The sequence below is a fragment of the Dipodomys merriami genome, unplaced genomic scaffold (assembly GCF_024711535.1).
Source record: "Dipodomys merriami isolate MVZ:Mamm:240054 unplaced genomic scaffold, mDipMer1.0.p SCAF_2325, whole genome shotgun sequence".
Taxonomy (NCBI): Eukaryota; Metazoa; Chordata; class Mammalia; order Rodentia; family Heteromyidae; genus Dipodomys; species Dipodomys merriami.
Genome location: NW_027203744.1, coordinates 1 through 58026, shown reverse-complemented (window position 1 = coordinate 58026; position 58026 = coordinate 1). Strand labels below are relative to the sequence as shown.

Sequence of the window (58026 nt, the reverse complement as noted above, 5' to 3'; positions counted from 1 at the left end):
GCAAAAGTACCTATGTGAAAATACATAGCATATAAAGCCACTGGTTTTTGGTTTGAATTGTTATCTGTAGGAGATAAGAAGTAGCATTCCCTTCATAGTCTAATCTGTAGAAATTAAAAGTTCCTGGAGATATTTACAAATAAAGAAAGGGGAAAATATAGCAAAGATTTCTGAATAAGGAGACCACCACCAGGCCAGGATGCCAACATGGCTGTATCTTCATCTAGGTATCTGTTGAGAAGCTACTGTGGGCCATGATCTCTACCAAGTCCTTTATATCTTCCCTAAGGTCTTCCCTACAGTCTGGTGAGGTGGACATTGGTATTCCATCTTGCTAAGGAGAAAGTTGTGCCCGTGCCAGCTCACACAGCTTGCCATGAGCTGGCACAGTTGTCAGGCCCAGGAGGCCAGTGTTGCAAAGGCTTTCTCATTCACACTGTGGCCATGCATCCTGGCACATAGCATCCTGAAGCCCTGAGGAGCTCAGCTCCACACCTTATCCTTGTTCTCACTTTATGAGTAAATCATTATAAGATGCATGTACAATGAACCAGATTAACATAACAGAAACTCAAGCATCTAGTTAAACTTTTTGTTTGTTTCAGGGTTTTTGTGTGTGTGTGTGTGTATGCTGGTCCTGGGGCTTGAACTCAGGGCCTATGTGCTATCCCTTAGCTTTTTTGTTCAAGGCTAGTGCTCTACCACTTGAAATGCTGCTTAGCTTTCAGCTTTTTTGGTGGCTAATTGGTGGCAAGTCTTACCTTATCCTGCCTCGACTACTGGCTGGAAACCAAGATCCCCAGAACTCAGCCTCCTGAGATGCTAGGGTTACAGGTGTGCGCCACTGGCACCAGGCCCAAACTGAATTTGAGTAGCACTTCCATGCTATTCTTGCATAGTCTGGCAGAACATATTTAGCCAACCACACCATCTAACTCTCTCTCAGCCATCCTCTAACTCTCTCTAATGAGGAGGCCCTCTCTGGACTCTGGCTGACACTAACCCATGTTCACTGCTCACACATCTCCCCCTTCATACAGTGACCTTCCAGCACTTGTCAAAAGTCTACCCATCTTCCAAAAGGACCCCATACATAGGCATCTTTGAAGAGGCCAGACATGAGAACTGAGATAGCCTGTGCCTGTGACCCCATACATCAGTAGAGGACTTAGAATATTGCTTTCCTTGACCTTTGTGTCTCTGTCTCCTATTTCCTAGGAAGATTCTGAACTGAATGGGACTGATCTGAAGGAAAGTTAGTGAATTGAAATCTCATCCTGTTCAACTATAGTATCTAATGTAATCCTGCTAAATAGTAAGCCATCACTGGAGAATAAATGAACACTTGGAGCCATCCATCTGATATGTAAATTATTTTATTTATTATTTCTTCAAAATTAATCAAATTAGGATATGAAATAGAAATTGAACACATTCATGTAATCCCATGTACCCAGGCAGCAATTTGAAACCAGTGATTGAGGGGTTGGAGAAACTGAAGGATCTTTCACTTTCAGAGGAGCCTGGAAAAAAAATTTAGTGAGACCCTGACTTCATCAAGAAGCTTGGTAGTGTTGAGTAGCGCATTTGATCCCTGCTCTGTGGGGAGAATGTGCTCTCAGCCGCCTGGGTAGCTAGGATTGCAGGATTGCAATCCTAGGATTACAGGCACGGGCCCAGAGATGTCCAAACTCTTTCTATTTGGGATGTGAACAGACACTGTCTCCAAGGTCAGGTATGACTATGTACACGAAGAGAACAAATCAAATGAGAAACGGATGGTGAAGACAGGAAGAGAAAACCAAGAAATACAATGCATGGTCCTGGATTTTCAGATGTGCCCATCAAGAAAAGCATATATACATATATATATATATACATATATGTATACATATATATATACTTATACATATATGTATATGTATATACACACAAATATATACATATATATGTATATATATATGTATATATGCTTTTCTTGATGTGTACACATATATATGTGAATGTGTGTGTGTTTCTACATATGTATCAATGTAGAAGCATGGTCTATGCCTGCCTCTCTGACAATAGGGTAAGTTCACTTCCTAGTTCTGTCAACTTGTCTGCATTGTCATCCAGTACTTCCTTAGTCTGCCCCACTAGTATATCTGTCTTGCAGACTAAACTTCCACATCCCTAGGGCTGTTAGGAACTTGAATAGCTGTAAGTTAAATAGGAATTAACTTTTAAAAGTGAAACACCCCAGAAAGGGAGAGGCCTCTTTTTTCCTCTCCTGTTACTCAAAGAGCTTTTTATCCCCAGAATATACTTGTGTGGAAACAATGTCACTCCATCTGCTCTACTGGGGAATTCTGAGCACTGTCCATAGAGTCTTCCCCCAGAACCCCTGTAGCTCCTGTGCAATTCCTCACCTCATTGTGCAGCAGGTGACCTACACTTCGCTACCTCAACATCATCAAGACAGTGTCTGCCTCTGCCCAGAACTCTGCTAAACACAGTTCCTGAGAGAAGAGAAAACAAGAATATCTGTGTTTTCACATTTTTAATTTATTTAAATATTTTTGTTTGTGTTTATCTTAATTGTTGCCTAGGCCTTGTTCCTATTCATGGGGTGAGATACAGGCATGGTACAGACCAGAGGCACATGAGTGTCTATCCACTGGCCTATCCACTGGCACATTTCTGCTAGCTATTTTGAAGCATATAATTAATCATTTTTTTCTACTTATTATTAGCACACATGTATATAATACAGGGGGATTTCATTATTATATGCCATAGATGGACACAATATACTTTGAACAAGTTCACCCTTTGTTTTATTATCACATTGCCTGAACCTCCTGTTTGCAGTGTTGAGTGGGTTTCATTGTTACCTTCATATATAGTATATGTGTTTATATATATATACTGAATGCATATATATGTAAATTGTGTCTCTATATTTGTCTCTATCTGTTCTTCACCGTATACATTACCCCACAGTCCCCATTTACATCCCTGCCCAACATCAATCACCTTTGACCCATAATGGGTTAACTTTTATAGTTATTCCTTCTAAACTGGGGGTATTGCTCAGTGGTACAATATACACTTGTATGCATGAGGTCCTGTGTTCAAACCCAGCACCAAAACATGTTACCTCTTCTATCCAACTTCACTCCCCCACCCCACCCCCAGCTACTCCCAACCACTCATTTTCATGTTCTGGTAATCATGGTTCTATTCCCTAGTACTTCAAGACTAACCTTTTTAGCTTTTATAGGTAAGTGAAAACATGTATTATTTCCCTTTTTTAGGGGGATGATTTATTTCATTTGAAGCAATGTCCTCCAGAACTAATCACTGTAAGTGGGAAGATTCAGGACTGAGGGTTGGAGGGGGCGTTCTTGACATCCTGAGTTGGTTTCCTCTAGAACAAGAATGGAAGTGGTGACAGAGGCCTATAGTGGTACATTCCATGCACAAGTCCTTGGTCTTAGCAAGGACTGGTCAGCTGGTTATGGCTCTCACTGTGAGCAAAGTGGCAGATGAGTTCTCACAATTAAATGTCAGAGGAGCTTTAGGAACAAAACATCTCCCAGGACACAACAATTTTGTAAAGACAATAATTTTGTGCTTCTAGCTGCCACACACCCCTCCAGAATGTCAGATGTGGTAAGCTTCATCAGGGACTCTCCTATTGCCAAATCTGACTTCTTGCACCCTCAAAAAATAAAGTATAAATAACCAGGCTGAGGTTTGATCTTAAATTACATGGAATCAACAGATCAGAAGAGAAGGAGACTGTTGTTGAGGTAGGACAAGACTTTGAACACAACTCTTCCCCCAATTCAGCTTTTTAGGTGAGGCTTTTCAGAGCATACTGTGAGTTTTAATTAAAGTCTGATTCATAGATACAGAATCAAGTTTAAAAAGACAGATGTCTCTGGGGTTCTATTGTATCTAGAATATTCTGAACTTGGATATATGAAATGAATAAAAACCACCGAAGTACAAAGCTTAGAGACTCAATACAGAATGATTAAAGAAAAAAGTCAAGGCCATAAGGAATGGCAGCTACCCACCATGTAGCTTAGCCAATTAAAATGACTGTTATGTAAGGACCATGCAGCCTAGTCAATTAAAATGAGCGTTACATAAGGACCATGGAAGCTAGCCAATTAAAATGACTGTAGGGACAGGGCTTGGCCTTAGGGTCCATTTTCTGGTACTTCTATCTGCTCCAATCAAATGTGAGCCCCTCAACCACCCTAATTCCAGCAACATTTTCAGATCTGACCTTAGATTTCCATTCTTGTCTTCTTTCATCAATCAGTTTGTGGATCTTATTGACTTAACTATTATTCTAAGTCTGTGGTTTTGTTTCCAAACAGTCTTAAACATCTCACTGTTGGAGCATTTAAACTCTGCTTCATTAACTGATGAAATGTACAAGCATAAGTCATCACACCCAGTTCCCTGGGCCTCCACATGCCCCAGCAGTACACCGGGTTCTCCCACCTCCCCACCCCACCCCAACACCTTCGCTGGCTCTCACTGTGGCTGCACTGCAGCCCAGGAGAAACATTGACTTTTACTTCCATCTTCAATCTCCCCACCCCTTATCATCTGATCTCCTGCCTCTCTCATCTCAAGGTAGGATGATGGTTATAGTACACACACACACACACACACACACACACACACACACACACACACACACCACACACACACACACACACACACACACACACACACACACCACCACACACACACACACACACACATCCTGGAGCTTTTATTCTGCTTTCCCAACCTCAGAGCCTTCCTGAGCACCAGCCCATCTCCAGTAATGGCTTCCATAAGTTGCTGATGACATACTCTGTTGTTAAATCAACACAAGACACCAAATCTCCTTGTCACTCCTTCCACAGCTGCATCTTCCATGTTCATTCCCTCACTCTTCCTACCACTTTTGCTCTCAGGATTCCATCAGCAGATCCCTGAAAACAACCCTGCAACTCGCTGCTCTCATTTTCTCCAATTACCATGCCAACTGATTGGACAAAATAGCTCCCACCCCCCTCCTCAATTTTGCTCACGCCTCTCTGTTGTTGTAAAATCCATCATGGATTCTGAATGATGATTAGAACATTGAAATCTCTAAGTTTCACATACAAGACCTCCCATCATCTGGGCTCAGGAAATCCTATTTTATACAAGCTCAATATACTTCTCATAGTAAAAAGAAAAATGGAAAAGTCCCTTCTCCACACTTATGCCACTGGCTCGGCTGAAATGTCCCTGTCTTTCTTCTGCCCCCCCTTGTAACAGTGAGATATTGCCATGACAGAGCAATCCTCCCAGCCCTCCCCACAGAGATGGAACTGTTCTAACTGTACTTAGTACAATAACTGACTCACCCTGGAGGACTTTGTATCTCTCCCTTTTCTTCTTGTCCCTTGAGAACAAGTCATCTTAATTCATCTCCATGACTCCCTCACCTTCCATCCTTTGGTCTTGGCTACCCCAGTATGTAGGGGCCAATCAAATCTAACCAGAGACTCAGTAGATCTCTGTTAAACAAAACAAAATTCCTAGATTTATGTGTGTGTGTGTGTGTGTGTGGTGTGTATATGGGGGGAGGTTGTCCTGGGCTTGAACTTAGGGCCTAGGCACTGTCCCTGAGCTTTTGTACTCAAGGCTAGTGCTCTACACACTTGGAGCCACAGCTCCATGTCTAATTTTCTGGTGGTTAATTGAGATGAGAGTCTCATGAACTCTGTAGTCTTGGCTGGCTTTGAACCATGATCCTCAGATCTCAGTGTCCTGAGTAGCTATCATTACAAGCATGAGCCACTAGCACCTGACATAAAGAAAAAATATCTTTAAGGAGAGCTTGAATCCATCAGCATATTCCCTATTTCCTACCACATGTACCATGGCTCGGTGGACCTAAGCAGCTCCTACCACAAGCTGGCAGACACAAAAGCTGCCACTCCACTCTGCACAGAATCAGTCTTCTGGGAATCACAGGAGGCTCAACTTGGAAGAACATTGTGTAGCCTGCAGATGATAAACCAGACACCAGTACCACAGCCATCTCATGGCTATTGTACCAAATAGGTGAGCTATTGTGCCTCTGTCCAAGAGCCAACCCTGAGCAAAGCTCCCACACAGACCACACTCATCTAGTCCCACCGCTTTATCTCTGCCTGCATAAGGCCCTCAGGATGACATGCGCTCCTTGTCTGACCAGTAAAATCAGTCAGAAGTCTTTTCCAGGGGTCGTATTTTTGAACATTTGCCTGCTTACACACAAATATTCCTGCCTACCTTGCCAGCTCTTCAAGGCCTGGGGCACCCTGCATAATATGTGGCTAGCTTTCTGTAGACTCACTGAGAAATCTGCCTTTCACCTGAGGGAAAGAAAAGGCCTCAAAGAAATTCTGGTCTAAGAGAAACAAACTGGTTCTATTCCCTGTATTCCACAAACCTAAAAAGTGAATTCCTACAATCAACTGGAAAGTATTTGGATTTAGAATATTGGATCAAAATTACTTAACTCCTTCAGTAAGTTTTCATAACTTACACACGCCATAGCTAATCCTTAAACCTTCTGTTTCCAAAGCTGTGTTTGCAGCTTCAAAAGAGCTGATTTTGCAGGACTAGCACATTAGTGGCCAGGCTTCTATCTAAGCAGTAGTTCCCAAGTCGCACGTCCTTCCTGTTATCCACAGGAAGATCATTTTACAGCAGACAAGTCTTTGTTCTTTATTTTAGATTATTCTGGGAATTGTGTGTGTGTGTGTGCTGGGGCTTAACATCAGGGCCTTGTTCTCACGTGGCTTTTTCACTCAAGCCTGACACTCTACCACTTGAACCACACCTCCACTTCCCGCTTTTTGCTGATTAACTAGAAATAAAGAGTCTCAGGGTCTTTCCTGCCCTGGCTGGCTTCAAACTTCAATCTTCAGATCTCAGCCTCCTCAACAGCTAAGATGATAGGCCCGAGATATCAGTTCCTGGCTGGAAAATTTTATTTTTAAAACATGAATCTGCCGGGCGCTGGTGGCTCACACCTGTAATCCTAGCTACTCAGGAGGCTGAGATCGGTTCAAAGCCAGCCCGGGCAGGAGAGACCGTGAGACTCCTATCTCCAATAAACCACCAGGAAACCGGAAGTGGCACTGTAGCTCAAGTGGTAGAGCGCTCACCTTGAGCTGAAGAGCTGAGGGACAGTGCCCAGGCCCAGAGTTCAAGCCCCACAACGGACCAAAAAAAAAACAAAAAACATGAATCTATCAGCAGTATACCATGTAAGAATCATCATTTTCAAGGAGTTAGCTTTCTTTTAAAGAACTTTCTTTTTTAGCTCTATTTTCCAAGAGTTCTTGATATAACTGACAGAAGACAGTAAGTCCAGACACCACATTTCCTAAGCAAAAATATTTCTGCTTACTTTTCATAAAATAAAGAGATTTATGAAAATGGCCACATTTAGGATTTTCTTTTTTTGGCAGTTTGTTTCTAAACTACATCTTTAGTTTATAAGCCATTTGCTGGCATGACTCCCTCTTCCTCAGAAATAAATGTTAGTCTTCTCCTCCATCACTTTCTCCTTCTCTTTCTCCTCTTCTTCCTCCCCATGGTTCTCTCTCTCTCTCTCTTTTTAATTTTTTGTTGGTCGTGGGGTTTGAACTCTGGGCCTGGGCACTGTCCCTCAGCTCCTCAGCTCAAGGCTAGCACTCTACCACTTGAGCCACAGCACCACTTCCAGTTTTCTTGTGGTTTATTGGAGATAAGAGTCTCATGGACTTTGCTGCCCAAGCTGGCTTTGAACTGCGATCCTCAGATCTCAGCCTCCTGAGTAGCTAGGATTACAGCCGTGAGCCAACAGCGGCGGCCTCTCTCTCACACTTTTAATAAAAATTTTCATAAATTCTAGAACTGACATCACACATTCTGATCCTATGCACATCCAGTTGCTTTCTTTTTGTTTTGTCAGTTGTGGGGCTTGAACTCAGGGCCCGAGAGCTGTCTTTGAGCTCCTTTTTGCTCAAGGCTAACGCTCTACCTCCACTTCCCGTTTTCTGGGGGTTAATAAGAGATAAGAGTCTCATGGACTTTCCTGCCCATGCTGGTTTTGAATCATGATCCTCAGATCTCAGCCTTCTGAGTAGCTAGGATTACAGGTGTGAGCCACCAGAGCCCAGCTAAGCCCCTTCCAACCTCTGTATTTCTTCCTTGCTATAAGCTCTGCTCTCTTTTTGCCTCCCTTATCTCTTAAACATCATGACCACTCCCCACTTAAGGCATAGAGACCCCTGGGGATCCCCTGGCTGTTTATTGAGGAGGTGGCCAGGCCAGCCTGGCAGGAGGCTCCTTGTCAGAAGACTTGCCCAGCTGCTGTCCATCAGAGCCTCCCCCCACACACACCCGACCCAACCCTGCCACTCACACACCTCATCTCACCATGACAGGCCTGGCTGCTCTTGGCAGCTGAACCACCTGCTCCAGCATGTTAGCCTTGATACCGCCTCCAGGACTTCACCCAGCCCCCAGACGCACCTCAGGACTCTCCAGGCTTCTGCTGCCCACATTTCTACCTTGACTCCTGTGTGCTGAAGCTGGCAGTGCCTCGCTGGTAGACCACACACCTGTTAGCAACTGCACATTGCAGGCTCAATTCTCTGCAGTGACATCCACCCATGGATCTCACCACTGCCCAGTGTGCCAGACCCAGGAAGAAAGCCTGGGTTAGGCCTTGCCAGTGGAATGTTCTAGGGATGCTAGATACCACAAAGCCATTTGAGGTGACATGACACTTACTTTTTTTTTGAGTGACTTTAGAAAAATAGCCTCTGGTCCCATCTAGCCTAAGCATGAAGGGCACTGGTGGCTCATACCTATAATCCAAGTTACTCAGGAGGCTGAGATCTAAGGATCATGACTCAGAGCTGGCCCAAGCAGACAAATCTAAAACACTTGCAGCTCCAATTAACTGGCAAAAAGCCAGAAGTGGAGCTGTGGCTCAAATGGTAGTGCACCAACTTTTAGTAAAAAGTCAAGCAAAAGTTCTAGGCTCTGAGTTTAAGACCTAGTATTTTATTATTGTATTATATAATTTATAACATTTATAAATATGTAATATATTATAAATAATATAATATTGTGTTAACAGTATTATAATAATAACAATAATAAATAACGACAAACCAAAAAGGGCTCAAGATGTAGCTTGAGTGGGAAAGCACCTAACTAGCAAGCATCAAGTCCTAGGCTCAAACCCCAAATTGCAAAAATAAAAATTTGTAAAAAGTCTCTTGAGATTGAACCCCAGGCTTTTCATTCCCTGACTTTGTAACATTAGACCTATTATTTCCCTTCTCAATGCTCCTGTTTTCTGTCCCTAAGTAAACACAATGCCATAAACAAATGAGGGTCACAAATGAGGTAAGCATCTTAGAATAGACCTGATATGTAGTAAGGTATTATATAATGGCACCTCCAAAGAGATCCACTTACTTCTTACATTCTCTGTCTAAACACTTCACTGTCCCTTAAAAAATGTCTGAATAAGGAAATGAATGGCCAAGGAAGGTGGCTCATGCCCATAATCCTAACTACTTTGGAGGCTGACATTAGGCAGATAACTTTTCAGGACCAGTTTAGGCAGGAAAGTTTTCCAGTTACCTTCACCACTGAGAGTTGGGTAAAGTGATACTCATGTGTTATCAACAAGTGAAAACTTAAAGAAAACAGGCAGATGACAGTCTAGGCACATGACTGGGCACGAAGTGAGACCCTAGCTCAGAAATAACCAGTACACACAAATTCACTCTCATACTTGGTTGCTAGACCTAGAAGATAAACATATAAGTAAACACATACCAAATCCTGTACCTAAATATGTGATAGATCTGATTAAACTACCATAGGTGCATGTGTGAAGGACCATAATAAAGTTCCTGAGAACAAGTACAACGAACTTTAACGAAAATAAACATTAGGAAGGTGAAACATGTCCTCAGGAGGCTGAGATCTGAGGATTGCGGTTCAAAGCCAATCAGGGCAAGAAAGCCCATGAGACTCTTATCTTCAATTAACACCAGAACCAGAAGTGGTACTGTGGCTCAAAGTGGTAGGTGCTAGTCTTGAGCAAAAGAGCTCAGGGAAAACACCCAGGTTGTGAGTTCAAGGCCCACAACCAAAAAAAAAAAATTAATAAAATTTAAAAGAATTAAAAAAATAAAGTGATGTTGGTATGCCAATGATATCTCCTTGCCAACAACCCCCCTCCCCCAATATACCTTTCCCTACATTCAAGTGTAAGCTCCAGAAATTGCCCTGTATCATTTAGTGATTCCTTTGAATTCTCACCCTGCTATATGATTTCTGCATTGAACCAGATAATATACCCAGGAAGAAAATATCATGTAATTTTGAAGCAGCATTGAGACCATAAAGAATAAAGTTACCATGGTATTCAAATTGGGAAAATAGAGAAAACCACCTAGAATCTTACATTAGAGGCTTTTGAAACCTGTGAATGGATATTAAGTCTCAACCTCTCTTTCCTTCCATCATTCCCACAGCATACCCCAGGGAGGGCAAAGCTAAGCTTCTGAGACCATCTGTCACCCAACAGTGACTGAGAACTAGATCACAAGCCATCACACAGCACTCAAGCCAAAGGATCTCTCACAGCTCAACCGTCTCTCACAAACCTTTAGGATACTTTTCATTCAGTAAACATTTCCTGAATGTCCCATGCACATAGAACAACCCGCTACACAAACACATAGTAAATTTTACACTAGCAATAAACTTACAATTGGCTGGGATCCAAGACTGGAGTCCCTCAATGTTAATCTCATTGTAAAGCTGTTAATATAAACAAGTAGCAATGTGCTTATTTGGCTGCTTCTCCAACAAGTGAAGAATGATTAACCTGGACTACTGCTTCATGCTTCTAAATTCTAGCTCCTCAGGAGGCTGAGATCTGAGGATCATGGTTCAAAGCAAGCCCAGGCATGGAAGTCCTTGTGACTCTATCTCCAATTAACCACCAGAAAACTAGAAGTGGTGCTGTGCCTCAAAGTGGTAGAGTACCTGAGTTCAAGCCCCAAGACCCAATTAAAAAAAATGTAATCTGCCAATCTTTTCCTAAAGGGGACACACACACACACACACACACACACACACACACACACACACACACACACACACACACACACACACACACACACACACACACACACACACACACACACACACACACACACACACACACACACACACACACACACACACACACACCACCTTTCCCCAGAGCAGCTTTGCACCTAGAGGAAGGTGCTTAACTTGACTATTGGGTTTAGAAGTGGGGTTGCCGGAAGAAGGGGATGCTTGAATTAGGTAAGGTTATCAAGGCAGAATATTGGTGATTGTATAAGAGGAAGAGATCAAAAGACATCCAGTCAGGCTTCCTAGGGACCACTGGAAAGTTCCAGAAGACTCAAAGAATTACTTTGGCCCCAGAGAAAGAAGGGCGTGTGGGGATAAAGAAACTGGTGGGATCTGGGTTCAGGTCTGCCTCCAGCTTCAGGATGCATAATTAGAACAGAGGTTGCCCCTGATGTACAGGAAGGATAAATAGCACATGTATACACTCAGCCACAGCAGCACCCCCAACCCTGAGAGAGCAAAAGGCCCTGGGAGAGGCAGGAGACCCAAGGACCCAGATTTGCTCTGCTTCCAGAGTGAACTCATTAGACTCAGCTTTGGGGTTGGCTGTATGTGCTGCTTGGCTTCAAAGAGGTGGGCGCAGCTCAGCCACTCAAGCATCAGGATAAAGCACAGCAGCCTGGAAAGAGCCAAGATACGATCAAGTTTCCACAGCTCAAGTTTCCATAGTTCACTGAAACCCTTGATAGCTACTAGGAAAATAATATGCAATTATATCCTAGAGACATAAATGACTGAGGCCATGGTGCTCTCTGCCGAGATAACCACATGTGTAGGAGCCCCCCCCCCCAACCTGGCCCTCCCTTGGTGTGGTCAGACATGCCTGCTTCACCCACAGAAGCTGGGGCAGGGGAAGGGAGAAAGAAGCAGGATGGTCGAGGATGGGGACACGGGGCACAGATGTGGGGCTTGACCCAGAAATGCCTCTGTCCTCTGGAGCCCTGGTCTTCCGGTGGGCATGTTGTGCATATGTAGGGCCTGTCTGTGAGCAGGAGGCGGGGCTGTCATGAAGACTTCTGCTCTCCTCCTCTGGGGGCTCCTGATGTCCAGGACACTGGGATACAGCAGAGTGACACCAAGACGGTGACAGGACACCAGGACCTCTGACCTGACACAAACTCTGGCCTACAACCTGAAGCTCTCCCCTGACACAATGACCTGGGGCAGGATGGGTCTTAAGCCTTGAGAGATATTCTAAATGCCTGGGAGAAGAATCTCAGAACCCGATTTAGGATGCAGAATGACTTTGCTGGTTTTAGCTTCTCTTCTTAGATAGTCACACTGCCAGCTGTGGCCCTCTAAGTCTCCTCCTATGTAGAAGGTATTTAGTAAATGATCACCTCTGGCTTGTCAATGTCAAACAGGAATCCTACAAAGTGCTAGTTTTAAGAACACAAGAGGAGAAAGCTGTGGTGAATTGGTCACATACAGGAATGGTTGTTGGTGACGGTAGTACATGTTAGTGATTACTAGGGTGTTTTAGTAGTGTCTATTCACTTTTCATTGGATAAGCAGTAGAAGGAAAGAAATCACTGGAAGGAAGAGTTGTGGATGACATACTCTTGTATAATACCCTAGCATATGTGGATAGTGTCTTAGAAAGGAGAAGGATTATGGGTGTTTATGCCTATTTATATATTTCCAACTGAATCGGATTAAAGAGAGTAGACCCGGATATATTAAAGAGAGTAGAACCGTGTCATATTTGTAATACATTATTCAGGAATAAACCAAAAGTTTCAAGACAAAAAAAAAAAGCAGAAGGTGGGCCAGGTGCTGGTGGTTTAAGCCTGCAATCCAAGTTACTCAAGAGGCTGAGAGTTGAGGACTATGGTTCAAAGCCAGCCCAGGCAGGAAAGTCGGTGAGACACTTGTCTCCAATTAAGCACAGAAAAAGCCAGAAGTGGCACTGTGGCTCAAAGTAGGAGAGCACTAGCCTTGAGCAAAAATCAAGAAAAGCACCCAGGGCCTGAGTCCAAGCAGAAAGGTGGGATTAGAAAGTGTATACTAGAGACAGTGTGTAAATGTTAGTTCCAATGGAGATCTGCATACAGGGCTCAGATAAATGGCTTTTCAGGACAACAGCTGTGGGAGGGAGACAGAAATCCACCTATCCCACTCTCCAAATATACACCAGGACAACACCTCCCATTTCCATATGTCTTTCTCTCTATGGCATCTTAGAGTCTACAATGAAGCTTTTTCTTTTCCCCAACCATTCCACCATAAAAGCCATTACTAAGGAACTAGTGCATCGGGGACATGAACTGCTGTACCAGGAGCTGCCGAGCCTGTAAGAAAAGAAGAGTGGAAGGCGGAAAAGTAGCCCAACAAACCACCAATAACCAGAAATAACAACCAGAAAGGGAATGAGGTCAGCCTCTAGCACAGGGCCCTTTGCAAAGTACAAGTTGGTATAATTCATTATTCTGGAACAATTGAGCTAGACAAGATCTATACACTTAGAGCCATACTCATCCTCTTTTTAGTTCTTTATTTTTTATGCTGGGAGTGATTTCTAATCTGGCTGACAATCTGATGAACTAGCTCAAAGAAGAAAGATCTAACAGCTTGTCACTGCCCACAGCCAATTTCAATAATCTCCTACCTACTGGAAAGTTCCAAGTGGTGCAAAGTGCAATGATACACCAGGCAGGTGGCTTATGGCTGTAATCCTAGCTACGCTGGAGGCTGAGATCCTCAGATCTCAGTTTCAAGACAGGACAGGCAGAAAAAACTGCAAGACTCTTATCTCCAATTTACTAGCAAAAAGATGAATGTGGAGGTGTGGCTCTAATGGCAGAACAACAGCCTTAGTAAAAAAGTAAGCAAGAACATGAGGCTTTGAGTTCAAGATCCAGTTTTGGCAAGTACATGCACAAGCACATTTACACACACACACACACACACACACACATACATAAAGGGTGATTATAACACCTGAGATTGCTTGACATATCATGCAATCACAGGAAATCCAGCTTGAATGAAGTAAATCCTTCATAAACATCCCAGAAAACTGGAACAGAGAAAAAGGAGAGAATCTCAGCAACATCCATTCTCTCCCTCCAAAGTAAAAATATAATAAAACAGCAGAATCTCAGGTTGGTTCAAGTGGAAGTAGATGTAAGCCTCAGTTTACCAAGGCTTTTAGGGAAGTGCAAACCAACTGGTAACAGGATTCATTACTCCAGTTCTTTTCATTTAGAACTGACTGTACTTTATCCTGGTCTATATGCCAGCAGGGAACTTCTGCATTCTTGAAGGAATTATGGAACAAAAATAATGAGATTTTAGGAGGAGCAATGAAATAACCAAGTGGATCTCTAGGTGATTCTAGGAGGGTATCTGAATTAAAAACCTGAGTAGAAATTACAAAATGATTAACAATAACATCAACAGCACTGGCCAATCTGATGCATTTGGGGCACTCCATTGGATTACATTTATCTACCTCAACACCATGAAGTGTACAGCTCAGACCACCTGTGGTTGAGAAAAGTAAAAGCTGAGGAGGGGGGGAGATCACTGAATTACCCCAATCGCCCATCTGGTATACTCAGAAAGAGATTTGAACCCTTATTAAGCTTTGACTTCAAAGACTCCTTCTTTCCCTATTTCCCCAAATCCAATCAATCAGCAAATCCTTTAGGGTTCGCTCTTATCGATGCTTGGTTGTGAACATCAGGAGCAAATGTCCACCCCTCCTGACCTAGCATCAACACATGAAATGTGTTGTAGGGGAGGGCTGAACTGTTTTCAAATGGCATTTTCACAGCAAGCACACTGCTTCATTGATTGATCTAGCAGAGACCATGGTGTTTACCTGGGTAGGCCTCAAAGACAGAAATTCACAGTTCACACTGGTCAGGGCCTCTTCCTGCTGGCTATATTAGCTAATCTATCACCCTCTTGGTCACTCTGGGAGTGAAGAATTCTCAGGGAAATCTGACTGCCTCTTTCTCTCCCCTAAGATCCATTAGCTTTGTTTCCCACTCAATTCAAATGCCCAGCTCCCAGCAGAGGTGGCACAGGACCTTTCAGACTTCCTTACACTGCCTGCAGAATTCCATGGGCATGTTATCCTCCTTAATACTCAGATCAGTAGTGAACTCCTTCCTCTAAAAACAAACACTGTAAGCATACATTTAGTATATTTAATTACTGCTGTCTTTTAACAGGTTTTCCTCCAATTCAGCACTCACTCCCATGCTCCTCACAAAGAGTCCTCTGACCAAAGAATATACAATATAATCAGAGTGACTGTCACATGGCTGACTGGATGGGTGGATAGATGATGAATAGATGATGCATGATGGATGGATGGATGGATGGATGGATGGACGGATAGATGATGAATAGATGGTGCATGATGGATTGATGGAGTGTTATATAGCTCAAATGAAATATTTATATGGATTTTAAGTATACAATTCCTTCAGCCAGACCCAGAGGTAGCTCACACTTATGATTTTTGCTACTTAGGAGGCTGAAATCTGGAGAATCCCAGTTCAAAGCAAGCATAGGCAGAGAAGTGTAGGAGATGCCTTCTCCCAAAATAACCAGCAAAAAGCTTGGCTAAAGGCATGACTCAAGTGGTGGAGCACCAAGGTATTTACAGTGAGGTCCAAGCCCTAAGTACTGCTAAAACACAGGATATGCTTCCCAATTCCTTTTTCTTGTTTTTTTTTTTTTCTTCATCCCTACCCCTATCTCGGAGGGCCTGGAATAGTAAGGCCTTATGCATGCTAGGTTTGCGCATTATCATCACCTACAACCCCAACACCTAGAGGAAATAAAGCATTTTCAGAACGGAGGGGAGGTTTCTAGAACAGGTTCAGGTGAGGAATGGAACTGAGAAAGCACTGACCATAAGTGAAGGCCAGATGTAGTAACAACACCCCCACTCCTTGGCTAAAGCTTTGCTTCGATGAGATTTGATTCAACTTACTGTAAAAGCGACACACACCAGAATAAATGGGATTCAGTGGCTGACAGAATTGTTTCTCTGCTGCTGACCACCTTCCATTCTAAGTATAACTGCTTGAATGTGTGTAGATGTGTGCATCTGACACACTCAGCACCAATTTATCACCTAGCATATGGAAAAAAGAGTCTCATTCCCCCTAGTCAGAAATGGTTAATAAGTAAGTGGTGACTTCCATAAGTGGTCATAGAAAGAACTAGGCCGTGAATCTACTGGAAAAGTCTGGGCCACAGTGAGGCAGCACAGATCAGGGTGGTCAAGAGTCATGGAGAAACCATCCTTACCAAGTCTTATTGGAATTCACTTCTTGCTCAGCCAAAATATATGCAATCTGCCCAAAACCCTTCAACTGGCTCTACCTCCCAAGCCATAGGATTCCTGAAGGGCCCAGGGCAAAGCCACCTGTCAGTACACATTTCAGTTAAAGAGCCCAAACACACACATACACACACACACACACACACAATTTGGAAATGTATTACACTTCAAAATTAAGGCTAACACACACACACACACACACATTATTTGGAAATGCATTACATTTCAAAATCAAGGCTAATTGTGTGTAGTAGCCTGGAAAAAAATAGTTCACATAGGACTTGACTTCATAGCCATCAAACCCCAGAACCCTAAACTCTGGCAATTTCAAACTGAAAATGAAAAGGTTCAGAGAAAGGAAGGAAGGAAGGAAGGAAGGAAGGAAGGAAGGAAGGAAGGAAGGAAGGAAGGAAGGAAGGAAGGAAGGAAGGAAGGAAGGAAGGAAGGAAGGAAGGAAGGAAGGAAGGAAGGAAGGAAGGAAGGAAGGGTGAACGGTTGGTATGGGGCTGTGACTTTTGAGAAGGCTGCTTGGGGAGACTCAGCTTATCAACAGCCCAGGGATGCAGCTTAAGCCACCTGATGCAACAGCCAGAGAGAAGGTAAACAAAAGGCATGTCATTATATAAGAGAAGAATGTGGCTGGGTTAGGACACAAATCTCCACAGACAAACTGGGTAAAGATTTTGGGACCCAGGTGCTGGTGGCTTATGCTTGTAATCCTAACTACCTAGGAAGGTGAAGTTTGAGAATCACAGCTCAAAGCCAGCCTAGAACAGAAAAGTCCATGAGACTCTTAGCTCCAATTAACAAATAAAAAGCCACGAGCGGGAAGTAAAGGTATACCTCAAATGGTAGAGTACCAGCCTTGAAAGGAAAAAGTTCAAGCCCCAGTGGCAACCCAAAATAATTAATTAATTTAATCAAGTACACAAGTATCTCCAGCCTTCTGCTGCAATATTTTGGGGACACTAACCAAGTACCAATTATCCCTTATTACCCAGCTAGCCAAGAGGACTTGAGAGACTGAGAAAGAGGTGTGTGGCCCTTAAGTCACTGCCTCTATTCTATACATGTCTTTCTTTTCTGACTCTGGCCACTAAGTAAGCCAGGCTGGCCCAGTTACCCACCCTCCTCCACCCATCTTACTCTTCTTATCCTCTAAAGGCGGCTATCAACTCAGTCACCAGCACTCAGAATCCAAACCTTGTTAGAAAAATAAGACTCAAACTCACCAGTCACCACTTCTCCCTGCCACCATCATGTAGGTAAATAAGAGAAAGAAACAGGAAGGCTGAAATTGCAAAGCATTTAGGGAGTGTTAGGAAGACAATGAATGGCCTTGTAGGAGTGAAGGAAACTGGGGAGGAAATGTGGAGAGCCTAAGGAAAATAAATCAACACAAAGGGCAAAGAACCCCAGGAAAATTAAGTGAACACAAAGAGCAAAGCCTCCTAGTGGGAATCTTCCACGTGGGAATCCTCCTTCTAGGCTCAGAAGAATGAAAACAAAAACAAAGCTTACACCTGCTGCAGAAGTCTAGATGTTCTGATATCATACAACTGCTCTCACTTCTTAGGGAGAACAAAGCAGGGGTTCTCATCTAGGCAGGAGGGGGGAGAGGGTTGGGAGCTCCCCCAGTGGACAATCTGGACAGGGTAGACACATTTTTGGTTATCCCAACACAATGGGCAAAGCCCTCCCCAGGAAGAGGGGAGGGGAACTTTTTGGTTATAAAGCTTGAAATGTCAATAGCATTGAGACCCAGACTTTGTGAAATAAGAGGGCCAATTTCAAGGGCAGTTCTGTAAGTAGAGAAAGAACATTACTAGAAACCTGAACAACCCCCCTCCCCTGTCCCCGGGGTAAGCCACCCTGCCTAACACACTCTGTATTCATCTATAGTCTAAAACAACAGCAACACCATGGGGCCTATGCTGTTGCTTTCACCAGGACTCGGTGGCCTGTAATCTTAGCTATTCAGGAGGCTGAGATCTGAGGATCCCTGTTCAAAGCCAGCCTGGACAGGAAAGTCCATGAGACTCTTTATCTCCAATTAACCACCAAAAAGCCAGAAGTGGAAGTGTGACTCAACTGGTGAGCACCAGTGAAAAAGCTAAGAGAGAACTTAGCCCTGAGTTCAAGCCCCAGTACCGGTACAAAAAGAATAAGAAAAAAATGAGAAAATAAAAAAAATCATTTTTCATGGCAATAGTTCTCCTTTTGATTAACTAAGTTATACTCTGGCTCACATGCCAGAGTACATCTATCCTGGGCTAGGCTGAGGGACACCTGTCCCCATGGGAAGGGGAAGGCCAAGGCCATCTGCAGTATGGCACATCCAAAGACAAGTCAGGTCTGCAGAGCTCTGCCTTGGTGGCAACAAGTAGCCCTTGGTTTCCATGGCAACCACAGGCCCAGCCCTCACAACCAAGAGCATTCATTTCTTCTGTGTGTGTGTGTGTGTGTTTAATGGTGCTGGGGACAGAAGCCAAGGTGGCATGCAACTTGAGCAACTCCCTCAGCTGAACTAGGACAAATGCATCTTCTTTTTTTTTTTTATTTTATTTGTGAACATACTGTACAGAGGGGTTACAATTACATGGGCATAAATGCATCTTCTTGATCCTCCAGCTTCAGCTTCTTGAATAGCTGGGATTACAGGTGCTAACAACCACAAATGCCCACTGAGCATTTCTATCAGCATGCAGGAATGAAGATCCTCCCCAGAAGCTACTACAGTAAAAGTCTGACTCAAGCATCTTAGTCTCTGAGGCTGGCAAGTCCAGGAAAACCAACAAGAGAAGCAATCAACCAGTACATGCAGACATCAGGACGTAGAGGAGGGAAACGGTAGCAGAAAAAAGAATCAACAGAATTGGCTTTAGGCTCAGATCTGTTCTCCAAATACCCCTGAGACGTTCAACCTCCAAACCCTAGATAAAAGGAGATTATGTGCAGACTCTCCTGTGGCTTCCAAATTGAATGAGGGTTAAAGGGTTCCTGCCCAGGGGAAGAATCAACCCCATGCTGGTTCTCCAAACCATGTGCTAGTGCTTACCCACCCACCATCCCTCCAAATACTGCTCTTTTGTGCAGAAATACAGTTCTCCCTGGAGTGGATCAAGTACCAAGTTTCCAGCATTTTCATTTTTTCTTCTTTTTTGTAGGTTGTGGGGCTTGAACTCTGGGCCTGGGTGCTGTCCCTCAGCTCTTCAGCTCAAGGCGAGTGCTCTACCACTTGAGCCATAGTGCCATTTCCAGTTTTCCGGTGGTTTATTGGAGATAAGAGTCTCACGAATTGTCCTGCCTGGGCTGGCTTTGAACCATGATCCTCAGATCTCAGTCTCCTGAGTAGCTGGGATTATAGTCGCCAGCCACCAGCACCCAGCATTTCCAGCATTTTCAACTGAGGAAAATTTTTGTTCCTAGGGAAATAAGGAGGTCAGGTCTGGCCGGTGCCATATTGGCCACATGGTGGATGGTAGAGTCTGGCATCTTGTCTTCATGCTGGGAGAAGGAACCCCCCCCCACCTTCATCTGCCTCCCAGGTAATGCCCGGACCCCTGGAGGCAGGGGCAGGCACTTGGCTGATAGGCTACTGAATCTGTCAGTCTAGTGCCTGGGACTGGGAATTCCCTGAGGATCTGCCTCATGTGCTGACCTATTTAGGCCCTGACCAGCCTAGCCGCTGGATCCATGCAACGAGTGTCTCTGTAATTGTGTCCTCTGTCCTGTCTCCTGGCTTGTCTCCAGTTATCATGGAGTCCCAATTCAGCTCTCCACTGGCGCTGAATTGGCTTGTTGGTATTGTTTTTGTTCTCTTTCCACTTTAGTATGTTTCCTAGCTGTGTTAGGAGTATTTGCATGCTGCAGGCCTTTGTAACAACTGACAGCCTGCAGCCTATTAACTGTATAATAAAGACTCCAAGATGTGGCTTCTGGAATGATTTAACTTACAACACTTCATTAACTTTTACAACTAAAATAGCCCAAACTGTAGCCTCAATTCTTAAAGTTGTGGTTCCAATAATAATTTCACTCCATTTCTGGAAGCCAGTGTTAGGGGAAGTAGGGGAGGAAATGGAGCCTCAGAAACCTTGAGCAGCATCTCCTATTTATACATATGACTAATTCTCCACTCACCACTATGTTAGAATTCCTGTGCCCACACGTACTTCCCCTCCTACTCTACTCTCCCATCACCCCTCTGCCCTACCCCCTCCGCCCTCCTTGACTTGAGGACAGTGACAAAACTCTGCTCAAATTATCCATGCACTAACTTTGCAAAACATCAGAAGAGACACAGGCCATTAATTTAATCATAGATTGTGAGAACTGAAGCCTGGCAGGCTTCATTTGTGGTTATGATAGGTAGGTCATGATAGCTAATACTCACACAGCTTAAATTATGCTCAGAACTGACTCAGCAGAGCAATTTGTGTGCATGCTGCACATGACCTGGCTTTGCTTCGCCTGCAAACACAACGCTGATATACTGGAAGGCTTGGGGGCGGGTAAAGTCCAAGGTCACACTGGAACTCTGGATGGAGGGCTGGCTTTCACATCCTTATGTTTTGGACAATGCTGAAGTTAGAAACCCTTGGCTTGCTTCTTTAGATAAAGGGGTTCAAGTCCTGACTGGCTGAAATGCCTAACTGAATCACATAACACAGCACTGTGGCTACTAGCAAAAGAGATTTTCCAGGGTCTCTGCAAATCTCTTAATTAAAATCACATATATGGTAACTGCTCGGCATAAAATAGGAAAAGGAAGGCATGGCAGAGTAAATTTCTGAAGATCTACAAAGTTCTAAACTAGCACACAGATTTAAAGTACAGTAACTAAGTAATTCTGCACCACCACAGTGAAAAGCATGTCCTTGGTTTCTGATCCCTCCAGGAGGGTGATGTTTGGGCCTAGCACACTGCTGTGTTCCATAAGCAGACAGAAAAATCAGGAGGATCTCGGTTTCAGGTCAGCCTAGGCCAAAAAGATGTTGAGATCCCACCTCAACAGAAAATTCAACAGGGAGCAGCAGTGTGCACCTGCCAGCCCAGGACCAGCAGTCCATTCACGCCAGCAGGGATGAAAAGTGAGACCCTATCTCAAAAAAATAACTATAGAAAATATAGAGAACTAAGGGCCTGGGTCACATGGTAGTGTGTCTGCCTTGCAACACAAAGCCCTGACTTCAAACTTGAACATACAAGAAAAAAATACTTTTTTTTAATGTATTTTAAAAAAATACTTTTTTTAAAGTTAAGCAAATGACTGACACTGCTACTGCTTCAACCTTTAGAAATAGTGACTTTTACAGATTAAACCAACAGTATGTGGTCTACAGGAAACAGCTATGTCTTTCTTATTTCAATATTGTCACAGAGTCACTATAAAGTTGGTAAAAAAAAGTATAGGTTCCTAGAACTTCCTGGATTATTAAAAAGTTAAAAAAAAAAAAAGAGGGGCCTACTATGTGGCTTTATGGTACAGTGCTTGCTTAGCATGTATGAAGTCCTGGGTTCAATTCCTCAGTACCACATAAACAAAAAGAGCCAGAAATGGTGCTGTGGCTTAAGTGGTAGAGTGCTAGCCTTGAGCAAAAACAACTCAGGGACAGTGCCCAGGCCCTGAGTTCAAGCCTAAGAGCTGGCAAAAAGAAAAAAAAAAAGGAAAGAAAGAAAAGATACACTGCTGCTCACATCTATGATTCTAGCTGCTAAGGAGGCTGAGAGCTGAGAATTGAGGTCTGGAGCCAGCAGTAGCAGACAAATCCCAAGCAATATCACAAGGTTCTGAGTTTAAATCCCAGCATGGTATTAAACACACACACACACCACATATCAAGCCATACATTAGTCATTAAGATCAAGTGTGTGCACAGAGTGAGATCAGGAGGATATTTTTAGGAGAGGATCACAGAGGCGCAACATCTATGTACATCTGGTCATATAAAATAATATTTATCAAAATGAACTCCAGGAAAAGTGGGTTTTTTCCCCTTTGTTGCGGTTTTTGTTTTCTCTTCCTCTTGTCTTGTTCATTTATCTGTCTTTGGGAGGGTAAGGTGGAGCACAGAAATGGAGGGTGTTCACAAAGGATGAACAAAGGCAGCAGCAGTATTCACTACACAATGTTGAAAATGGACTATTCAACTTGTGGGTGGGGACTATAGGGAAAAGTGGGAGAATGTGTGAAGCCTGAACAAAATATAATATAGCCATTTTAGGTTTCGATTCCATCCTGTTAAGGCACGATATCTGAAACTCCAGGAACTGTAGCAGCAACTCCCCTTGAGCCCAAATACCAGGAACAATCCCCTTTATGGTTAATTCCACTAACTACAGCTAAGTTCCAAGTGTTCCTGCAAGATAAAGACCACTTGGTCGCAGCTCAGATCATTGCTTTAGCCAATCATTTTGAAGAGCATCAGCCCCATGAACCAGCCAACCCCAATTCTGGTTGATTCCTGCACTGGTTAAACTAATCATCTTTTAGAATTATTTTATTATTTTCCCGCGGTGTGAAATAATTTGCTAAGTGATGCTATGATGTATAGAATGTCCCTGAAACCCTATAAAAACCCTGCTGAAGGAAGGGTCACAGCTCTCAACTCTCACCCGCTGCGTTGGTGATGGTTGCGAGTCCAGGCTGGAGCTTGTAATAAATGACTCTCGTGTGCAAGGAATATCGGCTCCTTGGTGGTCTCTGGGGATCCTTATCTGGGCATAAGATCTGCAAGGGAAGGGATGACATTGTCAAAAAAGGAATGCACTCATTACCTGACTTATATAACTCTGACCCCTCTGTACATCACTTTTACAATAACAATATTTAAAAAAACCAAAACCCAGTGTATAGTTTGTGAAAGTTTCTCCTCTGCTCACTCCACTGCAGGTTTTACCATTTATTTATTTGTTTATTGTGCCAGTAGTGGGGCTTTAATCAGGTCCCAGGCCCTGCCGCCTTGGGTTGGTGCTCTAACCCTTGAGAGCCACACCTCCACTTTAGGTTTTTGATGTTTAATTGTAGATAAGGGTTACTTGGCCTCTCCTGCTTGTGCTGGCCTCAAACCTTGGTCCTCTTGAACAGTTAGAATTATAGGCATGAGCAGCCACGTCAGGCCTAATGATGTTTTAAATAACTAGTCTGAACCTACAAAATTAGCGTCATCATGTCACATCTTCCTTAAGCATGCAAGCCCTAGCCTAGTAGACAGAAGCCAAACTGAATGTGCCCAGCTGTTGCAAGCACCTTCTGCTCTGCAAGGCAGCCAGATTGAACAATTCTCAACCTTTTCCAAATTCAACAGGAAGTCTGCTAAGCCAAGCTATCTGCTTGGATGGCTGGGGGCACTCAAATCTGGTTGCTTGCGCTTTGGTAACAAAGCTGAATGGACCTACTGTCTCAGCAAAGGCAGGGGTGGGAGGCCTGTGCAGGCTGAGGCCTGGGGAGCTGTCCAGGGCCCTGGGCTGGCCCTGCGGGGACCTGCCCTGCTGGAGGAAAGTCCTTTGGCAATAAGCCAGGGCTGCTCCTGAAACCAAAGGCCCCTGACCCTCCTGACCAACTTCCATGGGCGACAGGATCAGTGGGAGGGGAGGCCCTGGAGACAGAGCCCCCCCCCCATGTGGTCAGCCACACTTGCACTCTGTGCATGCTCCCGCCCTTGGCTCTGAGGGACTTTCCTGGCTCCAACCCAGCCCCAGACAGGAGGCATCAATTCCTCAGCCCTGGAAGCCAACCCAGGGCCACAGGGGCGGCGCTCTCAGCTCCAGCTCCACGACCCCGAGCGCTGCTGCCTGGTCCTGCGGGGCGCGCCGGCGGGGCCACGCCTCCCGCCCGGGTCACCGCGAGCCCCCGCCACCTGGGTCCGGGCGAGTGCCCAGGAGGCGGGAGTTTGCGGGGATCGCAGCTGTCCACCGCGCCCCCTGCGCCTCCCCCTCGCCCCCCCGCCCCATCCACCGAGCCGGCCCGGAACGCGCTCCCGGGCGCTGCTCCGCTCCACACGACCCGGAGCCCGGCCCAGGTCCCCGCCGGCCGCGTCCGGAGCAGCTGCCCGGGCTCCGGACTCCGCCGTCCCGACGTCCCGCGAGCCAGTCCCGGTGCACACGTCTCGCTGGGTCCCCGGCCCTGCGCCCCGGCCCGGGACGCCGCACCCCCACTCCCGCCCTCGGCGCCCAGACTTCCCCCCAGTCCGGAGCTCGGCGGGCGCGTCCCGGTCGTCGTCCCCTAGTCCAGGGAGGCGGCGGGGCGTCGGATAGGGGAACTGGGGGAGGGGCGGGAGGTTCCAGGCCCGCTCTGGCCCAGACCTCCTCCCCGCCGGCTCCGCAGCGCGTGCCCGGCTCTGTCCCCAGCCTGTTCTCCCTGGAGCCTCCTGCCTGCCACCCCCACCGGCCCAGCCGGCCCTGCGGCTCCGCTCGCACTCACTCTGCGGGTCGGGCGGCGCCGCCGCTCTCACCTCCGCTTCCTCCCGCCTGCCCGCCGCAGGGTCCGCCTGCACCTGCGCAGAGCACCGCGCGCTCCCCAACGAACTCTCGCCAACCGCCGGCCCCAACCGCCCGCCCGGCGCTCGCGCCCCCGCCCGCCGCCCACCGCGCCGAGGGCGGGGCCCGACTTCCCCACGTCCCCACCTCACACAGAGGGAACGGCCACAGCCCGCGCCCAGACTGCGCGCACGCACCGAGGGCGCAGGGAGAAGGCCGGCCACCGGCCACCTCCGCCCCCGGGGCCGCCTGGGCCGCCAGCAGCGCCGGCAGCTCTGCACAGGCTTCCATTCAGCCTCGCACTCGGAGACGACTGCGGGGCTTCACTCAGCTCCTCCCCTTCGGCAGGGCAGAAACAACACAGAGCCGGTTGCCCTGCGTGTGCTCAGTCACTGGACGACCAGCATGTCTCTCCACCAAGCAGCCACCTGCTGAAGTTTGCACCTTGCATAGAAAGCCATGTGTCCCCCCACCTGCCCGGAACTGGATTTAGGATAAATTATTAAATTCAAAAGTGCTGTAAGTGTTTTGCTTGCTTTTGTGCTTCCACTGAAATGTTCTAAGCAAGGGAATCTGCTGGTCACTTTTGTTGCTAAGGCTGACTATACTATTGGGCAGAGAATGGATTAAGGCAGAGACAAAAATGCTTGTGGGAAGGACAGTGCTTTCTTCAGCCTGGGTCTGCCCTAGCAACAACCCATAGACTGGGTGGCTTAACCAACATAAATCTATAACTCACAGAAAGTTATTGTAGTAAAGCGAGGCTGGAAATAATGAAAAGCTGTCCTGCCTCAACTGAAGGAAGGGCTGGGACAATGAGAGAAATTCAAATGAGGTCCAGGAGATAGCCATGTGGGTTGGGGAGAGGCACAAATGAGCAAGTATTTATCTTTCTGGGTTGGTCAAAGGAACACTGAACTCGGTCTGCTTTCTTGGCGCCTGAAGGCCAACATACTTACACCTACATCTGCCCCCAAGTCAGTGACCTGCACAGGAAATGAAAAGGATGACACCATTCTTGTTAGACTCCTGGTCCTCTTTGTGGCACCATTATCCTGAATTCATCCCCAACACATTCCCATCATCTGCCTCCAAACAGAAAATTATTCTGTGTACTATCTCCACCCCTTCTCTCTAGTCCTTTCACTCTACTTTTGAACAGAATGTGTTTTTACCCAGTCCTGTACCCATTGTCTAATCCGCCTGTTCAAGGGCCAGTGGCCAAGGAAATTGCACTCATAGTTTGACAGGAAGGGTGACATTCATCAACATGCACTGTACTCATAAACTCGTATGCTAAACTGAAACCCCTCACATAACTACTTAAAAGTAGTAATAGAGTCTACAAATTGTAATTACATAACTTTAAAAGCAAATACAAAACATAAGAATCCTTCCAACCTGACAATGAATGCCAACAAGTAGACTGACCATCCAGTCTTATCAGGGAAATGATGCAGAATCTTTCAAGGGCCATGTATTGGAGGGGACAGGATGGAAATCCCACTTGTACTTGTAGCCATGAGACCTTGACATTTTTTGGACTTTGTCTTTTCTTCTGAGATTTAAGATGAGGGATGCTGGGATCAGAATGCTTCTTTCAGACAGTGCTGAGCACATACTAAATGCCCAACAGATGGAGCCAATGGGAAAATGTGTTTATAATGGCTATTAATGTATTGTAGGATAATCCAGGTAAAAATCTCAGTACTCCTTATTCATTATGTCTCTTGTAAAAAGTATAGAAGTAACTTGTGGGCAAGGACAGGAGGAGGAAACTGGAGGAAAGTGAAGGGAATAGTGACATTGTCCAAAAAAGGAAAATGTAGTCATGATCTGACTTATGAAATGGTCACACCTCTGTACAACAAACACCTTAATAATAACAATAATATTGTATGTTTTTCAAGTGTAAAAAATAGCAAAGGAAAAACAAAAACACTCCCCATCCCCATCTCCAGCTATAGTTCCTCACAATCAATACATTTAATCATCCTGGTTTGAATTCATTTAATGATGAAATGCCATGGTTTTGTGTATATGTTCTCATTTTATTTACTTCATCTATGAGCCCCATCTTTCTCAAGTCTGTGTTCTTGATCACATCATCAGATGTTTATTGCTGGATTTTCGGTTACCTGACTTTTCTGATCCCAGCATTTCTGTGATCTAACTTTTCTGTCATTATTCTCACCCTGTAGGTTTTTTAAAAAAATAACCCCCAGGCACAAGGAACATCCGTTCCACCAGACATGACAGGATGGACATATTTGGTCCTTCTAGGCTCTCTTAGACTGTCAGAGACCCATCTGTCTGCCTCAATACATATGATTCTTTAATGATGTTGTAAATGTCCCAATGGCCCTGGGCCAAAAAAAAGGCTCCCCATCCTTGCAAGAGTGCAAATTCTTCTTCCACTTTCTCCATTCTTTCTCTCCACAAACTTTAATGGGGTCTTATTCCGATGATTATCATTTAAAATTTCCAATCATCGAATTATTTTTTCTAATTACCTCTGTGGGGTGCTATATGTATCTCCTTGGTACCACATCCCTGAGTAACTAAGGGCTGGGTGGTCTAGTTACCTTTCACCTCTGGCTGTTCAGAGGTCCCTGATGGGGGTCTTGCAGCTCAACTCCTCCCTCTGCCACTTCTGCTTCCTTCCGGCCTTCTCAAACATAGCTCTCAAGGGCACTCCAAGGTCAACCTCCCATCTGTCAGCCTCTGTCTCAGAATCTGTTTCCTAGGAAAGCTGACCTGAGACATCAGCTCTTGTTTTATCAATGTAACCTCTTCTATTGCTGTGAGGTTAATGGTAGCACTTTCAAATTCATCCTTGACTGGCCCTGCTAACTATTTCATGATGACTTCTCTTCATTTTCTGAATCTCTTCAACCTAAGGCAGCATCCACTGAGTTCACTGCCCGTCCAATTTCAGTGCCAGTTATGGATTCATTCCCTTGTCCTTGTTTATTGGTGACCCTCAAAGAAATCTCTTAGTCCTCGGTTTTGTCAAGTCAGAGGGAGGTAGTGTGACCTAGGTCACTTGCATCCACTTGGGGTTGCTTTCCAAAGGTCTGCTATCCTGTAGTTATTTCTTCTAAGCCTAGAATTTGGGGCATGAGTGAGGAAAGTCAAGAGTAAGGAAAAATCACTAGGTTGGTTTTTTTATTTTTGCCTGAAGGCAGAATGCATAAATAGCATTTTATATCCTTGAGCACACACACACACACACACACACACACACACACACACACACACACACACACACACACAGAAGGAAAGCCTACTTTTAGAAAAATACACTATGGATTTGAATATAAGAAAGAGGTAGGTGGGGGGGGGCTGGGAAGGTGGCTCAGTGGTAGAGCGCTTGCCTTGCATGCATGAGGCCCTGGGTTCGATTCCTCAGCACCACATAAGCAAAAAACTGGAAGTGGAGCTGTGGCTCAAGTAGTAGAGTGTTAGCCTTGAGCTGAAGAGCTGAGGGACAGCGCCCACGCCCAGAGTTCAGGCCCCACAAATGGACCACAAAAAAAAATTAAAAAAAAAAAGAGTTAGGTTACATGAATAGCATAGTTACATTATCTTAAATACTCATAATTGAGATAAGAATCTCTTCCATTGGCATATTCATTTATGGAAATTAGGAAAGTTTTGTAATATTTAGGAATGATAATTCTGTAGTTTATTCCAAAGAGACTAAGTATAAAGGAAAAGGATTTCAGCATACAGGCAGGCAGCATGTTGTGACTTTGTGGCTTTTTAATAAACAATAATGAACCACTGTAGACACTAACATTCCTTGTCCAAAATTTTACATCTGAAGACACAAAAATGAAGTAAAGAAAGGGTTTCTTTTATTGAAGTTCAGTTCCACAGCAACCCAAGGAAAGATGTTTCATTATACCCATTTTATAAATGAAACAGAACCCAACGATGGCGTTATCAAGTGACAGAATGGAAGTGAAGTCAGATTTCTCAGCTCCAAGCCAGTGACCCTCATGTTGCAATAGCGTCATACAGAAATCCACCCAGTCTCCAGGAGACTGCAGAGGTCTTCCAGCCAAAGACTGTCACATGACTAAACTGGACCTGGGGAAAGAATCTTTGCTGTCATAGGAGTGAAGCAGAATTGGCAAGTGATATAAGTGATTGCAGACGTACAGATTGCTGAACGTGAACTACTTTGATATTACTAGGTACATACTTAGTGTCATTTAGGAGCGGGGACTGTGCTTCAACAAGATCTGTCCTCTGCTGGATTTTAGTACATTCTATAGGAATGAACAAGGGAATTGCATGTATTTATTTACCGAAACTTCCTTTGAATAAGGCTGACCACCTTATTTGTGTGTGTAGGGGCTGGGCACTGTCCCTCAGGTTTTGTGCTCAAGACTAGCATTCTACCACTTGAGTCACAGCTCCACTTTCAGAGGGTTTTTTGGGTTTTTTTGGGGGGGGGGTTGTTTTTGTTTTTGTTGGTCATGGGGCTTGAACTCTGGGCCTTGATGCTGTCCCTGCACTCTTCAGCGCAAGGCAAGTGCTCTAGGGCTTGAGCCACAGCGCCACTTCCTCAGAGGGATTTTTGGGTGGACTATTGGAGATAAGAGTCTCACTGACTGTGCTGCCCAGGCTGGCTTCCAACCACAATCCTCAGATCTTGGGCTCTTGAGTACCTAGGATTATAGGTATGATCCATGGGTGCCCAGCCACCTTACTTTTTGAGTAAAATAAACCACCACTGTGGTGACAGTTTTGTAAGAATCAGTGGGATGGGATGGGGTGTTCTGAAGGCTTGGTTATGAGTCTGTGCTGCTATTGAGAGCTTCTGAGAGGTGTGGCCTCATGGAAGGAAGTTAGGTAATTGGGGGCAAGCCCTGAGGGACCCCAAGCCGTCTATGTGTGTGCCTCTCTCTATCTCTGTCTCTCTGTCTGCCCTCTGTCTGTTTCTCTGTCTCTGTTTCTGTCTCTCTCTGTTTCTGTCTCTCTCTCAATCCTCTCTTGTTCTCAGCTGCCAAAAGGTAAACAGCTCTGTTCCTCTACTCCACACACAATTCTACAATCCCTGAAACAGTAAAAGCCAAGCACCATGGACAGAAGCCTCTGCACCCATGAGCCAAAATAAACCTGTTCTCACTTTAACTCACTCATCTCAGGTACGTTGTCACAGCCACATAAAGCTGACAGAAATGTTAGGTATAGATGTATGTAAAGGCGAAAGATCTCTGATTATACTGCTCCTTGGCCTCTGCTTTCAGTGACATATATGAAAGCTATCTCAGAGTTAATAAATGACTTTAAATCTGAATTAACTACTCCACAGAATTTTATATCATCAATTAGTTAAAATGTTCTTCTTTATTATCAGTAATGATCCAATGAACATCTTTGCATATACAGCTTAAACATTTTTCTATTATTTTGTTTCATATTCCCTATTTTTTCAAAAAATATCCTAAATTGGTTTGGGCTTTAGCTCAGTGATAGAGAACTTGTATAGCATGAGAGGCCCCAGGTTCAATATCCAGTACCAAAACATTAAAATGTTATTTTAAAAAACCTTCAGTGCTGGGTACCGGTGGCTCACACTTGTAATCCTTGCTACTCAGGAGGCTGAGATTTGAGGATCATGGTTCAAAGCCAGCCTGGGCAGAACAGTCTGTGAGAATCCTATCTCCAATTAACTACCAGAAAACTGGAAGGGGTGCTGTGGCTCAAATGGTACAGTGATAGCCTGGAGCAGAAGAGCTCAGGGAGAGCACCCAGGTGCAGAGCTCAAGCCCCACACCAACAAAAACAAGAACAACAAAAGAAAGAAAACCTTTGGGGCAGGGAAGGTGGCTTAGTGGTAGAGTGTTTGCCTAGCCTGCAGGAAGCCATGAGTTCGATTCCTCCATACCACATAAACAGAAAAGGCTGGAAATGGCACTGTGACTCAAGTGGTAGGGTGCTAGCTTGAGCAAAAAAGTTCAGAGAGCCAGGCGCTGGTGGCTCATGCCTGTAATCCTAGCTACTCAGGAGGCTGAGATCTGAGGATCGCGGTTCAAAGCCAGCAAGCGCAGGAGAGACCGTGAGACTCCTATCTCCAATAAACCACTAGAAAACCGGAAGTGGCACTGTAGCTTAAGTGGTAGAGCGCTCGCCTTGAGCTGAAGAGCTGAGGGACAGCGCCCAGGCCCAGAGTTCAAGCCCCACGACCGACAAAAAAAAAAAAAAAAAAAAAAGTTCAGAGACAGTGCCCAAGCCCTGAGTTCAAGCCCCCTGGCAAAAACAGCAACAACAACAAGAAGAAAGCCCTCTGGAATGATATTGTTGAATCAAAAAGTGGATGTGTTGGATATGTTGGTACATATCACAAAATTGTCTTCTTGAAATACTGTAGCAATTTCTAAATTCCCATTGCACATTTTAGGCCAATATTTCCTGTCAGTTATTTTATTAATTTCTAAAACTTTAAAAGACACCCCCTATCTACAAATGTTTCCAAGCACTGGCTAACACTCATTCCTTTCCAGTCCTAGGCCAGCCTGTCCCTTACGGCTTTAACTCTTTGGTTTTTCAGCATGATTCCATACTTTGGCTACATTGGTCTCCCACACAGGTATAATCATTCTCAGTGCACCCATATAATGAAAGGTTAAACAGCTCTGAACAGAAGTCTGTCTGGATATCACTTGCCAAATAAAAAAATATATACTCAAGAACATCAAAGCTCTGTATATGAATTGTGTTCGTTTTACTTCTTTCCTTTGTAACTGAAATAATGGGCACATATTTTCCTTGAAAATTGAAAACATTGTTTATAACACTTTGGCCATGAGCCTTTCTGGACATATCATCTTTCCTTTCAGTCTTCTCACTTCCTATTTAAGTGTCTGTCATTCCAGTGGCACTTGGCAAATAAGCCAATGCAACCATCTCCCCCATGAAAACCACAAATTCATCCAGAGCTTGAGGTACTTCTTTTGGGGGGGGTCCAGTCGTGGGGCCTGAACTCTGGGCCTGGTAGCTGTCCCTCAGCTCTTCAGCTCAAGGCTAGTGCTCTACCACTTGAGCCACACCGCCACCTCCGGCTTTTTTCTTTTTGCTTAATGTGGTGCTGAGGAATCGAACCCAGGGCCTCAGGCATGCAAGGCAAGCACTCTTCCACTGATCCATCTTCCCAGCCCCAGCTTGAGGTACTTCTTGTGCAATGCTATGTGATTCATAAAAACCCAAAAGCATTTACAAAAAAAAAAAAAAAAAAAAAGATTATATGCGTGGATGGTGGCTTGCCTGTCTGCCTACCTTAAACATTCTGCATGACTGAGTTGTCTCCCTTTGCTCTCAGAATAGAACAGCTACAGGTACACATTTGAATGGCATTTGTCTTGAGGAGGCAACTGTTCTGGGCAGGCCTCATCTCCCAACTTCCTTTCTCTGTTGAGTGCACATTGATTGATCTCTTAAGCAAAAGATGGATTTCAGCTTTTCTTATTAGAATTTGCCTTCAAGGCTGATGCAATGGATTGCTCAAAGGTTGGGAAAATGTTTAAGGAACCCACTGGTACTTTTTTAGCTTTGTGTTGTTTTAAGCTATTCCTAAAAGCTATTCTGGTATGCAAATTTTCATAAATCCAGTATGCAGGAATAGATGAGTTTCACTTAGATACTTCCTTTTTTAATATTTTGAGTGTAGCATCAGAGAATGTAATTAGAACATTTAGTCTTAAATATTCCAGATTTAGTGAAGGTTGTTGAATATAGTTTTTCAGTACCCCTCCCACTTGCATAAAAAAACTCACATGTAAGTGATTTGTTCTCGGCTATCAGCAAGATTATCTAAATTACTGCTAAAGGTTATTTAACACAGATATTATTGCTACCAAATCATTAGCAAAATGAGAATGACCATATATGTCTTTAGGCATTGTTAAAATTCTCATTTTTATACTGTCTCTTGTCCTTAGTTCTCATTTCACAAAGAATAGGAAAGTGGACTCTGGAGTTAGAATTTATTATCCTAATCCTGCCTCTGGCATTGGACTAGCCATGTGCCTGGTGCAATCTCTCTCCCCCTCTCCCCCTCTCCCTCTCCCTGTCCCTCTCCTTCTCCCTCTCCCTCTGGGTTGAACTTCAGAGTCACTAGCTATTTTCACTATGGGGTCTTGCTTCCTACCCATACTCACTTTTAGGGTAGAAGTATGATCTACCATCATGACTGGGATCATAAGCATGCATCACTGCATCCCACTTCCCTCCATGGAGATGGGGTTCTCAGGGATTTGCTTTGCCCAGGCTGGCCATGTAGCTACTTCCAGCTCTGTCATGGTAGCCCTGCTTCTATGCGGAGTGTTGGATCCAGTGGTTCAGGTGACTCTTGTACACTGGTTTTCTCATCAAGCCTTGCAGCTGGTCAAACAGCTGCAAGCAATGATCTCCTACAGCACTGCCCTGCCCTCAGTCATTCCTAAGGCCATGAGACCCCTGCCTGCCTGAGAAGCCCCAGTTCCTGGACTCCACCCCAGGAAGCCTAGCAAGGACAGGTTTCATGCCAAGCCATCCAGGCTCCTGGACTGTCCTGATGAGGGCACCATGGTAGGCTGGGAGCTGCCTTCAGGTGGAGAAAGCTTGGAATCCCCCACCTGTTCTGTCCTTTGCCAGCCCATGCTACTCACCCTCCAGCTCTGGCTGCTTGGGATGCATGTGTGGGCCCGCTGCTCCTCCACAGAGCCAGGCACATTGCAGTTTAGATATGTTACCATGTGTTACAGGCAGATATGTCCAGTGCTTCAGTGAAATCCTCTGGGTACTCTCTCATCCATGAGCCCAATATGAAAGAAAGCTCTAGATGTAGTGGGAGAAGCAGCAGAGTTAGAGGTTGGGCCTCTCCTCCTCTCAGGACCCCCTCAAGCACAGGTGTGGGAGCTGGGCTCCTGGGCCTGCTCCAGTCCATAGCCCATGGCAGGCCTGGTCACCTGGCTGCACTAAAGACCTTGTCTACACAAGGGATGCTACTCCACCTACATCACAGGTAAAACCCCCCCACCCACACGGAGCTCCTGGTGTCCCTGGGCATGCTCCTCAAACTGTCAGCCCTGGGGTGCCTTGTCCCCAGAACCTAGAATGTCCTCACTCATGCAGCCTCTAGTGGCCTCAATGTCCTAGAGCCATGTGTGACTGGTCTTTGCCTGACTCTCAACTAAAACAGCACACCCTGGCCCTTGTGCACTCACGGAATCCTAGAGGATTGTCCATGATGGCACAGTGTAGGCCTCGCTGCTCTGTGTGATCCTGAGGTTTCCCAGGGCAGGCACGTGGGACTGGCTGGTCACAGTGCCAGAGGCTTCTCCCATACTCTCAAGTACAGAACAAGCCAAACTAACTCCCTGCGTGGACACATTTCTACCTGGACTTGAGCATTCCTTTAGTAGTGGCTGCTATTTCCCTTTGCCCAGGCCTCTCCAAAGCCAGCTCTCCACTGCACCCACCATGAAGACACATGCCTTCCCTCCTCCCCCAGGCACACTCACTGCTGCAGGTGCTCCTGCATGCCTGCCTTCTCCTCATAATCAAGGAAACGGCTGTATCTAGGGGTCACCATGAGACTGTCAAATGCACTGTGTCTACATGTGAAGTCTACAGTCCCAGTGGTCTCTCTGGCCACAGGATGGAACTCAGGATAACAACGATTTCCCTGTTCTTTTCACTGAGTGGTTCTAAGTGTCTAGAAATGTATCCCCACACAAGGTGATGAGCCCAGTACCTTCCTCCCACATACCTGAATTAGCACAGGGTCTGTCAGGGTTTCCCTTGCGCTTCCTAGTGAGGTTCATGTAGGTCAGGACATCCATATGGGACATCAACCACCACTGTCAATTTGGAAAATGCTTTTCTTGAGGTCTTATTCATAGGAGGCCTCGATGTAGAGAAGGGGGCCTTCATGAGAGAAGGGGCTTCTCCCAGTCCGCCCACAGCCCTGCGCTCCCCGGGGTGTAAGGTCATAATGTGGTCAGGCCTGTTCAGGGCCCATCGCACCGCTCCAGCCTCAGGCAGTGAGGATGTTAGTCCTAGCATGCCAGTAGCCAGGATCCAAGCAGATCCGCACTGGTGCAGCACATGCCAAGGCCTAGCCAGTGGGCCTGTCCCAAGGATCAGAGGTGGCGCTTACCTATTGAACAGCAGGTTCAATACGGATGGGCAGTCATGAAAGTGTGGTATGTCCCCAGAAATACTGGGATAAACAAGGCATCTCCGAAGAGCAGGGCAGGCACTAAGTGGTCTACTAGCTTCTCCACTTTGCCTCCCTGCAGGTATCCTGCCTTGCAGGGATCAGAATCAGTTGGAGCTAAAACCCACCCAAACTGGGGTAAAGAAATGAGACACAGTTCAAACATGGAAACAGCAGCACACTGGGAAAAGGATTGGGGCCATACCATGAAAATAGCCTGGGCTGGGCTCGCATGCATGCACACACACACACACACACACACACACACACACACACACACACACACACACACACTCATGAATGTACCCACATATGGGATCTGAGGCTGCCAGAAGGTAGTAGGTGAGGGGACTCACCCTCCCTCCTCCTTGATTCACCTGTGGGATGCATGGTTGAGTTCTGCTCAGGTGACCTGGACAGGGGATTACCCAGTGCCTTCGAACTATAATCAAACTCTCTCTGTGGAGTTGTTCTGCGGAATAGCAGGCAACAGCAGGAAAACATCCTGCTGCCCCTCAGCTTTCCATACAACTGAGCTGGCTCAGCTGCACAGCAATGTGGGTGCTGGTAACCTGGCCCTTTTGACATCATCTCTGGAGATGACAGCACCAATGGAGGTCCCCTTTTCTGAGCCTCAGCCTCAGACCAGACCTCTGCAAATGGCCCCTGAGTGCTGGCTGGGCCCCGTGGCAGGTCAGGAGAAAATCTAGACACACTCCAACCTCTGTCCTCTATCCAGTTAATGTTGTGGTTATGAGGACACACTGGGCTCACATCCGATCCCTCCTTCCAGTTTAATTGTCTCCCCATGTACAAGTGCCTGTGCTTGCCTGCCTCCTCCAGTCACCCACTCACTCCTAGGGCTTCCACCCAGCACCTGCTTGAGGATGTCATACACTGAAAGGACTCTGTGCCCATCCAAGGCTTGGGAACCCTACAGCTGGTGTCCATCATTTTCACTGCACTCTTGTAGACATTCAGCCCCTGCACATTGTGTCTAGACAGAATAAACTGCCAACCAGTTGTCCTTGTCTAGGCCACTTATTCCTGCAGTGGGAGCTTCTGGGAGGAGGATACCAAGTTCAAGGCTAGTCTGACCTAGGCAAGAGATTCTGTCTCAAATCCATGCAAGCCAACAATGAACAAAAGAAACAAAAAGGAAATGCAAGATCTGAGCTTCACATGGGGTGAGAATTTCACAAGTGTAGACACAGACGAGGTTTGTTCAACACACCAATTGAGAGAGGTATACGCATGACCTCACATACATTCATCCACACAGACACAGTAGCACGCATCAATGTGCATCCACATGGGTCCTCACATGCATGCATTAGAATGAGATGCTGAATTCAGCTCTGCCTGCCACAATGTTTGTGTGCTAATGAGAGGATGGGTGAAAGGTGGGAAGCTGAAAAGAATGGGCTGTTTGTTCAGTGTCCTGTATCCTCAGCTCTCCACTCTTCTGGAGAGTGGGAACATGTGGCAGTTTGGGGTCCAAGAGGATTTGAGGCCATTCTCTGGGATCATTCAGTGGGCTGATGGAATGAGGGGCGAGGGCATGGAGAGCCAGTGATTTCTGCACCACGTTCACTGAGGCAGAAGTGGAAAGTACACACGGCGATCATACTAATGAAGGGGAATGAGCGCAACTAAGATCCTAGGGCTGAGATCATTCTGGTGCCATGGAGCAGGGGGAGAGTAGGTGGAGAGTGCTGGAGCCTGGACTTGGATTTGGTGATGTGGAGAAATGTGGAGATGGGAGGCCTTCACTTTTCAAGTAACAGGGAAGTGGACGAGTGTTTCCACCGTGGGCAATTTGGGCAGGGGAGGGAGACCCTTGGCATCCTTCTGCCTCTAGATTCTGGGTTCTCCCTTCCCTGTATGCTATCTTTTCCCATATGCACCATCTCCCTTGCTCAAGATGTCACAGTCATTGCCCAAAGCTCTGATGATGGCGAATTATACTCACTGGCATTGTTCACGCATGTAGGGCCACGGAGGTGTATGCATTCAACCCAACTTGGAGCCATGGGGGGGCTTTTTTATGGGAAATGGAGTCCAGGGCTTCCTGCTCCAAAGCCACCCAACAGAAGCACTGAGGCAACATGGTGTCCACTGCCATCACTAGGACCATGCTACTGGTCCTGCCAACCATGGTGCTGATCCTGCACTCTATCTTGATGACACAATGCCTGCCTCCTCCTGCCGGTCCTGATGAAGTGACCACTGTGTGAGGGCTGCAGGTAGAATCCAGGCCTTTGACAAATGATTTGATGTACCTTTTCTTATCATGTTATAACATTATAGACTTAATCCTTTTTAATTTCCCAAAGGTAATATAACAACCATTCACCTCCCAGGGTGGTGTGGAATAAAAAATGGAAGGAGGAGTATGGCACAATCAATTCAGCTCCACCATAGTAAGTACTTTCCTTGTCTCCACCCCAGGGTTCATCCCCAAATCTCATTCCTACAGCTTGTAATGGCACACATATCCTCTTTCTCCAACATGTTTAATGGTAAGAATGGAGGCAAACAGCTGAGAACATCCCACTGTGATCCGGTGCTGGTGGTGCCCACCGCTTCCTCTCCTACTTCTCAGCACGGCAGCACCTCTGGACGGCGTCTGCCAGAGCCAGGCAGTGTAGGACACGCTTCCTTTCTGCAGCCAGTTCCTTCTCAGAGACCTGGCCCAAGAGCTTCTGCACAAACAGATCTTGATCTTTTAGGAAAATGTTCTTGTTAACACCTACATTTGGTATATTTTCCAGAGATCCAGATTTGAAATGGAAGCTTAAATATCTGTTTCTTTGGAAGCCAGGCCCTTTCTCCTCAATCCAAGATAGCGGACTGCAAAAAGACAAGAGAATCCTCATTTTAAACAGCACATGGTAGGGAGCAGGTGGGGAAGCTTGCCCATCTTCTGTAGACATGGCCTCACTGTGCACCCAACTTTCTTGCAGCTGTGGCTCAACACATTGGCTCATTGGCTCCAGATGTCCACCACTCCACAAGCCATTGGGGACTGTGTTTCCATCTTTACTGCCATCTGCTCTTGATTTATTTGGCCCAGGATAGCAGAATCTACTCAATAACTTTTGTGGAAGCAAGTTTCTCATTCATGCCTTTTCATTTGTGATGGTTCTGGGGCTTGAACTCAGGTCCCTGACCCTATGTGCTAAAGGTTAGGCTAGTGTTCTACCATTTGAGCTGCAACTGTGAATGTCTTTTTTGGTATTCATTTAGATATAATAGTCTCATGGACTGCCTGCCGGTGCTTCTTTTTTAATATAGTGTCCTCAGAGCTCAGCCTCCTGAATACCAAGAATTACAGAAGCAAGCCACCAGTACCTGGCTAGTCAGGACTTTTTATCTGGAGTTTTTCTGATCCTTCCAGAGGGTTTAGACTTGGAAAACAGGCAATCCAAATACCAACTGCACTTCTGTCAAGCTTCTAGTTCAGTGTAAACATTTCATGAGGAAAATTCTTAGTATTCTTCTCATCACATTCTCAAGACTCAACCCAGTCATGCCAGAAAACACAAACTATTGGGTCAAAAGGAGACTCCTGTTTCCATTCAGATACCCACTGGAGTCCACATCAGAGCTCCTGAAAATCAAAGTAAGATGAACATCACTTCTTCAAAGTGTGACTCCCTTTTTCTGGGTTATTTCCCTCCAGATAGCAGGGAAGAGCTGTGATATGTGCCTGTATAAAAGTGAGAATGTTTTCCTAGGTAAATTCTGACCTAAAGGAAGGGCCTGGTCCATTCATGTTCTGAGTGTGTACAGCAACTGATGCCACCCAGTCCAATGGAGCCAGGCCTGGGCTCACTGAAGGGGCTCCTCTTTGACATCACTCATGAATATTTACAGATGCAAATATTCACTCAACAGAGCACTGACATTTCTTTCTCCTCTTTGCAGGAAGCTGTCCAGCCACTTCCACACCTGTCTGTATGCACTGTGGAGGTGGCAATTTTTGAGCAAGTACTGAAGAACCAGGCATGGCACAGGGCTGCAATCCTCCTCCCACAGCACCCTGAGGACCTAAATACAAGTGTTTTTGTCACTACTTAAGATCCTGGATATCAGCATAAGTTTGGCTTGAACAAAATCTGAATGCATACTTTTACACAATTTAAAAAACAGCCAGTAAATTAGGAGGAACTAGAGTTTGAAACTCTGACTCCCTTGAGATCTGGGGTAGGTGACACATTCCCAGCTGCTAACTGAGGGCTGTGAGGAATTGCAGACAGTATCATGTGGGGTTCATAGTTGTTTCTGTGTGCTTCTGGCATGGCTGGGGAGAATGCACACAGCATGGGGGCTACAGAAAGGCAACCTGAATGAGGACTGCAGAGCCCTATATCAACTAGTGGCTGTGGACCTAGTTGGTGAGGCGTTGTAAGCTTAGGAGTGGGGGCCTAGTGCAAGTAGGTCTCTGGGGGTGTGTCTGTCCTGCCCCTTCCTATACTGTGCAGTCTTCTTTGGCTGTATGAGGGATGCTACTGCTCACTCTTGATGCCATGATGTCTGACTCAGCACAAGCCTATCACAACCAAGCCTGGACTGAAGAGGCCAGAAGGGAGCCAAAGCATGCCTTTCCTTATTGAAACAACTTTTCTCAGTTATTTGTTACAGACAAGGAAAGTCTAACAGCATCCTTCGGAAGTTTCTTCACTTCTGAGTCTAAGTCTCACTCAGTCAGTATAAAGACAGAGTGAGAAAATGCTTGTAAAAGGCCAGGCCATGCTACTCATGAAGCATTGCCTAATACTGCATTTGTACAGCAGGGATTGAAGGGACAAACCCGGCTTTTCTAGGCATTTGATGGGCAACTTTCATGATCACCCTGTGTTCTCATTCACTCAACTACACTGTCTGAAGGTAACTTAAGGAATTCTGTCCTAAGACAACAGTTATCAGTAACTCTTAATGTGTGATGATAAGCTCCTGACACATGCCATGTTTTTTTGATTTTTGTTTTTGTTTTTTTTTTTGCCAGTCATGGTGCCTGAACTCTGGCCCTGGGCACTGTCCTTCAGCTCTTCAGCTCAAGGCGAGCACTCTACCACTTGAGCCCCAGCACCACTTCCAGCTTTTTCTGTTTATATGGTGCTGAGGAATCAAACCCAAGGCCTCGTGCATGCAAGGCAAGCGCTCTACCACTGAGCCACCTTCCCAGCCCCCACATGCCATGTTTGAGCTAAAATATCTCATTCTAGCAGAATGGGATAAGCTGGAGGGAGAGAGAAAATAACTGGAAACATGCCAACATGCTCCTCCAAGGCACCATCAGAAGCCAGGACTGCATTCTCTTAGCTAGGATAGCTAAGAGACATTGGATATAAACAAACTTTAGGTAATATAAACAGTCTGGTCTATCTCAGAATGTTTATCATGTCTTCAGATTTGAGGGGTTGCAGAATGTCAAGATGTTCCTCACACCTCCATTTCCTCATCAGTAAAGCTACATGAAGGGAGCTGGGAACAGGGGTGCAGGCCTGGAGTCCCAGTTATTGGGGAGCCTGAGGCAGGAGGATCACTTGAGCCAAACGGATCAGGACCCTCCTGGGAAAAGCAGAGAGAAGCCCATCTGTAAAATGAGTACACAAATAAATAAGTATACAGTAAAGCTTCTATTAGGGACTCACATGACTTTGGCAACATGCTTCAATTCTGTAAGCAACTATTCACTTACTGGACAATGAAGGCAGCAAAATTGGGACTAATTTCTAGTCTTTGGAAGCTGACAGTTCTACTGCAGTGAACACCTGTTTGTGCCACTTGGGGTTTCTCTGTTGTCATCCTTGTGAACAACTGATACATCCCAAAGTCTCCTTTTCATCAGGTTTTTCACAACTTACCATTTGTCCTTGGTCTCCAGATGCACAGTCATTTTCATATACTGCTTCTCCTTTTGCTCTTCCAAAGTGGCAGACACCAGAGAAAGCTCACCAAAGAGGGATACCAGCCACGTCAGGCGAGAGATGCCACTAAATGCAGGAAAGCCAAACTGCCCTTCTTCCAGTGGGCCAGCTGTGGGGAATCACAAATGTTGTTGAGGACTAGAAAGAAGAGAATGCCTGACAAAAGGCAGGGCACAGAGTCCATGGGAGAGTGCATGGACAGAGGGACCTTGCCTTACCAGGTAGCTAAATGTTGACTCACAAAAGCAACTCCCTTTTAGGAGTTATTCAGTTTTAATAGTAAAATGAGACATGCTACTGCCAACAGCACTCAATTCAGCCAAAGAGAATGATAAAGAGTTTTAGGCTTTTAGTATGCTTGGCATATTTACATGTGCATATGTCACCACATATGCACATATACACATATCCGTTCTCTTCAATAAATGATTTAAAGTCACCTACAGTCAGGCATAGTGGTGCAAACCTGTAACACCAGATAAGGGACATGGAGACTTTTGCCCAGGCTGACCTGGGAAAAGTTAGTGTGATTCTATCTAAAAAAAAATAAGGCTCTTGGGTTCCAGATACTTGGAAGGGATACAGGGGCAGGAAGATTGCTGAGGCTGGCACCAGATAAATGTACAAGACCTTATCTGAAAAACAAACAAAATACAGCGAAATGCAAAAAAGCAAGAAGTGCTGAGGTATGGTTCATGGTAGCAGGAATGAAGTCCTGACTCAATTCCTATCACCACCAAAAAACATCTGGCAAAAGGAGAAGAACCATGATCTGTTAGCCCCTGAAACCCAGATTGTCATCAGCTCCATGTGAAATGGCACACATCATGATATTTTAAAAGGCTGGAGCAAACAGCCATACCTTCCAGCTAGTTCAAGAGTATCAAGCTGATGGAGTGCTAAATGTTTCCTTAAGTCTTCATAAAAGTATACTCAGAAGAGTATAGCTATTAGAATTTCTGCTTGATCATGATCTGAATGTTTACCTCTGTCCTTAGCCCAAATCTGAAAGAGAAGCTTCATACCATTGCATTATGACTGTGATATTAACACTTAAGACAATGAGCATGTTCTATGAAAAGACAAAAAGAAGTTGGAAGCTGGCAGTGCATGTCTATAATTGTAGCTATTTGGAGGAATGAGATCTAAGAATCATGGTTTGAAGCCAGCTGGGTCAGGAAAGTCTGAAACACTCTTATCTTTAGTTAACCACGAGAAAGCCAGAAGTGGAGCTGTGGCACATGTGCTGGAGTGCTAGCCTTGAGGGAAGCTAAGGGAGAGCCCCGAGACCCTGAGGTCCTGCCCCAGCACAGACACACAGAAAAGTGCTAAATAAACACACATAAAAATTCGTGGAAGCACTGGGACCTAGACAAAGCATCAGACTTAGAAGCAAAATCAGCTCCCTCCAGGCTGCCCACCATCTCCTGTAGTTCATCTCCCCTGAACATGTTACAGAACAGCTCCTACCAGCTCCTGCCACATAGTGAACTTCCAACCTGGTTCTGTCACATGACTGGTGTGTGAGCTCAATGCCTGTGAGTTCTATTGCTTTACCTGTACTGAGGATAGAAATTTCCAACTTTACATGACCATTATGTGAGTTTCTGACACTTCAATTGTTATCCTTCTTGTCACAAGTCTCCTACATCATTTTCAAGCATCAGGACAATGAGAATGCATTGTTTTGAAACTCCTAAGGAGATGAAGGATCTTACCACTCATTGAGGTCAAGGATCCTAAAGATCTGCTTTCTCTAACAAAAGCCACTCAGGTGTTCCTGATATCCACATGAGCATCCATCCAACCACGAGAGCAGGTATCTCTATCAGTGTCCTTTCCTACTGTTCATGCTCAAAGAATGACTACCATACAATGAATGATCCAATGTACAATACATGAAATGCTGTGCACCCAGCCAATGTTCCTGTAACTTCACAGGCAAGGAAAGGAGCTGGGGGTTCAATGTGTCTGCAGACTAAAACTGACCTGTGAAGAGAAGGGACCCTTTGAGCAGTTCTTTCCCCAGGACTTCTCTTTTCAGAAATGCAAATTCCTCCATCAAGAGTTCTATGTGCTCTTCATGCAAGACTTTTCCTGTCATGACAAAAACGGAATACACAAGGCAGTTAGGAGCACTGTGTACAGTTGCACATCTTGAGAGGCTTTGTCTGCCTCAGACAGGACAGGACACATGTCCCTTACACATATTGCCCTTTGCCAGGTGCCAGTGGCTCACATCTGTAATCCTAGCTACTCTGTAGACTGAAATCTGAGGATCAAACTTCTAAGTCATCCCTGGCAGGAAAGTTTGTGCGACTCTTTTCTCCAGTTTTCCACAAAAACTGGGTTTATGGAGCTGTGGACCAAACTGGTACAGCAGTAGCCTTCAGCACAAAGGCTCAGGGATAGCATTCAGGCACTGAGTGCAAGTGTCAGAAGCAGCATAGAAACAAATACTGCCCTGGGCAGGTGTCTAGGATGTCCCCATCACTCCCTCCCATGTGCCAGATGCCCAGCTCTGGGAGTTCTAGCATGCCAGATTCAGCTACTCCCCCAATATGTCAATTAAAGAGATGCGTGCTAGTGAAGAGCAGTCAGACTTCCTTGACGCTTGTGCCCACAGGAAGAGAGAGCGTAAGAATTTGAGCCTCTTTCCTAGTTTGGCATCTTGTGCTTTCTCCACAGGCATTGGTGCCAGGGCAAACAACTTGCAAAGGGACAACTACTGAGCTCCACCCCTTCTTCCAGTATTCACTCAGTCATGTGTTCCCTCCACAAACAACTACTGAAGGCTACTCTGATGTAGGGCAGGGTACAGCTCTGGGAATACAGAGGTGAAGGAAGTACTTCCAAGACCGAGCTTATTGCCAGAGAAAGAATTTCAACAAAGCACTGTCAGTCCTACACTGATGGTAAGTGCAAGGTGCTTTATTTGTGATTTTTTTGTTATAATTGCTGACAAACTCTAGTAAAATAGTAAAGAGAAAGGATTGGTGGTTTAAACTTGACTCAACACCTCAATCCCAAGGCATTCTGCTCTTTTCTAGCTGCCTCCATAGAAGGGCTCATGCAGAATTAAATAAATATAAAACCCGCTGGAGGGCAACAGGCTTAGGGGAGCAAATGTGGATGTTAAAGTCTGTTGGACGTTAATGGTTATAATGGTTGGTGTGTGATGTGATCTGCCACAAATCATGTAACTTCTCTGAACTGTGGCTTTCTACATATAAGCTAGAGAAAATAGATACTGCTATGTAATTTTTAGATATGATTTATTCTCTCTTTCTGCCTGGTCCTGAACATGGCAGAGCAGCCCAGTGGGAAGTATCTGGGCCCTTCCACCCAAGAATGGACTAATGCTTTTCTTTAGCCCTCACAGGATTGAAGTGGCTACTGTGGGGGAGTTCCACCCTTTTCTTTATGAATGTGTCAGCTAGCCTTTCCACATTGCCATGGTACATGGGACAGAAGGAGGCCCTCTCTACATGTTAAATAAAAACAGCTGGTTAATCCTCGAATGCCAGCCTTCACTACTGAGCACAAGTTACCCATATTCAGGAGTTCTGTTACAGCAGGAGCAAGTAAAACACCTATTTTAAGAGTTTCTCTGAGAATTAAGCACAGTGCATAAAAGTGTTTTCAGCTGGGTGCTGGTGGCTCACACCTGTAATCCTAGCTACTCAGAAGACTGAGGTCTGATGGTCAAGGTTCAAAGCCAGCCCAGGCAGGAAAGTCCATGAGACTCTTAGCTCCAATAAACCACCAGAAAACCAGAAGTGGTGCTGTGGCTCAAGTGGTTGAATGCTAGCCTTGAGCTGAAGAGCGAGGCAATGCCTAGGCCCAGACTTCAAGCCCCATGACTGACAGACAAAATTTTTTTTTTCATATTCTTGACATACAGTGAACATTTCTAAGTAGTTGTTACCTTGGTGAAACAGAAACCACACAAAATGCACATAAAGGACAATCAAGTACTCTAATCGGGACACTTTTCTATTGGCAATATAACCAGAAAAAGGTCCTGAGACTAGCTCAGGTGGAAAGTAATTCAATTTTTTCAATGGAGAAAAGGAATCTTTTTTCTTTTTTTTGGGGGGGGGGGTCCGATCGTGGGGCCTGAACTCTAGGCCTGGGCGCTGTCCCTCAGCTCTTTAGCTCAAGGCTAGCACTCTACCACTTGAGCCACAGCACCACTTCCAGCTTTTTTTTTCTGCTTATGTAGTACTGAGGAATTGAACCCAGGGCCTCAGGCATGCAAGGCAAGCGCTCTACCACTGAGCCACCTTCCCAGCCTGAGAAAAGGAATCTTTTAAGTCCCGGTCATAGTTTACACATTTCCTGCAAATCAAAACAATATTGAGACATTATCTTTCCCCAGTTAGATTGGCCAACAGTTTGAATTCTAACAACAAAAATGCTGGTGGGGATGTGGGGGAAAGGGAACCCTATTGCACTGCTGGTGGAAATGTAAACTAGAGCAACTACTTTGAAAGCAGTCTGGAGGTTCCTTAAAAAACTAAACATAGACCTTCCCTATGACTCAGCCATACCACTCCTAGGCATCTACTCTAAGCATCATGAGCCAGGATATGATAAGGACACCTGTACAATCATGTTCATTGCCACACTATTCAAAACAGCAAAAATAGGGAAACAACCTAGATGCCCCATAATAGAAGAGTGGATCCAAGAAATATGGTACCTAGCTACAATGGAATTTTACACAGTCATTAGAAAGAATAAAATAATGTCATGTGCAAGAAAATAGATGGAACTAGAACAAATCATATTAAGTTAGATAAGCCAAGATCAGAGACAAATGGTGCATGTTCTCCCTGATATGTGGAAATTAGATCTGAAAGGTACTGGACTACAAAATACAAAGAATTTTAGATGCTCATATAGAGTGGGACCAGAAGAGGATAGTCTTAGGAGAAAATCACAAAGGTGCAATACCCAAATACCTCTTCATATGTATATGATATACATACTGAAACAAACTCCAAATATATGGAAACAAAGGACTTTTTTCTTAATTTTTTTTCTTTTGTTGACTCTGTATTCTTTACCTTATGTAAGGTGTATTCACATTCACATCTGTGGGAGGGGAGGGCAGAAAATTGGAGGAAAAAGGGTGAAAAAATACAACAGTGGAGTGCTGCACATTGATGAAAAAAGTGAACTATGCAACTTGTGGGTGGAGATGGGAGGGGGTGGTAATGGAAGAGGAGGAGGGAACAGATGACATTATGCAAAAGCATATGTACTGGATGTATATGAATGTATCCCCATTATATATCACTTCTAAAACACTAAAGTAAAATTGGAAGAAAAAAGTTTACACATTTCCACGAATCCCTGTGTACTCCAGGTCCCTCCACTATGTAGGAAGAGCAACATGCCTGAAATGGTTCGAGCTTGAAAGTATAGTATAGAGATGCAGTCACACAGCTCTTCAGGGCAGAAAGCCTTAATAAGCGGGTCTGTGTGCAGACAGAGAGCATACGTCACCTTTCTCCTCAGCCAGGTCCCACAGTTCCTGAGCAGCTGCCAATGACAGCGCCATGGGATATTCCACAAGGACATGCTTGCCAGCACTTAGAAACTGCCTTGGAAAAACAAGAAACACAGCAAGAGAACCTTCAAATGAGCATCACTCACGGGCTCCTCAAGATGGGGAAGAGGGTGTCGTAAGCACATGAGTCTGTGTGTGAATATATTACCAACCAGGTGGGAGAGAGTCCTGGGAGACGTGGTGGAAGACTGAGCTCATAGAGTTTTTGACGACTCTGAGAAAATACCTCTCCAGTTTTAAAGCAAATGTTCAATCAGTGTCATTCAGTTATAGACTATTTTACAGTCACTCTGGGAAAAACATATATTCTCAAATAAACTATTTCTTCCACAGTATTAGAAAGACATCAGAGCCCCTGGGCAGTGAGCTGTTTCTGAAACAGTCTGACCAGGTTTATCCTAGTACATTTGAAGTGGGTCCTGAAGCAGGAGAAGGCATTTTCCAGGTTCACTTTTGCCTAACATGCTCTTGGGCATTTTGTGAGCTTTTGCCACTTGCAAATTTTGGTATGCTGGAGGTAGGCTAGGGAGAACAGAGAGCGCGAGAGAGATGGACTTGTAATGTCTCTGTTCACCATACTTTGACAGACCCAAAATGCTGTCCTCACGAGTAGAATGTGATTGTCTTGACACCAGGGTGCAGGCACTTATAAATACCAGGATAAGCAGATCACCTTTTCAAGAAAATTTACCCTTGTGCCAGAGAAGTTGAAGGGGACTCAAAGGAAATGTATCCACTTAGAGTTAAAAGGTCTTTCAGGAACAGCATGTTAGTGGTCTCTAGACTTCCTGTGAGAACCCAGAACAGAAACTTCAGGGATGCAGTGATGTGTCCAGTCACCTGGGCCCAGGTCTTCCCTGGTACTCCTCCCTCTGTACCAGGCCCACCAAATGCTTACAGTTAGAGGCTGTGCACTCACCCAGGGGAGATGCACCACTGTGCTTCTGCTCTGCAGCAGGAACATTTCCTGATTTCAACCATACCCCTATTTCCTTATAGACATATAGATAAACATTGCAACATAGAGGAACAACTAAAGAGCCAAAAGAGTTTTTGAAAATGTCTGTGTAATCTTCCCTCCCTTCCATTTTTCAGGAGCTTTAGGGGATCAAACAAACATACAACATAAGCTCTCTAAAATGAGAGATGCCTCTGTTAGGCTTCTCTCCACAGGCTCCAGATCCCATCCTCCATGCTCCCTTTTCCACAGGCCACATGAGCTTCTCAAAAAGCAGCCTTGTTGTGGTCCCAATGAATCCCCAAGGATCCTAGAGCAGGCTCTGAGAACCAACCAGGCAGCGATAGTGGCTGGCATCCCACATTCAGCGAGTTGGCCCAGGACCCAGGAGAAAGCCACAAGAGCACACACCATCACAATGTACATCCCCCCTAGTACAGGCCTGACAGCAGTTTCTAAAAATTCCAAAACAACATAAGCCTTCCTTTAACCATGAAAACTCCCTTGCAGGGTGTTAGCTTGCTCGGGGCTTGTTCCATTCACAAGGCAGACTGCCTACAACGAAGAACCCACCTGATGTAGTGCTCATGGCTGGAGCTCTCGCTGCAGATGAAGGCCACCTCAACCTCTTGGCTGGAAAGAGCATCTTCCAAAGGAATCTGCTGCACTTCTGCAATGCTTCCAAGTTTCCGTCTATTTTAGAACAGTGCAGAAATGCCACTCAAAAGCAAGTACCAATAAATGAGTGCCACCCTTCTCCCTTCTTCCCAACAATACTCAAGAGACCAGCTTTTGGAAAGGAAGGACTTAATGTTCTCTCTCCCTTATTCAGGGCATTTTCCATTGTGACTTCAGGTAAAGTCATGGGATCTGGACTCGGGTGCCAACACTACCAGTGTCGGTAAGAAGCAGCCAAGGGAGTCTCTGAGTTACTATTTCTCTAAAATAAAAAGAATAATATCCTTTAATGACACAAGAAGGGCTCTTTGTGGTTGTTTCCAGTTCCAGGCACTTAGTCAAACATGGTTACACACAATCTAGAGCCAGGAATACTCTGAGTGTGCCAATGCCTACTCAGATCAAGCTCCTTTGCTTACCTCAAGGCCTGGTGACTGTCAAGCAGAGGACAAGTGTCTCTGCCTCCTTCACCATAGAGTCTGTGAGTGACACAGCTTTAGGGGAACAGGGCCAAGGCAGAACCCCAAGGCATGTGACTCCCACAGGACATAGAAGGGCTCCAGTGACGGGAGAACAAAAGCCATAGCACTGTGTGCCATGCCCTGGTGCTGAGGCTGAATGACAGAGAGCCTCAAGGGACAATGAAGGGACATGGGCAGCCAGCACAGGCTCCAGCCAATCGCAGCCACAGCAGGAGGAGGGCATTTGGGAAAGTCGGCTCCCCAAAGATAATATGCTATGTTTCCTTCCATGGGCCATCAACTCACTACAGGATGTGACTAGGATTAGTGTGTGTCCACTATATGTCGAAGATATCAAGAACATTAAACAGAAGCATCACCTTCTAGTGACATACAGGGAAGAAGCTGCACATAGGAACACATTTCCCAACACTTGAAAGCTGACGACATGAGGACTGTGTTGAGAAGCAGGGGTTCAAGACTCAGAGAAGACAAAGAATGGTAGCCTAGGGTTTCAGAACAGGATTCCTGGAGGGACAGCAGAAACTAGCCAGTAGGTAATGAGGAACCATGTGGTAACAGCAGGGTGTAAGTTGTGTGGGGACAAGACATTGGCATGAAACACCCATCTTTCTACAGGGTTGCTGGGAGAAGAGAAATTCCACTTTGCCCTTGAGCTCGAGTCTCATCCTGTCAGAGCTTCAGACAGGCATACCCGGGGTCTTCTTGTGTGTGAAGCTCTTGAAGTCTTACAGGAAGAAGCTTGGCAAAGAGCAATTCTAACACTTCTAGATCTCTCTGGGGCCTAAAAGCTCACATTCAATGCTTACATAGGAACCAGATGGTCTGAAGAATTATAATATGAAGAGTCTTCAGGGTGAATAACTACAATAGTCAGTGTCACCAGCTAGCTGACAATTAATGCCAGCAAAAAATACTGCACAAAATCAGCTTGGTATGATGTTTGGTGAGTAATGTGTGTTTGTGCATGAGTAAGGTTAGGGAAATGAAGAATCAGAGTGATAGGCTTGGTTTCCTATGAGCTGTAGGAAACAATCTTTAAAGAAAAGTGGGTTTAGCCAGGTGCCAGTGGCTCACGCCTGTAATCCTAGCTACTCAGGAGACTGAGATCTGAGGATCACGGTTCAAAGCCAGCCCAGGCAGGAAAGTCCGTGAGACTCTTATCTCCAATAAACCACCAGAAAACCAGAAGTGGCACTGTGGCTTAAGTGGTAGAGCGCTAGCCTTGAGCTGAAGAGCTGATGGACAGTGCCCAGGCCCAGTGTTCAAGCCCTGCGACTAACAAAAAAAAAAAAAAGAAGAAGAAGAGAAAAGTAGGTTAAAAGTATCAGTGGGAAGAAAATACACAATATTTAAAAGACGAGCTTTGGAATCAGTCTTATATTCTTAAGTTCTCTAGCTTTTTGATCTCTAAAAAACTAATTAACCTTCCTGTGGCTCAGTTTCCTTCTCTGACTAGTGGTGTTGACTGAGTATAGAACTCAGAATGACAGAAAGTATGTGAATCCTAGGGTTACCATGAGGATGCTGTCTCTGAAAACTGATGGAACAATGAACTCCCACATGCCTCCCAGCCTTTTTCAGACCAAACACACCTGTATTTGCTGTGTCCCTTCTGTAGCAGATGTACCTGGGGCTAATCTTCCCTGTTCTGTTCTTGGGGTTCCCATTTGCTGTACACCCCAGCTCAAGACCCTCTCCTTTTCACTTTCAAGACCTGACCAAACCTGAGACCTTGTGGGAAAGAACTGTGTGTGGTTTTCTCCCCTGGGTCAGAAGATGTCCGTGTTTTATTGTGTTATTTTGCACTATGCTTCCTGCAAATTATGTGTACCAAGCTAGTCCATGCCACCTGGACACGAAGCCAATCAGGTTCAGGTAAGCCGAGGAACCTTCTGGATTCTTTAAGTCCCTTATCCTCACGGAGCCAGCTCTGCCAACACCAACAACCACCACACCAAACTTTCTCACGGGCTGAAACATAAGGGACCAAGTTAGGATTGTAAACAGCAATTTAGCAGAGGACAACAAGAAACAAAGGATAGTCAGAGTCCTGATAAACAGGAAGAGCTGTAATTCTACAACACTGGAAGCCTCTGTATCCTGGCTGGACTAAGACTCTCCTGGGCTCAGAGGTGAGTCAGCTCTGTCCAACACATTCTGAAGGGGCTGTGCCTATGTCTTTGTGTGAAAATCTTCCAGATGCCTACCTCCAATTGGCTTTCCCTGCCTACTGCCACCTCTCCAATGATGGAGTGTTCTGCTGTAAATCCTGCTACCCAGCCTGAGCTGTGGCCTCTGTCCTGAGTCTACCAGGGACATGAGGATAGGATGAGCTTAGAGTTATTCAAAGTGGTCACAGCTGCTGTATATGATGCTGACAGATAAGAGCACATGGAAAGCAGGATCCATGTGGTTTAAGTCCTTAGCATAGCTTTCCACATTTTAGCCACCATTATGGCCATTCAATTGTAACACCTTAAATATCACCTAAGTGCACTGCTGGAGGCTGCCTGGAAATAGACCACAGGGAATAGCAAGTGAACATTTTAGAATTATGAAACAACTCGATGTCCTTTAAATTTCTATGCATGACTTCCACATAAGCCTTCAACCCAGTTGTGCTTGAATGCTTCTGAGCACAGAAATAGGAATGTCACCTTTGTGATCTCACCATCTGTGACCCCTGACTTGGCCCTCTTCCTTTGTCCACTGCTCTAGCCTTAGTTCAGATTTGAGATATTCTGGGCATTTTCCTATTACTGACTTCTTATTTTGTTCCATGTGGTCAGAAAACATTCTTTCAATGTTTTAAATCTTTTTAAACGTGCAGAGACGTTATTTTTGCATGTGTGCCAGTACTGGAGCTGGAACATAGGGCTTCATGCTCTCCCTCCCTTGGCTTTTTCACTTAAGGCTGGTTCTCTACCATTTGAGCTGATAAATTGAAGAGTCACTCAGATTTCTGTGTCCAGGTGGACTTCAAATGAAGATCCTCAGTTCTCAGGCTCCTGAGTAGCTAGCGTGAGCCACCAATACCCAGTTCTGATATGTGTTTTATGATGTAGGATATGGTTTATCTTGGTGCTATAATTTGTATCTTAAGTGTCTCTCCAAGTTAAGCTTAGGTGTTCTGCATCAACAGGTTAGCAATAGTGGAAGGCAGGGGAACCTTTATGAGGCAGGAGCTAGTGGGAGGCCTTATGGTCATTGGGGATCTGCCTTCAGAACTGCAGGACCCTGGCCTCTCCCTGCTGCCCAGGAGTGAAGGGCTTTCTTGTGAGACATGTATCCTGTTGTGTTGGGCTGCCTTGCCACAGACCTAAAGGCAACAGGGCCAACTGACCATTGACTGGAATCTCCATATTTGAGCCAAAATACACCTTTTTCTGTAGGAACTGATTATCTCAGGCATTTGTTTCAGTAATAGAAATGTGAATAACCTAGTTTGATAATGTTTGGAGCAGACTTGAAAATGTAGTATTAAAGAAATAAAGAAATAGGTATGGTTTTGAGACAGTAGAAAAGGAACATACCTAATGGGTCACAATGTGATTCAAAGACCAATCATAAGAGTAAATCATAGTCCCAGAGTAAACTTCCTCCCCTCCCCTTGGTCTACAAACACTTGTGTTTGGCACTCCAAACCTAAAAGTAGAGTTCAAAGAAAGTTAGGATTCAGAGCAGATGTTCTACCAACTTAGAGAAAAGCATCTTTATGAGATGAAATGTTTGGGGGAAAAAAAGGGGAGTCACTGTAGAACTTTAAAGTGGCACTCTGAAATGAAGACACTGGAGGTGGCCATGGAAGAGATATTGGGGCAGCAGCAACTTCCTGTCTTTGCTTCCTGGCTGCCATGAGGTAAAGAGATCTCCTCTGTCATGGGCCCCTGCTGTGATGTGCTGGGACACCACAAACCCCAAACAAGAAGGACAAGTGACCTGGGATGGGAAGCTCTGAAACAATGAGCCAAATTAAAACTCTTCCTCTGTAAAGTTGATATCCTCAGAAATTTGTCATAGTAACAGAAATCTGATGAATAGAGAGAAAAATGGGCAATGGGAGAGCAAGTTAGAAATAACCATTAAATTGCATAAACTGCAATCTGTAAATTACAACTACCTTTTGGCACCAGCAAATCATACTCTGAGAGTAAATCCTACAGAGCTATCCTGGGAAAGAAATTTCATCTATATCACTCTTGTTTATAAGAAGCCAAAGAGAAAAACAATCTGCTAGTAGCAGAGTGGTTATGTAAGCAATGTTATATCTATAAAATTGAATATGATACAACTACACAAAAGAATACAGTGGTTCTTTATGCATTGAAAGTAAATGCTCTCCAAGATATACATTGTTGGGGGAGAAACAAAAAGATACATAACAGTGTAAGTTCTGTGCTACACTTTATACATAGCCAGACAGCTGGTAGCTCACATCTTTACTGTTCAGAAGGCTGAGATCTGAGGATCACTGGTTCAAAGCCAGCATGGGCAGGAAAATCTGTGAAACTCTCACCCTCAATTACCGACCTCCTCCACCCCTCAAAAGAAAACGGTGGATGTGGAGCTGTGGTTCAAGTGGCATAGTGCTAGCCTTGAGGCCAAAAGTTCAGTGACAATACTCAGGAACTGAGTTCAAGCCCCAGGACTGGGAACACCACACACACACACACACACACACACACCACACACACACACACACACACACACACACACACACACACACACACACACACACACACACACACAAAGTAAGTGGATAAAGGGAAGCGTATGTGTATATAATTATAATCTCTATGAAAGGTTGACCAAGAAGAAACTAATACCACTGGAGAACAAAATGCAGGAAGAGCATGAGATACTGGGTAACTGAAAAACAGAGGTAGGAGAAAGAGGAGGGCTAATCCTCATAGTATTTTGAAGTCTTTTATCATTTAGAAATGTTTAAATACATAAACAACTAATTAAGATAGGTGTGGATAACTGAAGGGTGCTCAGAGGTAAAAACACCAGAGCTGGCAGTGCTTCTAGTGACTCTCCTCCCTGGAGTTCCTATGTGCTAGAAGACATGTGCTGCTCCATTTCTGGAACTATCTGTCTCTCACCATCTCCTAACCAAAACTTACTCCCAAATCACCCTGACTCCTCATGCATGTGGGTTTGACTTTGGTCTCCTCTCACTCCACTGACCCCAATGCAATCTTTCATTTCCATACTGCTCTGCTTCAGCAAGGAATGTGGTCCACAGGGCATCCAAACCCCACTGCCACATTCCAGAGATCCTCAGCCACATGTTCCCGGACCTCATAAATACTGGACACTCCAGTGGCTCTTCTTTAAAGCCACTCCTTCCTCATCTTGTCTCACCTCGAGCTGCTGAGGTTTTCTTTACATATACTTTGTTCCTTCCTCATCCTGCCCCACAGGTGAGCACATCTCCCTAAACTCAATGGTTATGCCTCTTTGCTTCACTCTCTCTCCCATGACTCCAGAGTGGGGAGCTCCATTCTTCAGGCTGCCATGACCACATCTGTGCTGAAAGGCTGCAGTGTAACACCTTAAGCTGTGAGCCACTCCCTCCACCAGATCCAGTTCCAAGACACAACATAAACTGGGAATTTCTTCAGGCTGTCTTGTCCTCATTTAGGCCTTCATGCTCTGCTGAATTCCAGCCTTTCATCCACCTAACTAACAATCTTCTCAATTTCTGTGCAAAGACTCATTGCCACAGGAGTTCTATCAGCCTGAAATGCTTGTCATCCAGAGTCATTCCTTAGGCAATCATTCTCTGAGAGCAAAGGGCTGATTATTGCTGAGGATCCTCTGTCCTTTGCCCTGCAGCCAGCATGTGAGTCAGCAAGTTTTCTTGACAATTTCCACCATGTGATTTCCTTCCTCTACATTTTCACTGACTACTACAACCCTGGACTGGATTACTGGATTACTCAACAGTCTGGGAGTTGTCCGGCCCTTCAGTCAATCAACATTCAATGAGGATCACGTGTATCTGAGGCATCAGGTTAGAGGCCATGGGGACACACTGAGGAACAAAGCAAGCAGGCAGCTCAGCTTTAAGTGAGAGGACAGAAGGTAAGGGGAGGTAAAGAAATAACAATGATGGAAGTGACAAGAGGGCCATGTCCCCTCCAGATGGAGGGCTCTGAGAAAACCCTTCACCCAGCAGAAATGGCAGGAGAACTGGATGGACAGAATTAGATGGATCTGGACATGACCAAATGTATTCATCTGTATCTTAGCACCCTGCTGTTGTTCCTTACAGAAATTTGTGTAACACTTACTTTCTTCATCTACAGAACACAGATGTCAATAACATCCTGCTCAGCAGCTTGTGGAGAGGAGGAAATACAAGCACAACTTGGTGGATTGTATAGTGCTTAACTGAATGGGAAAATGGAAAATGATATTAATAAAATTGAATGATGTCAATAGCACAGTAAATAGCACAGTTGTAGCCATGTATGAGGACCTTGGGGAAATTGTAGCTACAATCTGATGTTATAGGATTATATGCATGGGTTGTACCAACAGAAGATACTAGTTTCATTTTGTCACATTAAAAGTTATTGACACAAAACCAAAAACATTTTCATGAAAAATACAGCTATTCAAAGGAAAATATGTAAGACATGAGGACAACTGTCTTTGTCAAGGTGGGAATAGGGATGGGGAAAAGGGGACAAACATAAACACACATGGGAGGAGTTCCATGGACAACAGGGAAATGCAGCCAACAGTCTGGAGGAGGGTGTCCTCTGTGCTGGAGGAGAGGGGAGGGCCAGAGGAGGGAGAGCATGGAGATTAAGCAAGGAATTAAGTGGGAAAGAGAGGAGGCAGATGAAACATCAGAAGCAAACAATGTTGAGATGTATCCATGGCCACAACTGTCAGCAGTGATCCATGAACAAAAGTGCCATATCTGTAATGGTTTATTACCATATCCAAGTTGAATTTACAGCGACTCATAGTGTGGAATGACACAAATTTTGATGACTGGTGAACTCAGGGAGAGAGCAGGCATCCAATATTTGTTAACTACCAGTTGGAGTGAGTTCCCTGAGAAGCCAACTTTGGTCTGGTGACACAGTGAGACCAGGTTGCACTGTCATGAGATCAGGGTCCTTATGGAGTCATTCAGCAAGGATAAGCAACTGGCTCCTGGCTATATGGAGAAAGACCTGCTTGAACAGATCCACTCAGGACTTCCTGAAACATACAGCCTAAAATGAAAGCTGTGGAAATAGATGAGTGCACAAGATCATGGGTAGGACAAGAAGTACCTGGGGAACACAGACTTAAGAAAAGGGAGAGAAGGAGGCTAAGAAAGAGCTAAAGGTAGTGAGCAGGACACAGACCAAACCCTGATGCACAAAGCATCAGTAGTCACTCAAAAAGCACGTGGTGATAGTTGTTCAGAGGCAGCATTCCATCAGTACAGCAAATACCTGAGATAACCAAGGCATAAAGACGCAAGGTTTACGTGGCCTCACTGTTGGGGAGGTTCCAGTCCACGACTGGTTGGTCCTTGTTGCCTGGGCCACCCCTAGCTCTTGACTGTTGTTTCAGAATTAGCTGTCGTGGAAAAGTCTGAATCAAACTGAAGGTGAATGGACACAGATAAGAACCCAGAGGGGCCTAATTCCTACTCTATCACCCAGAAACATGTGTACATCAGCAGATGACAGGCCAGATGTTTTCACATTTGTGCTGGTGTTTCTGAGAGCTCTGCAGGGGGAAGGGAATACCCTTAGAAGGAGGAAGAAGAGGCGCTGCAAACACAGCATGCATGTTATGATGGTGGTAAAAGACTCACCTCCGCATCCATTTTGATCTTTTCCTTCAGGGCCTGTGAGGACAAAAGCAGTAGTTCACTATACTAACTCTCTCCTGAGTCCCCACTTTCTCTCCTATTCAGTCCCATCTTCCCCAGATGTCTTCACCACCTCAGCCCCCTGGTACTCAGGCTGGGATCTTCTAATCTAAGGCTGATGGTAGTAAACTTCCCTTATCACATCAATTACATCTCCTCCAAAAGAAGATGCCCAAATCCTGAGGTCCATCTTTCTCTGGGAAGACAGCTGGAAACATGAGGCCTCCATGGAAATGAAATATTCCCCCAGATGACGATTGGAAATGCCAGTGTCTCATCTTACTGCCTTGGAGACAAGGCAGTAAGAAACAGTCATCCTTTTTTCCTTTGCCTAGCTGAGTATACTATGTTAAAAGAACAATGCTGGACTACTTCACATGAAGGGGGAAGGAACAAACACGTGAGCCAGGGGTCAGAGGATCCAGTGGATAAAAGGGGAGAGAAAAAGACACAGGAGAGAGAAGGAACAGAAGTAAACAGTCCACGATGGCACAGCAGTAGTACCAAACTTCAGTGCACTTGTAGGCCAGCTTTATCGAAATATGGTTCCTAGTTCAGAAGGTCTTGTGTTGAGTAGAGAAGAGGCTAAGAATCTGCATTTTCTCAGGCACTCAACTGGTCATTACACAGGTCAACCACCCCCTTCGAGGAAACACTACAATTGTATAAAAATTGACTTTGCATTCATTTTCAGAGCTGCTATGTCGAAGAAAAGCCATTCCTTTCCCCAACTCTTTCCCAGCCACTCTTTCTGCTCCCAGCCTGTTTGCTCCACACCCTCAGTATCCTCCTCAGCCTCACTACAAAAGCTTCTACCTCTTATTGAAAGGGGTCTTCACTTAATAGGAAGGAAATGAGATAATATGCTAATATGAAGCCAATTATTCTACGGAATACATTTCTAATATTTTTAAACTTGGAGCATGTGCCCATATTTAAGAAGAGCTGCTAATTAAGGAAAATGATTATAGAAAATGCACAATTCAATTTCAAAATTGAGCTGAAAAGAAGGGGTAGAGGGTCGCACATGTGTTCCTATGGACTACCCTCCCACTCCAGAAGGCCAGGTCATAACCTTGGACCCTATTGCTGCAACTCTAGCTCTTCTCAGCCTGGAGATACAGGAAAACAGGAACTGCTAGACCCACCAGTGGGGCCCAAGGAATGTGAACATTCTGCACAAGCCGGAGGCAGGTGTTCTTATCTGCCTGCAATCCTAACTACTCAGGAGGCTGAGTTCTGCAGGCCACCTTTCAAAGCCAGCTCAGGCAG

The 58026-nt window shown here is 45.2% G+C and overlaps 1 protein-coding gene and 3 long non-coding RNA genes across 14 annotated transcripts; 2 read left to right on the top strand and 2 right to left on the bottom strand.

Moving 5' to 3' along the window:
* Positions 1 to 1358: 1358 nt before the first annotated feature.
* LOC138835245 (uncharacterized) lies at positions 1359 to 25100 on the bottom strand. 4 transcript variants are annotated; one of them, XR_011374532.1, is made up of 3 exons: positions 24963 to 25100; positions 23156 to 23270; positions 1359 to 1523 (listed from the first exon to the last, which is right to left on the bottom strand). It is a non-coding gene; the product is annotated as an uncharacterized lncRNA (long non-coding RNA). The 4 variants fall into 4 exon arrangements; XR_011374530.1 differs by lacking the exon at positions 1359 to 1523 and adding an exon at positions 17835 to 19962 and having other exon boundaries at positions 24963 to 25099; XR_011374533.1 differs by lacking the exon at positions 1359 to 1523 and adding an exon at positions 19972 to 22583.
* Positions 25101 to 28856: 3756 nt separating this feature from the next.
* Positions 28857 to 56749, bottom strand: LOC138835241 (biliverdin reductase A-like). 8 transcript variants are annotated; one of them, XM_070033813.1, is made up of 9 exons: positions 56698 to 56749; positions 50716 to 50837; positions 48277 to 48396; positions 46682 to 46779; positions 43157 to 43264; positions 41105 to 41276; positions 34782 to 38084; positions 33679 to 33847; positions 28857 to 29113 (listed from the first exon to the last, which is right to left on the bottom strand). In XM_070033813.1, exons 1-7 carry the CDS (start codon positions 56707 to 56709, stop codon positions 37826 to 37828), a joined length of 891 nt encoding a protein of 296 aa, XP_069889914.1. In that variant the 5' UTR covers positions 56710 to 56749; the 3' UTR covers positions 28857 to 29113; positions 33679 to 33847; positions 34782 to 37825. The 8 variants fall into 8 exon arrangements, with proteins under 8 accessions (XP_069889914.1, XP_069889915.1, XP_069889916.1 ...); XM_070033814.1 differs by having other exon boundaries at positions 33679 to 34872; positions 35172 to 38084; XM_070033815.1 differs by having other exon boundaries at positions 33679 to 34872; positions 37204 to 38084.
* On the top strand, positions 29776 to 30841 carry LOC138835244 (uncharacterized). The gene is made up of 2 exons (XR_011374529.1): positions 29776 to 30177; positions 30631 to 30841. It is a non-coding gene; the product is annotated as an uncharacterized lncRNA (long non-coding RNA).
* On the top strand, positions 43942 to 48695 carry LOC138835243 (uncharacterized). Its single transcript, XR_011374527.1, has 3 exons — positions 43942 to 44082; positions 48214 to 48430; positions 48536 to 48695. It is a non-coding gene; the product is annotated as an uncharacterized lncRNA (long non-coding RNA).
* Positions 56750 to 58026: the final 1277 nt, after the last annotated feature.

Coding starts and splice junctions, on each gene's coding strand:
- LOC138835241 (XM_070033812.1), bottom strand. Junction 46,780..48,276: donor AGCCATGAGCACTACATCAG/GTGGGTTCTTCG, acceptor TGTTTTTCCAAG/GCAGTTTCTAAGTGCTGGCA. Junction 43,265..46,681: donor GGACCTGGCTGAGGAGAAAG/GTGACGTATGCT, acceptor TTGTCATGACAG/GAAAAGTCTTGCATGAAGAG.